This window comes from Coffea arabica, chromosome 8c (genome assembly GCF_036785885.1).
Source record: "Coffea arabica cultivar ET-39 chromosome 8c, Coffea Arabica ET-39 HiFi, whole genome shotgun sequence".
Classification (NCBI taxonomy): Eukaryota; Viridiplantae; Streptophyta; class Magnoliopsida; order Gentianales; family Rubiaceae; genus Coffea; species Coffea arabica.
This window is the reverse complement of record NC_092325.1, coordinates 39713146-39785234: the sequence shown is the minus strand read 5'-3', so window position 1 is coordinate 39785234 and position 72089 is coordinate 39713146. Positions and strand designations below refer to the sequence as shown.

Below are 72089 nucleotides of genomic sequence, written 5' to 3'. Positions count from 1 at the left end.
CCATCACTTTAGCCACCACTAAGCACAAATTAAACATCATTAGGTGTAGGAGGATGTTCAATCATCACTTACCTAGTAAACAAGAGAAGAGGAGTTGTAGACCACCTTAGCTCTTCCAAAAACTTCACCAAACTCACCACTAACACCAAATGGAAAGATTGTATGGAGTGGAAACTAGTTTATGTGATTGGTTTGGATGATTTGAGCTAGTGGAAAGCTTGAAGATTGAAGAGGTTTTTTTCCTTCTTTGTTAGAGAGAGAGGGCCGGCTATGGAGGAGAAGAAAAGAATGAATTTTAGTGAATTTTGGAGATATTTAACTCAATGGTCAAAAAGTCAAAAAGGGTGAATAGTAAATCATAAGTCATGTCCAAATGAGTTGGTGACACTTGTCACCTCTTAAATGCAATCTTATCTTTCTTTTTCCTCTCACATCAATCATTTTCCATTCTCTACTTATCTCTTAACACCCGATAAATTTTACACAGTATCCGAAACTTAACCTTATTGACCGAATTTTTTCGAACTTTTCGCACTAGTGGGTTCCACGTCCATAATCTCTCCGTAATTTTTCAAAAAGTACCCAATGCTAGGAAAATCATCTAAAAACTATAATTACTCATAAAATCCACCAAGAAAATATTTTTAAACCAGAAAATGCAGAAAACATGCAATTAAGGGGAAAAACTCTAGGAAAAATATTAGGGAAATACGGGTTCTCACACTCTCTCCCCCTTAAAAGAATTTCGTTCTCGAAATTTCTCACCTTAACTCCCAAACAGGTTTGGATACTTCTTTCGCATCTCTTCCTCCACTTCCCAAGTAGCTTTCTCTATCCCATGGTTTCTCCATAGCACTTTCACTAGCGGAATCCGCTTGTTTCGGAGCTCTTTAACTTTTCGATCGAGTATTTGGACTGGTTTTTCTTCATAGGCCAGTGATTCATCTACTTCGATTTCCTCCGGTTGTAAGACATGGGATGGGTCTGGATGGTACTTCTTTAGCATCGAAACGTGAAACACATTGTGGATTCGAGAGAGACTGGACGGTAGTTCCAATCGATACGCGACCGCTCCTACTCTCTGAAGGATCTTGTAGGGTCCGACGTACCGCGGTTGAAGTTTCTTTCCTTTACTCGCTGTAAGACTTCGTAAGGGTGTGATCTTGAGAAATACGTGGTCTCCAACTTCAAACTCCAAGTCCTTTTTTCGGTTATCCGCGTAGCTCTTTTGTCGACTCTGAGCTGTTTGAAGTCGTTGCCGTATCAACTTGACCTTCTCCTGAGCCTCTTCCATCCATGGAATAGTTGCCGGGTCTAGTGCTTTCTTTTCACCAACTTCATCCCAGTAAATCGGCGATCGGCACTTGCGTCCGTATAGGGCTTCGTACGGAGCCATCTGAATCGACGAATGGAAGCTGTTGTTGTACGCAAATTCTACTAAGGTCATGTGTTGACCCCAGTTGCCTCCAAAGTCCAGAATGCAGGTTCGTAGCATGTCCTTGAGAGTTTGAATAGTCCGTTCCGACTGGCCATCCGTCTGAGGATGATAGGTCGTGCTCAAATTGAGTTTAGTCCCCAGAATTTCTTGAAACTTCTGCCAAAACCGAGATACGAACCGTGGATCCCGATCGGAGACGATGCTTACAGGAACACTGTGTAGTCTTACTATCTCGTTCATGTACAGTCGGGCCAACTTGTCCATTGAATACTTCATGTTCACTGGCAAGAAATGGGCCGACTTGGTTAATCGATCCACGATCACCCAAACGGCATCATGTCCTCTTTGCGTCCTCGGTAAACCTGAAACGAAGTCCATTGTGATGTTTTCCCATTTCCACTCGGGTATCTCCAAGGGTTGTAACAGACCCGACGATTTTTGAAGCTCTGCTTTCACTTGTTGGCAAATGAGACATTTCTGCACGTACTGAGCAATTTTCTTCTGCATATTGTCCCACCAATAAGTCCCTTTCAGGTCTTGATACATCTTGCTGCTGCCCGGATGGATTGTATACTTGGACCGATGGGCTTCCTCCAGAATCTCCATTTTCATTGACTCTTCCTTCGGTATCACGATTCGGTTTAGATATTTCAAAATGCCCTCAGGACTCAAATTGAAGTCTGAAGTTTCTCCCTTTTCCACTTTCTCTCTCCACTTCCGTACCATCAAATCTTCGCTTTGCGCCTCTTTAATGCGTTCCAGTAGAGTGGAGGTCACCATAACATTGCTAAATATCACCTTATGGTTCCCAAGACAGGGTCTCCATTCGCACACGGATTCTAATAAATCCCACTCCTTAATCATCAATCCTGCTACTTGCACCTTACGACTCAAAGCATCTGCTACCACATTTGCCTTTCCCGGATGGTAATTAATTGTGCAGTCGTAATCTTTCAGGAATTCCATCCACCGTCGTTGCCTCATATTCAGTTCCTTCTGAGAGAAAAGGTACCTAAGACTTTTGTGATCCGAATACACTTCGAAAGTCACCCCATATAGGTAATGCCTCCACTTTTTCAGTGCAAAGACAACTGCGGCTAGTTCCAGATCGTGAGTCGGGTAGTTCTTCTCGTGAAGCTTCAATTTCCTAGAGGCGAAAGAAATCACATTCCGATTCTGCATCAATACGCACCCCAGGCCTTCTCGCGACGCGTCGGCATACACCGCAAACCCGTCCACTCCATTTGGCAAAATTAGCACTGGAGCCATGGTCAATCTTCTCTTTAGTTCCTGAAAACTTGTTTCGCATCGGGCGTTCTAGATAAATTGACCATGCTTCTTCGTCAGGTCAGTTAAAGGTCCTGCTAATTTGGAGAAATTTTTAATGAAACGTCGGTAGTACCCAGCTAGCTCTAGAAAGTTACGAATTTCCGTGGGGTTTTCTGGCCTCTTCCAATTTGTCACGGCCTCTACCTTCGCCGGATCCACTGAAATGCCTTCGTGGGAGATCACGTGCCCTAGGAATGTTACTTTCTTCAACCAGAACTCGCACTTACTAAACTTGACGTACAACCTATGTTCCCTTAATGTCTGCAACACCACTCTCAAATGCTCCTCATGCTCCTCGCGTGTCTTAGAGTAGACCAAAATGTCGTCAATGAACACAACGACAAATCGGTCCAGATAAGGTTTTAAAACCCTATGTATTAGGTCCATGAAGGCGGCGGGAGCATTGGTCAGTCCAAAGGGCATAACGGCGAACTCGTAATGCCCATATCTCGAGTTGAAGACAGTTTTCAGAATGTCCTCCTTCCTTATTAACAACTGGTAGTATCCTTGTCTGAGATCCAACTTCGAAAAGACCACTGCTCCTTGCAGCTGGTCGAACAACTCGTCGATGTGGGGCAGTGGATATTTATTCTTGATCGTAACGTTGTTCAGCCCCCAGTAGTCAATACACATCCTCAAGGTTCCGTCCTTTTTCTTCACAAATAGGACAGGAGCCCCCCAAGGAAACTCACTCTTGTGAATGAATCCCCACTCCAAAAGATCTTGTAATTGCAGCTTAAGCTCCTTAAGTTCTGCAGGCGCCATTCGGTAAGGGGTTTTTGAGATAGGTGAGGTTCCAGGTAATAGGTCTATTCGAAATTCTATCTCCCTTTCCGGAGGTAAGGCTACTAACTCATCAGGGAATACATCCGAAAATTCCCTCACTATGGCCACGTCTTTCACCTTTAATTTATCCGTAGGAGTGTTAATCAAAAAGGCCAAAAATCCTTGCGCCCCTCTACTTATCAGTTTCCTAGCTCGGATGCCCGAAATTAAAACAGATGAGGCTAACCTACCCCTTATATCTAACCTTAAGGTTGCCTCGCCAGGAATGCAAAATTCTACTATTTTCGTTTTACAATCCAGTTGGGCGTTATATTTGGCTAGCCAGTCCATACCCAAAATCACATCGTACCCCTTAATGGACAAGCTAATCAGGCCTCCTAAAAATCTCCTTTCACCTACCCATACATCACAATCCCTATAAACCATACTAGTCATCAAACGTTGATTCCCCGTAGGTGTACTAACTTTTAGGTCATATGGTAAACTAGCAGGTTTTATATCGATGCCACACATGAAATCAGGGTTAACAAACGAATGAGTGGCACCAGGATCAATTAAAACTTTGGAAAAATGGTGAAAAATAGGGATCGTACCTTCTACGACCTCCGAAGACTCTGGGACCTGATGGGGTTCTATAGAGTACACCCTAACTGGCACTTTAGGTTTGGACCCATCTCCCTTGGCTGGTCCAGTATTGGTCCTCGATGCTGGTTGGCTCCCCTTTCCGTCTTGTTTTAGGACCGGACATGTAGCCAATTGGTGGTCTGCGCTTCCACAACGCAGACATTTGCCCTGTTTCCTCCAGCAATTATCTTCGGTGTGATTTGCTTTTCCACAATGCCCACAGGGACCATGAGGTGCCGAAGCCGAGCCACTCTGAGCATTTTCTCTTTGTCCTCGCCCAGCCTGACCACCCCTGAACGGAGTCCCTCTGCCTGAACCCGATTGTCGACCACCACCCGTTCCTCGTCCAAATTTAGAGGGAGTGCTCTTCTCACCTTGTCCAGACGTACTCCCAGGAAAGCCACGTTTCTTAGCCTGGAAGTTTCGGACCTGCAGCCGTGCACTTTCAACTCGTTGGGCCTTTTCCATTGCCTCGCTAAACGTAATGATTTGAGCCGCCGCGAGATCTTTCTGGATCTCAACGTTCAAACCCTGAATAAAGCGCCGAATCCGTCGTTGTTCAGTCATGATTAACTCAGGCGCAAACTTGGACAGGCGAGTAAATTGACTCTCATATTCCGCCATCGTCTGAGTTCCTTGGCGAAACCGAATAAACTCGTCTTCCTTCCTCTTCTGGACTAGAGGAGGGAAAAACTTTGCATTAAACTCTCGGATGAAATTCACCCAAGTTCTCGGCGTCTGCTCCCGTTCCCACTTCTGCCTAATTACGTTCCACCAGGAACGGGCCGCTCCCTCAAGTTGAAACAGGGCAAAAGTCACCTGCCGTTCGTCTGAGTAATGTAGAGTTGCAAATATATCAACCATCTTCTCAAGCCATTTCTCAGCAACGTCAGGGTCGGGTCCCCTAACAAACTTTGGCGGGGAAAATTTTTGAAAACGTTCGAGTGCTCTATCTTAGCTCTCGATATGATGGCCAGGGTTTCCGGGGTTAGGATTTGGGTTCTGGCCCTGTTGTTGCACTACTTGTGCTAGAAGATTGGTCATTTGCTGCATAGCAGCAGCTATTTGTACATTCGGGTCTATTTGCGGTCCAAGATTGGGTCCAGTAGAGGTAACCCCCGTTTCCCTAACCGGTGTCAGTTGTCTAGTTCCGCGCCCACGTCCCCGACCACTCCGTATACCTTCCATGAGTTTTATTTGGTCTAGACAAGAGTACTAAACCAAAGCAGTAACAAGGCATGTAAGTAACACTTAAACTTTCACAATAACACATATTTATACATTCCAAACATGATCACAAACATATATATACAAGCCAAACAAGATCAAGCCACACAAATATATACAATCAGTCAAGTCAAGTACGGCCAAGGCACGTACGTACATAAACGATCCACCCGATGATTGGCCTATCAAAAGAGATTTACACGTAGCTAACCCAACATCCAAAACGGTTAGCTAAGGCTCTATCCCTATCCCTATGTACATAAAAAAACCACCAACTATCCAAAAGATGCCTAAAGATCAAGGCCTAGTCAGTCGCTGGGCTCTGGGACCCAGGCGATGGGGTAGACTCCTCCCCAGCCTCAGACCCCGCACAGGAGTCCTCGTCGCTCACTCCCTCCACTACCTCGGTACAGAGGTTCAGGATTGCAGCGGCTCGATTCCTCACCTTTCGAGCCCTCTTAGACTCGCGCTCACGTGCCTCCCTAAGTTGGGCACAGAGATCATCAACTCTATCCTCAACCTCTAGTACATCGTACTTCAGATCCTCGATCCTCTTAGCTTGCCCCTCGTTGGCCGCCCTTAACTGATTCACCTCAGCCTCAAGCTTGGCATTAGCTTTAGCCAGCTCCTTTCTTTCCTTCACAACCGCCAAAACGAGGGCATTCGGGTAAGCGTAAGTGTGGCGGCACTCGCAGTGTCTACGGCGATTAGCCGGACTCCAACGTAGAACGGCCCCCTTTGGCCGGATCTGGTACTTAATCATCGGGAGCGCTACACGGGGTCGCTTGCCCGCAGGGCCATCACTAGGTCCACTGGATCTGTCCATCCTACACCAAAAGTGTAAATAAGCATCAATAAACTTAAAAACCATAAACAATAAACCCTCAGATCAAGCATTCCTATAACACCCAGGCTAATTCAAACCTGGCTCTGATACCGCCTGTGACAGCCCCACCTTCCCCTAAGGCGAACCAAAGGGGTTAGCGGACTGCCTGCCCAACTCTCGCCAGGACTAACGGATCAGTTTACGTCGATCTAATACGGTCCAGAACATACCCACGCGCGCAATCAAGTCAAAATCACAAAATAAATAAAAAATGAAAATGCGCCGATGATGAACAATGCCGGACACACCAGAATCCGAAGTTCAACCATACATCAATCCAACATATACATACATTGAAATTCAACATTTACAACCAAATTGGCATGCCAAAACTAGTTATCAGGGTTATACAATGTTCGGTTTGCCACTCAAAAGACGAACCCTAATGTGTATTGACACATTAGGGTTTCATGCGAAGAGCTATTCAAAATAGACATATACATGGCTCAATTTGGCAACCAACGAGTATGATCTTCCAAAAATGATCATTTTCCTGTAAGGAAAACAAATGGAACGGAGTGAGCTAAAGCTCAGTGAGCAACTATCACAATAGCAGCTAAGATCACATAAGCATATCCGTTCAATTCAAGTATGCAAATAAGAAGTAAATCAAATCAATGAAAGGATACAGATGGCTCTCAAGAGCCCATTTCCTCGCTTATATTCTTGATCCAACATCATTGACCCTCCGTCAATGTTAAGAGTACCAAACCGTAGACCTCACTTTGCTTCCATTCCTTCCACCCAACATACCCCAACCGGGCGCGCACTCCAAGCAGTAACTTTAGGTGATACTCGAGTACACCGGAACCAAGGGTCTCATTACCACAAGATTCCCACTTCAGTCCCCGTGGCTAGTCAATTTTCACGACCAAGCCCTCGCTGGCTCGATTCAAGTGACTACCAACGAGGTTGAGCTCAGTAATACAGTAAGGCCGTTGGATATTCGTCCAAACGACACCAAATCAGTTTTTCATGGAAGGAATTCAATGTCTCATATATCAATTGCAGTAATATCAGTAAACGGTAAATAGTCATGAATGTTATCACAAGGGGTGAGGGCGGTCAAGTACACCCTCATCTCTCTCAATTCAGTAGCCAAGTAAGCCTTCAAGGCATCAAATTCACATATAACAAAGCCACATTGTAACAATTAAGTGAGTAGTATACTCACCACTCAAGAAAGTGATGTTTCATGCACCGTCGTTAAACGAACGTCGTGCACCACCGTTACCTCCTACAACAAGCAAACAAATATAATGAGACTCGATAACGAGTCATAAAGCAATGCCAATCGCAACCCCAATAGGGTTTCATATGCATAGACAAGTAGCATGGATAACCAGAAATTTCAGCAATGCACTAACTTGACCTTAACAAAAAAAAACAGTTTTCATCCCCCTTTTGCGGTAATGGCACCAAATTCACTACGATTATCGGATGAGAGTGTAAGACCCACCGTTTCGAAGCTAAGAAACAGGGCTACGACATTGTAGAAGGTCACTCAGTCCAATTCCTAGTACAACTAGGTTAAATGGGCAAAATACTAAACCAGAACCGTAATTTGCAGGTTTACAAATCACACTATGCTGTAATTAGTCTAACTCAGTCTATACAGGTCCAAATGCATTGATTCTAAGGGCATATGGTAGCTAAGACATCCAGCTACATTTCATCAGAAGACACCAACATCCAAATCCAAAGTAATTCCAGCCAAAACGGTCAATTACAAGTGCAGTTTTCACATTCTGATCAACCCAGAACAGCAACAGTAAAATCGACATATCTCACTCTACACTACTCCAAATGATCTGAAATTTTACAGACAGCTCAAACACATCAATACCTACAACTTTCATGTTTTAAACAAAAGCCAATTCGGCCTCTAACCCTATGATACAAAACCGGACAGAAAAGGGGGTTATGAAACCCTAACTTTTCACATTTCAATTCAAACCCAAAATTGATTGAAAATTCTTATCAAACACACCTACTAGAGTTATTACCCCTCATTACCAACCATCATAAACAACCACAACACCATGATCACATTAAACCAGAAAATTCCTCAAAAAGTTAAAAACTTCACCAATTCATTTCAAACCAAGAAATAAATCACACATTCCATCACTTTAGCCACCACTAAGCACAAATTAAACATCATTAGGTGTAGAAGGATGTTCAATCATCACTTACCTAGTAAACAAGAGAAGAGAAGTTTTAGACCACCTTAGCTCTTCCAAAAACTTCACCAAACTCACCACTAACACCAAATGGAAAGATTGTATGGAGTGGAAACTAGTTTATGTGATTGGTTTGGATGATTTGAGCTAGTGGAAAGCTTGAAGATTGAAGAGGTTTTTTTCCTTCTTTGTTAGAGAGAGAGGGCCGGCTATAGAGGAGAAGAAAAGAATGAATTTTAGTGAATTTTGGAGATATTTAACTCAATGGTCAAAAAGTCAAAAAGGGTGAATAGTAAATCATAAGTCATGTCCAAATGAGTTGGTGACACTTGTCACCTCTTAAATGCAATCTTATCTTTCTTTTTCCTCTCACATCAATCATTTCCCATTCTCTACTTATCTCTTAACACCCGATAAATTTTACACAGTATCCGAAACTTAACCTTATTGGCCGAATTTTTCCGAACTTTTCGCACTAGTGGGTCCCACGTCCATAATCTCTCCATAATTTTTCAAAAACTACCCAATGCTAGGAAAATCATCTAAAAACTATAATTACTCATAAAATCCACCAAGAAAATATTCCTAAGCCAGAAAATGCAGAAAACATGCAATTAAGGGGAAAACCCCTAGGAAAAATATTAGGGAAATACGGGTTCTCACACTCTTCAAGAGATAAGAGTTTTTCCATCGGTCAACAACTAAATCACTAAATTATATTGGCACATTTTAATATAGTATAGATATAGATGACCACAGTATTATGCTTTTGCCCACCAGCGACTAAGTTTCTTTGAGGAACGTCAAGAACAAAATAGTAAAATGCAAACCTAAGCAGTCAAAAACTCATGATTAGGATTGATTAGAATTAGAAGTGATAGCGTGCAATTTTATCGTTTATTTTATTATTAATTTCTCCTATTACCTGACTTGATGTGGATTAATTATTGGATTCTACTCACTTTTCGTAATTTGTATTTATTCCAGGGAGTAGAACAAAAATATCATAATAAGTGCCAATTTGACAATTATCAGGAAAGAGTTCAAGTAGCAGGCATCCAGGGTATTTTTGGAATATCAAGACGCGACCCTCTTTGGTAATTTGCAGAAGATAGCATAAAAGAAGAAAAGGAACGCAGGGCTTCAGTGTTCTTTCCCTTGGGGGCTAGAGCCGCCGCACAGAGCCAGGCATTAGAATAAGACTTTTGATAGAGGGAGGAGTAGAGGATATTTCCTCCTGAAACTTAGTTTTCCTTTGACTTTTCCATCGTAGCTTTTGAGGGGTATCTTCCCACGCATGTCAGAGAGCAAAATTGGGGAGAACTTTAACTTTTCTACTTTTGAGCTTTGAATAGTCTTTTGTTCCTTCTTGTATGTCGGACGAATTGAATTTCCCCAATTTCAAAGCACGATGGCCGCGACTTTTGCCACAATTTTGCGTGGGTTTTTCATACCAAATATGAATTAATCTCTTCACCCTAGTCAAGGAGCAACGGATGTTTTGACTCGCCTAAAATTGTGAGATCAATTTAATTTTATCCTTTTCTTTTATTTATTGGTATTCGCATATTCCTTAATTATAGTGCTTATGATTATTTAATTATTTGATTGTCTTGGATCCGGATAATTAGTTAATTTGGTAATCTACTATCAATTAGGGCATTAAATCCGTAATTGTTTAATTGCCCTGAAATAGTGACAGCTGGCCTGATTGGGTTTGTGTCAGGGGAGTACCCGGGCTAATTTAAAATAACCCTGGTAGTGCGTTATTTGATTAGAATAGGGCTCCTCTAATACGTAAGGCAATTGGGGAATTAAATCTTATGGGCGTACCTAGGATTATTTCTCAATTAGGGCAGTGATTAATGGACGTACCTTAATCACCAACACAGTAAGGAGGGGTTGACTGCCATCGCTTGTTTGGCAGTTATAACCTATTTATTGGTAAATAATTGGAATTGGCTTAGTATCGATGATCAATTAGGTGAACCATTGTTGAAGTTATTCCTTGGCTAGATCCTTAATTATCACTCATTAGATTTTAGTAAATTGTTATTTAATTTCTAGTTGGCTATTTTATTTTTATTATTTTACTTTTAGTTGAATTGTTTAAATTGTCACCCCTGATATAAAGACACCCCCCTTGTCACTGTGAATTTGAAAATGAACAATTACTTTCAGTCCCTGTGGATTCGACCCTGCTTACCGCTATCTACATAAATTACTTTTAGTTTGAGCAGGTTTTATTATTGCACAGGCTGACAACCTGTCAAGAAGTCACGTATGATATCTACCTATGAGGTCATTAAGTTAAAGACTAATTACTCACATGACTAGCATATGAGTAATTTAGTCATCTTTTATTACAGATTTTACTTAGTAATTTTTATTAATTTTTTTCAAAAATTTGCTGTCACATGATTGGATTCTATTAGTAATTGGTAAAAATCAGTCATTATGCTTAAATGTGCATAGAAACTAAAATAGTTAGGAATGCATTTGCTTTTATCCAAATTTTAGGAACTAAAAACACTCGTAACCCAAATATTTGACACCAAAACTGCAATTATCTCTTAAAAATACCCTAATTGCACGTCATAAATAAGCAATCAGCAACTTGAAATACATCTTGCACGTTATAAATAAGGAATCAGCAATAATTGGCCTTGATTAAATTTAGTATATGTTATAGTGTCCTAGTACTAATTCGAGGAAAACAAACCTCTACAGACAACGATATTAATGTTGTTTATTTTTTGCTTCAAAAAAAAAAAAAGGCTATTCACGTCCTTTTCCCTCCAAGAATATTTCATCCTTAGTTAGCTTCAAAAAAAAAAGGCCATTCATGTCCTTTTCCCTCCAAGAATATTTTTTCCTTATTTAGCCTCTTATATGTTGAATTGAACGAATTTGCCGCTGTGGTATTGGATTTTGTTACAAAGGGTCGGCATAGTAGCGCCTCAATTTATCACCACGTTTCTCATGTAAAATTAAACAAAAGGATTTTCTAAATTTTTTGTGGTCGGTATTGGATTTTTTGTTACAATAACATGCCCACAGAGCGATTCCTAAAAAAGGAACAATATAATATACAAAAGAAAAAAGAATTAATGGACCGAATAGACCAAACCCAGTTTTCTAAAGTTCAGTTATTTCCAAAAAAAAAAAAAAAAATATTGTTAGGGATATCGTCTATAAGAGAAAAAGATGAAGAAGTCCTTATGTATTTAGTCTTCCAAAATTTTTTTTTTTTTTGTTAATTTTGCACTCAATAGTTGTATCTGCATTCTTTTGTTAAAGTTCAGTTCCTATCGATGTACAATGTTCAAAAACCTGTTTCTCCCAATGGAAAAGCAGCAGCAAGACAGACACACTGACCGAGAGAGAGGAAGGGTTCTACCAATTAATGAAAAGTTAATTCTATTGCTTTTCTTCTTTTTTCACTTGCTTGCTACTTGACCTAAGATTAATACAGTGTAAAATGGATTTTCCAAAATTAGGGCACTTGATAGGTTTAAAAATTTTGGCCATAAAGCCTACAACTCACGTTGATACCACTACAGCCACATTGAGTCATCAACCAACAGCTAAAATTGAGTTGCTTGAGAACCACTACAGCCAAACTGCTCACAAGCAGCTCAAGCAGCTAGGGTATGAAAAAAGTCAAAGTCTATTTCTTACTTTTCTTTACCTATATTTGCTGCGTTTAAGCTTATTAAGTCTAATAAACAACACCAAACTCCATTATGCATTCCAAATTTACTCATCCACAAGTATAAGACAATAGCATTCTTCATTCTATAGTTTACGATTATCTTTAGAAAACATAACTTCTGCCCGTTGTAATGATACTTCATAAATAACACACATGGAATGAAGGAACAATTTTGGACAGGAGAAAGGATGCAATTTGATCTTTGAACGGCCAAAAAATAATCTCAAAAGGTTACCAAATTTCTGAAACTTTATGTTGAATTTTTAAAACCATAAAGCCATTGGGGGAAAATATAATCTCAAAAAGTTCTCTTCTGTGTAGCAATAAACGGTAGCACATACTAAGTGGTCCATAAACGTTAACCCTTTTGCCTTTGGCACCCTGCACTAGATCTCTTACCCCATGACCACTATATTATTGGACAAAAAAAAAACTCAAGATGCTTTCAAGCAACTTAAGGTTGGAAGTACAACGAAGGGATGTGGATCATTGAGGAAAACCTAATTGAAATCTAAAGAGTGAGATTCGAATAATAATAATAATAAAGAATTCCAAGGGAACACTTAACAAAAAGGAGAGTTGAGGGAAACCTTATCTTTCTTTTCTTTTCTTTTCACATTACAAGAAGGATTTCTTTTGGGGAGAGTTGAGGGGGAGCAGAAATTCCTGAATTATTGATTTGCTTGTGATTTAATCCATAACTAACAGTCTTTTTTTTTTTTTTGCAAGAACTAACAGCCTATAACTTACAGTCATCATTTCAAGGTTGTTGCAAAATTAATCCAACAGTAAAAATTCCTTATTAATTTCATAGCCGCGTACTTTTCGACGTCTTCATATTTAACTAACTCTCTCTCTCTCTCTCTCTCTCTCTCTCTATATATATATATATATATATATATATATCTCCACAATTTTAACATGTCAAATTTGTAGTACAGCGTTCCTATAAATACCACCACGCGGCATTGCTTCCCAATCGTCAAACTTAACATTTTCACGTCATCCCAAAAACCAAAGGAATGGAACGTTCATATTCATATTCATCAGCCACAGTTCCCTTAAGCTCTTGCGCCAGGGGCTGGGTTGATCGAATCAGCAACATCTTCCGGAAAGAAATTGCCGTTGACATCGATCATCTCCCTCCCGTTTCTGTTTTTGAAGTCCCCAAAACGCTCAGCCTTAAAAAGCCTGAAGCTTATACTCCTCAGCTCATAGCCATGGGGCCGTACCATCATTTACGCCCCGAGCTCTATCAGATGGAGAGGTACAAGCTCGCTGCCATCAAAGAGATCTCAACCCCGGAGCAGATTTCCAATTTCCAACACATCGTGATCAACAGGTTGAAGGAGATAGATCCCTCTATCCGGGCTTGTTACAATAAGTTCATGGACTATGATCAAGATACGTTGGCGTGGATCATAGCAATAGACGGTTGTTTCTTTCTCCACATCTTGCATTCTTATCTTGTGCAAGATGAGACCACGGACAGGAGACTGTTGGACAACACTATTGTCACGAGAGATATCATGATGCTTGAGAATCAACTCCCATTTGTTCTGTTGAAAGAGATTCGCAAGTCTCTTCAAGTCTCTCCTAATTCCAATGATCAGGGGGAAAAAGATGATATTGATTTGATCTCAATGTTATTTCAATTGTGTGAAGCACAATCTCCTGTTAAGTTCTCTATTGATAAGACCAACAAATGCCGTTACCGTAGACCTCTTCATTTGTTAGATATGATGTATCATATGATTGTTAATGTCCCAGGTCCTGCCGTGTCCGGATGCTTAGAAAATGGTCCCATTCAAGTCGTGCCAACTTATACAGAATTCAGGAACTCATCGACCTCTTCATCCTCGTCCTTCTCGACTGATAATGAAGATCCAGACGTGGCTCACAATAATTTTGAAACAATCTTGGACGTGGTGGAGACCATTGGTCCTATGCATACCCAGCGATTTCTTAGCCCTGTTAAGTTTGTCTCGAGTATTCCATGGTCAACTATTTCTGGGCTGTACAGAAAAGGCAACCTGGGTACTGGAGAGCAAAATTCAGAACATGATGAAATCGAAATTCCGTCGGTATCTCATCTCTGGCGCTATGCTAAAGTGCAATGCAAACCCTTCATTGGGAGCATTCAAGAGATCAAGTTCGTGGAAGAGGAAGCCGCTTTGTACCTTCCTGTAATGAATTTGAACGCCAGCTCAGAAGTGATAATGAGGAATCTGGTGGCTTACGAGGCTGCTATGTGTAAGTCAACCCTTAAATTTGCTCGATACGTCAACCTCATGAATGGGATTATAGACACCGCAGAAGACGTGAAGCTGCTGAAGCAAAATGGGGTGATCAAGGGGGCTCTCACGGATGGGGAAATTGCTGATCAATTCAACGGTATGCAGAGATGTTATGCCTGCTCAGATCACAAGTCTAACATCGAGGTTGCCGTTGAGAAAGTTAACAAATTCTACGGCAAGAAGCTTTTGGTCTGGACGGTTAGAGGGTTGAAGAAGAATTTGTATGCTTCATGGAAATGTCTGGCCCTGGTTTCCACTGGCGCGCTGCTTCTCGTGCTTGGCCTGCAGACCTTTTGCGATTTCTATGAATGCACCAAGCTCTGGAACTTCCACCAGGGATCGTCATGATTATCTCAATCTGCACCAGGAAGCAAAATGTCTGTTTTAATTGAACAGAGAAGCATATGATTCACTTATTTCTTCTTTTTTTCTTTATTAAATTATTGTTTCTCATGGAAGGTGCACTCGTATCTAGAATACCAAAAAAGGCCAAAAAAATGTTAAGAAAGATAACCTGTTTGCTAATGCTGTCTCGTTTAATTGTAGCTTATTACTCCAAAATGGCAAAAAAAAAAAAAAAAAGTATCTAAGTTGTGTAAGATTGAAAATAAAAAGGGTAATGTGAATCAATTTCATCACAACAAAATGTGATATGCAATGCAAAAAATATGACTTAGGGAGCATTTGATAAAATTAAAATTTAAAACCTGAAAACTGAAACTTAAGTTTGAAATCGCCCAATTTATAAAGTCAAATTTGTTTCATAGTATGCTGAATTTGAGCACTGAATTGAAGTATTGTGTTTTATGTATATCAAACAGTTTACTACAAATATTTTATTTTACTTTAGATGAAAGTAATTTTTTAACTATTACTTTTTAATTTTGATAAAATGAACTAACATGAAAATCGAATATTTTTGTCTAAGAGAGAGTATGTTTATGTGTGTGTTTGGAAGAAAAAAAGATGCACGTTTTTGTTGTATGATAAACATATAATGTTAGAAAAGGTTTCTCACATGTAAGTTGATAAAATGTTTTAGTAGAAGAAAGCAACAAATTAAAATATTCTTTATTCAAAATATATAAGTTCGATAATGTCTTTTGAACTTTGACAACAGCAATATTTGAAGGAGTTGCATCTAAATTCAAATTTTATTCATGTGTTATATATCCAATCATAATAATATATATGTTCTCAATATATAAGATTTACTCAAAAAGAAATAGTGAAAAAAAAAGAATTAAGATGAAAGACTTGAAGGATGGAATCGTCCATTAAGGCAATACAACAATGCACTAATTTTCAAAGTTAGGTTCCTAAACTTGAAAATTACGAAGTGGACTGGGGACAGCAGCTGCGACTTGCCGTTGTGACATGGGCTAAGTATATTCTTTCCCACTTGATAATTGACCCATCAAACTCTACAAACACACGCTATATCAAAATTTTGGTAGGGATCCCCAACTCCCTTGCTGCCTAAGCTGTCCTCTTAATTTGATTGCAGAATGAATCCTTTGACCAGTGAGGAGCAAGTCAAGGAATTTCACAATCCCAAGAGAGTTTACTTTTAAGTACACCACACATGTTTTGCGATCCATACTTTTCTCAACTGTTGCTTTGTTGATTTCACTTTCAAGTCCCACTTCCTCGATTTGTCCACTATTGCCAATTTTCTTTTGCAAAGTAGCCATAGGGTAAATGAGCATCTTGGTATATGATTTTTACTCCAAGCCAATTTGTACCATTCCACAGTTGGTTTTTTACATCCGATTGCCTTCAAAGCTGATTCAGTAGAAAAAACACCATTACCACTTGCAGTCCATCTAGTTTGATCTTTGTAATCTGGCGTTGGAACAAAACTTTCAACTATTAAATACTTTGACATTTTCCAACCTTGAGGCCACTTCCATTTTCCATCTTCAATACACCTAGCCATTGTATCTTGAGAGTTGCACCCAAAGCAGCGTAGAAGATTTTCTGAAAACTGCAATAATAGTGATCCCATGGAATGCCATGCATCATACCAAAAATTTGTTTTAATGACCATTCCCAATTAGTATATTCTTGACACATTTGTTGATTTGACGTATGAAATTACTGACCAACATTATTGATTCCATCTCCGGTACTAGGGTATGAAATTTGGTGCATGTGACATTGGTAAAAGACAAAGATATGTTGGTTTCATGCATGCTGATCCAGTGTAAATAAAGATGCACAAAGAGAGATTCTACTGATTAGATATCGAGCCAAATCATGATCCGCACACGAGTCCAGCGGCTTGCGAGTCGATCGCAATTAATTCTGAGTCAAAACTCAAGTTTGGTTAACATCGAATTCAAGTTGAACTCAATCTGATCAATTCGAATTCGAATTCCAAAACATTTAACTCGTTAGTTCTTGAAGTAACTCAATTTTATATATTTATTTTTTATTTTAACAGTAAAATTATATAAAAATTGACAGGGTGTCGAGCCTGTGCAATAATAATTACCTACTCAAGAAAAAAATACAAATTTTGTATATAGCGGTGAGCAGGATCGAATCCACAGGGATTGGGGATAATTCGTTTCTTCTAGAGATCAACGCATGGGGGATTTTTGGAAAATATAAAACAACTAATTAACTAACTAATGAAACAACTAATAGAAATAAACAAGAATTAATCAATAACCAATACGACTCTAGCCAAAGGTGCAACTTTTTAGACACGGTCCATTCAACTAATCATCAATGCAAAGAAAATCCAATTACTCATTAACAGATTGGTTATAGTTGTCATACACACGATAAACAACCAGTCTTTTCTAACCTTTTCGATAGTCAAGGTACGACCATTAACTATTTTCCTAACCAAGAAATAATTCTAGGTACAACCATAGAATTTAATTTCTCAATTGCGTTAAGAATTAGAAAATCCCAACCCTAACCAACAAACACACTACGAGGGTTTGTTTAAATTAGATCATACGTTTCCCTAACATGAAACCAATCACGCTAGTCGCCACTAGTATTAATCAATTGAACAATTACGGATTCAATCAATTAATCTGACAGTAGATTATTAGGTTAATTCGAATATCGGACACTTGACATTCAAATAACATAACAAGCATAAGAAATTAAATCAGGAAACGTACAGATACCAATAAATAAAAGAAATGAGTAAAATAATTAGATCTCACAGATGTTCGAATCCGGATCCTCAAATTGACCTTCGACTAAAAAAAATGAATTAGTTCATTTTCATGGAGAAAATCCCATGCAAAATTGTAGAAGTTATTATAAAAAACAAGCTATGTCCCCGTCGTTTTCTTAGAAAAGACGGAAAAAGAGCCAATAAAGAAAACGAAGGAACTGGACCCTCCAAACCCGCAAAGGAAACGAAGCTCTCCTACTGATAAGAAGAATTCCCTTTTAACAAGGAAACCTCCTACGTGGTCCCCCTGCCGAATTGAGTGAAAGGTTACTAGAAGTCAAACTGTCCCAATTCCCTTATTTTTGTTTTCTAATGCTAATCAGCCTCCCACTATTTTCGTTTTGTCTCTGCCGAAGATAAGGAAGGAAAAGAAAAGACAAAAAGTCAGTGTCCTTCTTTTTCGTTTATTCTTCACAGTCGGACTCCTAGTCAGCAACCCTTCATCAGCAAAAAGAAGAGGCAGTCCGTTTCTCCTCTCCCTGTGGGCCAGGTTTGTTGAGCTTTTAGGAGTCTCAATTTTCTTTAGAAAGTCCCTCCTTTTTTTTATACTTTTCTGTTTTATTTCCTGAAATTGAGTCCAGATATCAAATATAAATAGATGTTAACAATTAACATAATATTTAGCAGGAACAAGAGAAAAATTAATAATAAAATTGTTAACAATTAATACCCTATCAAATATTTATAATATTTTATTATTTGTTAAGAAAAATTATTATTTTATTCATTTTTAAAAAAATATAAAAATAATTATTTTTAATTTTTAAGCTCAAGCTTGAGTTTCACTTGACTCGAATATAAATCGAGCTCGAATTCAAACTTTATATTGAGAGTTTGTCGAGTTTGAACTTGATAAAATTAAATTGAGACTTCGCTTGATAAGATCAAAAATTCGACTTGACTCGTTTGCAACCCAAACTCCAACCCATGATATAGGTTTAGACGCTGAGTCAAAAAAATTTATGTCATAATATAAACCAATTGATATCAATCTGTAAGGCAGCAATAAGGCAGAAACGAATTTAGAGTAGGGCAAAGTGGTGCAATTGCCCCCATGAATCCACCAAAATCTTCAGTTTATATCCATGAACATACTATTTTGCCCTCACATTTATAAAAGATTGTTCAATTGTCTCCGCTACTCCAATCAAAATCTTTAATTTGTATGTGTAAGTTAATAATTATGCCATCACATTTAGAGAATATCACCCATCATTCTTCAACAAGATATTTATTTGACATTCTAAATCAACAACTTATAAATAAATGACTATACATTTCACTTCTCACACTTGATTAAAGTCACCAACAAACATTAAATTTTATCTTTACGCATTTTCTTCTTCATTCTCAATATGCTTTAAACATGCAAAACTATTTGAAAATTTTTGCTTATTTTTGAACTACGATTGAAACTCACGAAAATTGCTTTTACTTCATTTCACTTTTGCCAAAAAAAAAAAAAAATACTTAGTGATTGTGTACATAATTTTTTAGGTATATCGTTTATATTATATGTTAAACATATATATCTCAGTGCTTGCCTGGTTACATTTACACATTACATTTACCTCTACTGGATTACACTTCTGGGTCTGTCGCTGTTATAAAGTCATGCATGACCATTAACGAAACAAAATATTATCTCTTCCCATGCATGACTTTGCTAGCCTGAAAACTGCAATTATATTCCAAATACCTTAAAAGCAAATTCACATAAGATTACGTTGATATTCTGCTCGCCTGCTAGGAGTGATTCACTTCTTAAGGAGCAAAGATATGTGGACACAAATGTCAAGAACTAGAGAGTGTACAGGACCTGAAATGCCAAGTCAAGCAATTAAATTTATGGTTTAGAATCGGTTTTGGCTATGGTGGAAAGTGAACAGTTCTGCTCACTGTGGACAAAACCAATATGAGAAGGCCAGTAGTGCTTGGTTCTGGGGTGGGTAGAGGAAGACAGCCTAAAGCTCTGCTGTGAACAGGAAAGGCCAGTTGCTAGTGGGACCAAACAATAAGAACGCAATTCATGTAAAAAAAAAACTTTGATATTACAGGGGAAGCCCTTTTACAAATTTGGTCATCATAAAATGGCCTGCTAATTGGAGATATTTTGGAAACTCTCCCGATATACAGGCCCCAACAAAAATGAAAATAAAAAAACATGAATGGCATCAAAGAAACATGAAAGAAAAAGAGGATCGAGAATGAAGAAAATGGTGAACTTTTCAAATATTGTGTTACGATTTTGTACTTGAAACAAAAAAAAAAAGACTCATAAGTATTGTAGAAAGATAAGTTAATTAAGTGGAGTGTAAAGATAAATGGAAGAATTAGAAATTTAAATGTGATTACATTAAATGGCCATTAATGAAAGCGGTAAATGTTAGTATTATGAACAAAAATGTAATTAGAAATTGGATGAAAATTAAAATTTTGGATATGTGCATGTAGGAGTTGAAGTCCCCCATATTGTTTAAACATGAGTAATAATGTTTCATTGTAATAAAAATTAAAACATATTACATTAGTAAATAAATTTTTTATCTGAATAAAAAGAAAAAGAAAATTGTACCATGATGCAAATGATGATTGTGACAAGTGTCAACTAATGAAATATTACTAGATTTAAAAAAAGATTTAGGTATTAACTTGAGAATCAGTTAGACAACAGTTGAAAAGTTTGCTTGAATTTTCGGAATAAGGAGAAAGAAGGAGAGGGACAAAAAAAAGTAAAAGAAAGTTAACGGATTCACTTAAGGATTAATATTCTATATATTGATAGTGTATGTATTATCAGTTTTAGATGAATGACAACTATGCAAATTTTAAATTTGAAATCTAATTACAACCATGAACTTAAATTATGTTAGTAATTAGCTAATTGAAATTAATTACCAAATAACTAATCACCACATCATATATATCATTTACAAAAACTAATTTTGATTATTTGCACACACCCAGAACATGTCTTATGCACTAAATATAATCTTAAGTACCAATCATTCATTGAATTTACTTTTTCTTTACTTACAGTTGATCATGGTTGGGGAGTTGCATCGCATATTTCATGAATTTTCACGAAAAAATCTATCTACCCAAATTGTGCCGTCAATCAAGTTTAGCATAGGTCAATTTGTTCCATGTACTTAGAAGGCATTAGGCAAATTGGTTCCTCAAGGAATGAGTTTCAAAATTATTCATTGCGATACTTATCGTTTGATTAAGGTTAATCGGAATGAGTTGATGGATATCATAGGCTCATTTTGTGATTGACTATTATTTTAATAGGGAATCAATATTTATTCACCAATGTAATTGATATTTTTAATTAAAAATAAAAATTTAAAAATACTAGAAGAAATTAAAAGAGTGAAAAAATTTTAGAAAATAGGGTAGGAAAAAATATAAACCTATAACTATATTTTTAGTTATAAAACACTCTATGGGTTTCAACAAAAAAAAATCCATTACTATTAACTGATAAATAATAATGACAGTGATAATGATCACAAAAGGCTAATTTAATTTGCATGGTTCAACAATCGATGATGATTAATTTATTAATTGAATCTATTGTATATCTACATTTATTATTGTCCTTTAGAAAGTTCCATATTTTTTAAAAGAATTTTCGACTACATAATTCACTTAGTACAGCCGATTACCTATAAGGAACATTTCCCCGTGATATTTTTAATATTTTTGTATGTTAATTCCATTTTTCATCCTTTTCACATTCATGTTGAAGATAATCTTTCTCTTGGTGGTTAACAATTACTCACTAATTTTCTTTCCCAATTTCCTCCTATATAGCAAGAAACCAATAAAACTAAAGGAAAAAAAAAATCTCAATTATCAAACGATGCAAGAGAATTTAGATGTGCCAATTTATGCATGAGGGGGGTCTATGAGTTATTATTAGTATTAAGTGCTAAGGTAATTTGAAGGGAAATTCAAACTCATAAAGTTGATAACCACTAAATTTGACATAATTTGCCTTCTTTGTACTCCTAAAAAAAAGAAAAACAAAGAAAATGAAAATGACATAATGTGTTTTCTAAACAGTTCTTATACTTCAATTATGCTAATTCTCAACTCTAGAACCAAAAACAAATATATAGTCCTAGAGTTAGAAGTACAATTCAATACATAAGGGCAAATGCTACCATCCAAGTGGATGTATGACTTTATTTGTCATACTATTGATCAGTATTTTAGATCATCCTCATAAGTAGATGGCAGGTTCAAAATCTCTAAATTCCTTTTCTTTCACTTTTAGTGTTTGTATGACAAAAAAAAAAAAAGAAAAAAAAAACAAAAAACGATGAAAGAAAGCAAGAAAGAAAAATGAAAGAAACACTATACAATATAGAGATTTCCTAGTTGAAAGAACTGTCTTTTGTGTTTATGTTTAATTTAGAAATTTCATCGTTAAACAAATTTTAAATAGAACTTGATTTTATTTCTAAAGTAAAACCTAAAGCTTCCCTAAATCAAATTTTATTCATAAAGTACAACCACAAAGCCGATATTACAAAAATAATATCAACACTGATTAGAGATTGAAAAGTAAAAACTAAATCTTTACTTATATTGGATCTATTTACTCTGTTCATTGGATCTATATGAATTCCTTTCAATCAAGGAGCAGTAGATTTAGATATATTAGCAAACGCGGCCCGGGCTTCCCTTCTCTTTCATTACTTCTTTGTCACAACGAGAGGAACCGTGTCGGCATCAGTCGAAGTGGTGGAAGGCCCGCCTGAGCCAAAGGGTAAGCTTCTGCACCTCTCTTCTAGAGATGACATTTTACTTCTTTCTTCACAACAGGAGGAACCGCGTCCGCAGCAGTCAAAGCGGTGGAAGGCTCACCTGAGTCAAAGGGAGAGCTTTTGCACCGCTCTTCAAGACACAGGTTTCCTGCTAGAATTGAGCAGTACTCGTGACCAGGTTCTGCAAAGAGCTTCTTGCATTAGAGAACGACGGTTGAGGATTCGGTTGCCATGATTGCTGAAACCCTGGTGGAAGATTTGAGAATGAACTCTGTGGCCTGTTCCCATAGTTGAAGTTAGGGTGGTCTCTCCAATCCGGATTGTACGTGTTTGAGTATGGATCGTACTGCCTACGAGGTGCGAGCACGCCTCTAGCCATTTTCACTTGTTCAACCCCATCCTTTTGCAGAATAGGGCACGAGTCAGTGGAGTGGCCCACGTTTGTGCAAATTCCGCAGACCTTTGCTTGAAACACATTCCCCACAGCTAATTGCCGAACAAAAGATGTTAGCTCCGATAGCTGCTGTTGTATGGACGACGTCTCTACCTCATTAACCCTACGGATAGGATTATTCTCACGAAAATTGAATTATTGAGAGTTTTCTGCCATTGCTTCGATAAGTTCCTATGCTTCTCTCAGAGTCTTATTTGCCAGTGCTCACCCACTCGCAGCATCAATGATACTTCTGTCAGATGACTGAAGTCCCTCATAGAAGTATTGGATCAATAGTTGTTCACTAATTTGATGTTGTGGGATTCTAATGCACAACTTATTGAACCTTTCCCAATAGTCATATAGGGATTCCCCAAGATACTGCTTAATGCTGCATATTTTTTTTCTTAGACTTGCAACTCGGGATGCAGGGAAAATTTTTTCCAAAAATTTCTTTTTCAGTTGAGCCCATGTTGTGATACTACCTGCAGGTAGGTAGCATAACCAATCCTTCGCTGCATCCTTGAGGGAGAAAGTGAATGCTCTAAGTTTGATATGTTCTTCAGTAATCCCTGGAGGTTTCATACTAGAACACACCACATCGAACTCTTGGATATGTTTACAGGGTTCCTCACCCGAGAGGCCATAGAACGTGGGTAAGAGGTGAATTAATCCGGATTTTAGTTCGAAAGAGGTATTCTCAACTATAGTTGGAAATGTGACGCACAAAGACTATTGGGCTAATTCCGGAGCAGCCAACTCTCTTAGCGTTCTTGCATTTGCCATAGGGATGTCCTCTTGGCTTGGGTCACTTAAATTATCACCACTCGATTCTGTTGACTCAACCTCTGGGTCCAATCTCTGAGATGCAACGCTAGATTGTTCCTCTCTGAGCTGTCTAGTTTCTTTCCTAGTTTGGTGCTCAGTCTTTTCTATTTTTGGGTCGAAAATCAATTCACATGTACGAGAAGAACGAGACATAAACTAGAAAAATGCCAGACAAATCCAAAGAAAAACAACTTAGAAAGAAACAAAATTAACCAAAACACCGTTCCCCGGCAACGACGTAAAAAATTGACAGGTATCGAGCCTGTGCAATAATAATTACTAAAAAGTCCTAGTTACCACCATAATTAATTATAGAACAAATTCAAGTATTGGAGCAAGGACCCTAAGTGTGCAATAGGTTACTTGATTCACCCTATTTCTGAAGAGTTTGCTTGATCCGATATACCAGAATTGTCTATAAAAGTATTAAATTTGCAAACAATGGCAAGTAAGGTCGATTCCACAGGGAACGGATAGGAAGTTGTTTCTTTCCAAATCAATAGAACAAAATTGGGGGATATTTAATGAAATGAAAATGAAAATAAAACAAACAAGATTCAAAAGTTAACTCACCAAGTACAATTTACTAAAAGTAGCAAATAATAAAATTCTACCCAAAAGATCAATTTTTCAGATACGGTCCAATTAAATAATCATCAATGCAAAGACATTTCATTCACTCGTCACTAGGTTGGTTATAACTATCAACAAACTCTGACAGCCAGTTTTTTCTTACTTTTTTGACTGTCAAGGTACGACCGTTGACTGCTTCTCTAGCCAGAAGATAACCTTAGGTACGATCGTAGGAATTTAATTATCCAATTGCATTAAAGTTAGAAAAACCCAACCCTAACCAATAAACACGGTAAGAGGGTTTATTTAAACTAGATCTTACGTTTCCCCAACATAAACCCAATTATGGTGGTTGTCACTATAGTTATCAACTAAACGAACAATTACAGATTCAATTTAGTTAACGTGACAGTAGGCTATTAGATTAAATTAAATATCCGACTGTTAATACTCAATTAATAAAATAACCATAAACAATTAATCCAGGAAACGCACGAATAGTAACGGATTAGAAGAAACAGTGAAAGTTCGATTAGATCTCACATATGTTATGGACCATGCCTTCGTGTCGACCTTTGGGTAGAGGAGAAATCTAGCCGCTCCTCATCGTATCAATCTCACGTGGTTTGATTGATTCCATCCACACAATTGCTAAAGAATTGGGAAAAATGAATTAACGAAGGAACAGACGAAAAATCCTGCTTCTCTTTGTGGGTTTGGTGTTCGTTTGGAAAAGTAAAGGCAAAAGTCTAAAAGGGAATCATACAAAACTAAAGCAGAGAGCCAAATCGTCTAACAAGAAAAAACTGAAGCTAATCTCTAGATCCCACGTGAATTTGTCTTTTTTGCCAATTCTCTCAAAGTAACCGCCGCAAGCCAAGAAAAATACCAGAGTTCAAAAGCTTTTTAGGATTAAAACTTTTTGGGCCTTACCTCCTTTTCGGCCCACTTGAGAGTAGCCGCATCCTAATTCTTTTGTTCCTTTACCAATCCTGTGGGGTTCGTCTTTTAGGTGTCTCTCTTCAGTTTCTGGCGTGGGCATGCCATGAAATAAAAAGTCTTCTGAAAATTTGCCTCGAGAGATCACTTTTGACACCAACCACCTATAATTTACACAAATATCAAATATGAACAAAAACTCAATATTTAGCACAGTAAGTAGCCAAAATTATGACCAAATAACAGCACAAAAGGTGCCCAATAATTGCTCTATCAATGTAAGAGAATTTAGATGTGCCAATTTATGCATGAGGAGGTCTATGAGTTATATTAGTATTAAGTGTTAAGGTAATTTCAAGAAAAATTTCAAACTCATAAAGTTGATAATCACTAAATCTAACATAATATGCGTTCTTTGTACCCTTAAAAAAAAAGAAAAACAAAGAAAATGAAAATGACATAATGTGTCTTCTAAACAGTTCTTATACTTCGATTATGCTAATTCTCAACTCTAGAACCAAAAACAAATATATAGTACTAGAGTTAGAAGTACAACTCAATAAACTTGGGCAAATGCTAATATCCAAGCAAGTGTATAACTTTATTTGTCATATTATTGATCAATACTTTAGATCATCCTCATAAGTAGATGGCAGGTTCAAAATCTCTACATTTCTTTTCTTTCACTTTTAGTGCTTGTATGAGACAAAAAAAAAAGAACAAAAAAAAAATGAAAGAAAGCAAGAAAGAAAAATGAAAGAAACACAATATAGAGATTTCCTAGTTGAAAGAACTCTCTTTTGTGTTTATGTTTAATTTAGAAATTTCATTGTTAAACAAATTTTAAATAGAACTCGATTTTATTTCTAAAGTGAAACCTAAAGCTTCTCTAAATCAAATTTTATTCACCAAGTACAACCACAAAGCCGATATTACAAAAATAATATCAGCACAATAAAAATAAGACATTAGCATTACAAATACAACAAAGTCATTAGAGGTTGAAAGTAAAAACTAAATCTTTACTTATATTGGATCAATTTACTTTGTTCGTTGGATCTATATTCTTTTCAGTCAAGAAGGAGTAGGTTTAGAATGATATATAACCAAACGCGGCCCGGGCTTCCCTTTTCTTTCATTACTTCTTTCTTCACAACTAGAGGAACCACGTCCGCATCAGTCGAAGTGATGGAAGGCCCGCCTAAGCCAATGGGAGAGCTTCTGCACCTCTCTTCAAGAGATAAGAGTTTTTCCATCGGTCAACAACTAAATCACTAAATTATATTAATTCGAGGAAAACAAACCTCTACAGACAACGATATTAATGTTGTTTATTTTTTGCTTAAAAAAAAAGGCTATTCATGTCCTTTTCCCTCCAAGAATATTTTATCCTTATTTAGCTTCAAAAAAAAAAAAAGGCCATTCATGTCCTTTTCCCTCCAAGAATATTTTATCCTTAGTTAGCTTCAAAAAAAAAAAAAGGGCCATTCATGTCCTTTTCCCTCCAATTCTTTTCCCACCAAGAATATTTTATCCTTAGTTAGCTTAAAAAAAAAAAGCCATTCATGTCCTTTTCCCTCCAAGAATATTTTATCCTTAGTTAGCCTCTTATATGTTGAATTGAACGAATGTGCCGCTGTGGTATTGGATTTTGTTACAAAGGGTCGGCATAGTAGCGCCTCAATTTATCACCACGTTTCTCATGTAAAATTAAACAAAAGGATTTTCTAAATTTTTTGTGGTCAGTATTGGATTTTTTGTTACAATAACATGCCCACAGAGCGATTCCTAACAAAGGAACAATATAATATACAAAAGAAAAAAGAATTAATGGACCGAATAGACCAAACCCAGTTTTGTAAAGTTCAGTTATTTGCAAAAAAAAAAAAAAATTTGTTAAGGATATCGTCTATAAGAGAAAAAGATGAAAAAGTCCTTATGTATTTAGTCTACCATTTTTTTTTTTTTGTTAATTTTGCACTCAATAGTTGTATCTGCATTCTTTTGTTAAAGTTCAATTCCTGTCGATGTACAATGTTCAAGCAACTGAAAGCAGCTAAAGACAAACCCCACTCCAATGCTAAATTTCGAGTATCATAATTTTTGGAGATTTTCCCATGGCTAGCACACAAAATGCTGCCTTATCTTTCTTTTTGTTGGGTTATGAGAGAGCCAAACCAGGGGAGAATTTAACCATGAGCTAGAATGGGAACCACAACCATGGGCTTGACACCACATCCAACCCAAAACCTTAAGGCATTGAGTCTATGGGTCATTCCCACTTATATGTTCCTCATTCTACTCATCTCTTTCCGATGTGAGACATTGATTCACACTTGATTTCCCAACAATCTCCCCCTCAAGTGTGAATCTCTTTCACGTCGGACCTCTCTCCCTAGCCCATCCACTCCATCAAGCCCACTTCAATCTGGAGTGTATGATTCTTGCTTCAAGAGCCCACATGCCCTTGCCTCACTGCAGGTCTGCATGATTTTTTTTTTCCCGCTCTTATCCAAGCCACGTCTCACCACTCCCACTGGCTTTTTATCCTGGAGTCACTGCCCAACCGAACCATCGGCTCTGATACCACTTGTTGGGTTATGAAAGAGCCAAACCCGGGGGGAATTTAACCATGAGATAGAATGGGAACCACAACCATGGGTTTGACACTACATCCAACCCAAAACCTTAAGGCATTGAGTCTATGGGTCATTCCTACTTATATGTTCCTCATTCTACTCATCTCTTTTCGGAAATCAAGTGTGAATCACTGTCTCACATCGAAAAGAGATGAGTAGAATGAGGAACATATAAGTGGGAATGATCCATAGACTCAATGCCTTAAGGTTTTGGGTTGGATGTGGTGTCAAGCCCATGGTTGTGGTTCCCATTCTAGCTTATGGTTAAATTCTCCCCGGGTTTGGCTCTCTCATAACCCAACACTTTTCTTTTCTTTTCACATTACAAGAAGGATTTCTTTTGGGGAGAGTTGAGGGGGAACAGAAATTCCTGAATTATTGATTTGCTTGTGATTTAATCCATAACTAACAGTCTTTTTTTTTTTTTGGCAAGAACTAACAGCCTATAACTAACAGTCATCATTTCAAGGTTGTTGCAAAATTAATCCAACAGTAAAAATTCCTTATTAATTTCATAGCCGCGTACTTTTCGACGTCTTCATATTTAACTCTCTCTCTCTCTCTCTCTCTATATATATATATATATATATCCACAATTTTTAACATGTCAAATTTGTAGTACAGCGTTCCTATAAATACCACCACGCGGCATTGCTTCCCAATCGTCAAACTTTAACATTTTCACGTCATCCCAAAAACCAAAGGAATGGAACATTCATATTCATATTCATCAGCCACAGTTCCCTTAAGCTCTTGCGCCAGGGGCTGGGTTGATCGAATCAGCAACATCTTCCGGAAAGAAATTGCCGTTGACATCGATCATCTCCCTCCCGTTTCTGTTTTTGAAGTCCCCAAAACGCTCAGCCTTAAAAAACCCGAAGCTTATACTCCTCAGCTCATAGCCATGGGGCCGTACCATCATTTACGCCCCGAGCTCTATCAGATGGAGAGGTACAAGCTCGCTGCCATCAAAGAGATCTCAACCCCGGAGCAGATTTCCAATTTCCAACACATCGTGATCAACAGGTTGAAGGAGATAGATCCCTCTATCCGGGCTTGTTACAATAAGTTCATGGACTATGATCAAGATACGTTGGCGTGGATCATAGCAATAGACAGTTGTTTCTTTCTCCACATCTTGCATTCTTATCTTGTGCAAGATGAGACCACGGACAGGAGACTGTTGGACAACACTATTGTCACGAGAGATATCATGATGCTTGAGAATCAACTCCCATTTGTTCTGTTGAAAGAGATTCGCAAGTCTCTTCAAGTCTCTCCTAATTCCAATGATCAGGGGGAAGAAGATGATATTGAGTTGATCTCAATGTTATTTCAATTGTGTGAAGCACAATCTCCTGTTAAGTTCTCTATTGATAAGACCAACAAATGCCGTTACCGTAGACCTCTGCATTTGTTAGATATGATGTATCATATGATTGTTAATGTCCCAGGTCCTGCCGTGTCCGGATGCTTAGTAAATGGTCCCATTCAAGTCGTGCCAACTTATACAGAATTCAGGAACTCATCGACCCCTTCATCCTCGTCCTTCTCGACTGATAATGAAGATCCAGACGTGGCTCACAATAATTTGGAAACACTCTTGGACTTGGTGGAGACCATTGGTCCTAAGCGTACCCAGCGATTTCTTAGCCCTGTTAAGTTTGTCTCGAGTATTCCATGGTCAACTATTTCTGGGCTGTACAGAAAAGGCAACCTGGGTACTGGAGAGCAAAATTCAGAACATGATGAAATCGAAATTCCGTCGGTATCTCATCTCTGGCGCTATGCTAAAGTGCAATGCAAACCCTTCATTGGGAGCATTCAAGAGATCAAGTTCGTGGAAGAGGAAGCCGCTTTGTACCTTCCTGTAATGAATTTGAACGCGAGCTCAGAAGTGATAATGAGGAATCTGGTGGCTTACGAGGCTGCTATGTGTAAGTCAACCCTTAAATTTGCTCGATACGTCAACCTCATGAATGGGATTATAGACACCGCAGAAGACGTGAAGCTGCTGAAGCAAAATGGGGTGATCAAGGGGGCTCTCACGGATGGGGAAATTGCTGATCAGTTCAACGGTATGCAGAGATGTTATGCCGGCTCAGATCACAAGTCTAACATCGAGGTTGCCGTTGAGAAAGTTAACAAATTCTACGGCAAGAAGCTTTTGATCAGGACGGTTAGAGGGTTGAAGAAGAATTTGTATGCTTCATGGAAATGTCTGGCCCTGGCTTCCACTGGCGCGCTGCTTCTCGTGCTTGGCCTGCAGACCTTTTGCGATTTCTATGAATGCACCAAGCTCTGGAACTTCCACCAGGGATCGTCATGATTATCTCAATCAGCACCAGGAAGCAAAATATCTGTTTTAATTGAACAGAGAAGCATATGATTCATTTATTTCTTCTTTTTTTTCTTTATTAAATTATTGTTTCTCATGGAAGGTCTGTTCTAATCTAGAATTGTTAGAATCCAAGCGCGGAATAAGTAACTATTGAAATATCAAGTATACAACAATTTAATAACAAATAAGCCACAAGCATGAAAAATAAATGACACACAATATTTAATGTGGTTCGACTTCATCATTGAGTCTACGTCTACCGTGAGAAGCCTATTCTTTATTATGAGAGGAAAATCCTATACAAGAATACAACTTGAACCCAAACCCAACCCTTGTATACCATCTCTCATTTCCCAAGAACCCTCTCTCACACTCCATGTATAAGGCTACATGACGCCATTGGGTGTCCTTGTGTGTCCTTTTGTAGTATGCCAACTTACTTATTTATGGGAACATTATTTGGCCAAAACCCAAATAACAACAGGAAACCAGTGCTAATTCCTAGACTTATACATAATAGGAAATAATTTCTAAATCCTAAACAAAATAGGAAATTTCTTGGCTACTATTTCAACTAACTAAAACCAATTAAAAAATTAGTTACTTTCACACAAAATAAGAAACCTGCCTAAAAGAAATTAAGTCAATTCCCAAACAAGAATGCCAAAAAAGGCCAAAAAAATGCTAAGAAAGATATACATGTTTGCTAATTTTGTCTCGTTTAATTGTAGCTTATTACTCCAAAATGGCCAAAAAAAAGTGTATCTAAGTTGTGTAAGATTGAAAATAAAGAGGGTATTGTGTATCAGTTCCATCAGAATAAAATGTGATATGCAATGCAGAAAATATGACTTAGGGAGCATTTGATAAAATTGAAATTTAAAACCTAAAAACTGAAACTTAAGTCTGAATTTGCTGAATTTATAAAGTCAATTTGTTTCATAATCTGCTGAATTTGAGCACTAAATTGAAGTATTGTATTTTATGTATATTATACAGTTTGCTACAAATATTTTATTTTACTTTAGATGAAAGTAATTTTTTAACTATTACTTTTTAATTTTGATTAAATGAACTAACACGAAAATCGAATATTTTTGTCCAAGAGAGAGTATGTTTATGTGTGTGTTTGGAAGAAAAAATGATGCACGTTTTTGTTGTATGATAAACATATAATGTTAGAAAATGTGTGTAGGTGACGAAAATGTGTGAATTTGTGTGTATGTGTTTGTGAGAGAGAGTGTCTGTATGCATATATGACAAAAGCACACATATATGAGAGAGCAAGAAAGTATGTGTATATGTGTAAAAGCGTGTTGGGCTGTGGTGGAAGAAAATGATTTTGGATGAGTATGATTACACTAATTTGAGCATACAGCCAATCAAGTGATTGAATTTTCACTTTAAATTTTGTAAAAAAAATTAAGTAGATTTTAATGTATTCAAATTTATGGAAATTTTGTTATTAAACAAGCTTAATAGAAATTTTTTTTCTTAATTCACTAATTTTAATGACTTTTATTAAAAGATTAATATTCGGCACTTAACGGGATTATGAAGCACTGCCTTCTAACTAAGCGCTAATATTGCCCTTAGGGTATGTTTGGTTCCCCATAGAATTGGGGTTTAGAATTGGAATTGGGGCTCCAATTCCAATTCTGTTGTTTGGATTCTACTTCACTTGAAGAATTAGAATTCAATTTGAATTCTATGGGGGTCCAATTCCATGAATTGAATTCTTTATTGGACCAAAAGAATTCTAATTCCAATTCCACAACTAAACTCTAAGAAATGGATATACACGCGGATCTAACATGGGTAAAAAATTAAAAGCGGGTCAAATATACAAGCATCCCTCTCTCCTATTCTAATTCACCATTTTTTCTCACCCGCAAGTGCTCCTACTCTCCACCATCGCTTCTACCTCCGCCCTAACATTTTGCCGTTTCCACCATCGTTTCCCCCATCGCTCTTCGTTTCTGCCATCCCTCTTCCCTTCGCCTCTCCTGCCACGTATCCACCTATCACCTTGCCAATCGCAAGACTAATCTGAGTGCTCTCTCCTTACCCCTACCTAATTTTCTCGAATTGGGTTCTTCAGTCTTGAAGGTAATATCTCCTAAGAATTTGCACTGAAATTTGACGTTTTCTTACAAAGCACTACCTAACCCTTGAGTGCCAGATATTAATTCTAGTAATGGTTCTTGACTTTGGTTTTACAGCCTAGCAATGGCTCAGAACCTACAGTTGGAAAGACCCTTGTTAAGGACGGAGGTCTATTTTTTATAGAAACTTGGTACTGGATTGGTGTATGAGCAGCATGTTCAATCTTCTTTTTATTGAAGTATTGACATTTTTAAAGCGTAAGCCCTACGTACAACCTTGTTATCATGCAATTTTTGTTCCTAATATACTATATAGTAAAGAAGTCAATGTTTTAATTTTGTGGTGTCAACTTAATGTCAGCTCTAGGAGATAATAAAGCTGTTATTCTTGAGGATGATGAGCAAAACAAGGATAGACGGCAAGTTGCATCACATCCTGGAGATTTGTGGTCTATTCAACTCCAGCTTTTTACATATGCAACTCAAAGATAAATACTCTGTATCCCTTGATAAAATAAGTTTAGACTTTAGACAAGGTTTGAAACGTGATATATACATTTTCCCAAAATTCAATATAAAGTTTAGTACTCAATTAGCGCTTAAATTTAATGGATTCTAAAAGTACAAAAGGAGGAAGAAATAAAGAATCTAAAATGCACAAAAGGAGGGGGGAAATGGAGAAAGAAAGAATCTACCGACAGAAAGAAAATGGAGTAAAGAAAATTGAGGTTATTGACATTCAACAAGGGAACTTATTTCATCCTAAAGCTGCATTCCGGTGATTTAATTACTACTTCTGCTGAAGTCTTTAGTAGTGGATGCAATTTTAGTCAAGTTAATGAACTTGTATTTGTCACAGTTGATGGATTCAAATAAGCTGTGGTGTGATTGTTCTCAACAAGACCACAATTTCTTCTTTGCATACTCACCACATGCACATGATTACTTTTGGGCATAACTTTTAACAACAATCAACTAACATATAAAAGGGAATTAGTCAATTGATTATGGAATCAAGTTGATTGCTGACACATTTTCCTTTTCTATGATAAAGTTTAAAATCATTACTCTCTAACTTATGTTAACAATATGGTGGTTTAATATGATGGCCACAGTCAATTGCTTAAAAGTTTCAAATTTTTATTCTTGTTCACACATATCTAGTATGGCTAAATCTAAATCCTCATTTCTAAGTAATTTTATGTGGTAAACAGAAAGGTTTAACAATATAGATGGGCTAAAATATCTTTGACTCAAGTTGATCGTTGACTCAACTAAGCAAAGAATTAACTCTGTTCTATGTATCCTAGCTGTGAGATCTACAACATCAGCAAATTGAATCTGGTCAACTTAAAGCACCTTAGCACTTTCTACCGTGATTGTAGGACTAACATGTTTTGTTTAAGAATAGCCTCCAAAAGCTTGGCCGTTAGTCGAACCAGTTTATCTGCTCTTAATGTAGTTTTTCAAGCAGGGATCAACAATTACATGCTTTAATTTTCTTTTAACAAAAAAGAAAGATTTTAATCTTTGAGCCATAAGTGATTTAATCACATGTTAGTGCATTACTAATTCAATTAGTGACCTCTGGTTTTAGTTTTTTGATGCCACAACATAGTTATTATATTAAAAAAAGAGCCCTTATGATAAATATCACCTAACACATATATTTTGACACAATATGTCTTAATTGTAGGCGCACCACTAACTTTATTAAGTATGCTACAAGTGAGTAATATTATAAACTAGAAATTGATGATGATCAGTCAATAAGTCTATAACATGAATCTTATTGTTAGTCACCGTTTACTTACTATCTATGATAACTATCCCATTGTGTTTAAATTGATCTATAGCTAAAGCTAAGTTGTGCTGAAACTAGTTAGAATGATTATGGACGTCTAATATAATTTCATGTGGACACAACAATAACCTGCTTATTTCTATACTATTAGTCTTTTCTTGTGTGGCTTGAAAATCATCTTATACATGTAATTATCACTAATTACTAGTTTATAAACCGATCAACTTGTCAACATAAACCCTGATCTTGTTGGTATCAATTTGCAGGAACCAGTCATGTACTAAAAGCAGCTTCAAATTGGTTTTTGTTTTCTTGGTGATCAACAGAGTTTGTGTAGAGCAACTTCGACTCAATAATTGTTTTACTGTTTTATGTACAAATTTAAGAGAGCATTGTGGGTTGAGGGATACTAGAGGGATACTAGAAATATTATTGTTGAAGTAGTTGCAATGCTGCTCTATGTTTTGCTCACAACTTTAAGAATCACACTGTCAATTTTAATTTCATAAGATCAGGTGAGGCAGTTAGTCAATACTTTAATATAGTTCTACGTGCTATCATAAAATTAGGGAGTCACTACCTTATCCAGATCCATTAATTGTTCCCAAGGGTATGTGACAATTAGATATCGAGTGTTTTTTTTCCTTTTAACTATAAATGAGTAACAATTTGTTGTCCAACATTACAAGCAAGTACTTTCTTGTTGATGCGGGTTATGCAAGTAGCCCTGGTTTCTTAGCTCCATATAGGGGAGTTGGATATCATCTTAGTGAGTGGTCTGCTAGTGGGAACAAGTCTCAAAATTTTAAACAGTTATTCAACCTTTGACATTCAATTGCTCAAAATGTGATTGAAAGGACATTTGGTTTGTTCAAGAAGCGATGGACCATTTTGAGAGATGTATCGTTTTTTTTATGTTAAGACTCCTGTCATGATAATTAGTGCTCAGCAAGTTGTGAGAATATATGATCTTCAGCATTCTTTGCAAAGGTCGAAGAAGCTCTCTTGCAGGGACTGGAGCAACTTCACTTGTGCAACCATGAACCATGTGATTAATATCAGATTATTTCACTGGATTTACATATGGGTTTATGCACGCATAATATCTGTTTATGCATGTGGATTTGTGTATGTTTGGCAGCACACCTTTCCACTGATAATTTTCTCTTTAAAAATCAACGAATTGCACAAGATGAGTTATTTATGGTTTGTTGGTAATAAGTGATGCAGGTTTTTGTTCAAAACTGTTCTTGAAGTTTTGGGTCAAACGTGTCTGCATGAAAAGGCATGTTAATGTGGTCTTGTTAAGAGATACTTTAGACTTCATAGTTTCTTGTTTTTATTTTGTGAATAATTACTTTCTTGTTCATCATTGTCCAGAAGCTTTACTTACATGCACAATGAACTTTATCTTGTTGTCTTACATACTCCAATTAGTTTTTTTATCTAATATAATTTAATTAAGAATAAAGGAAACAAGAGTAATACCATATTTTTTTTGTAGAAAAGGAACTAATTGGTTTTTTTCTTTAAAGCTTTAATAACAATTGGTTAAATGCAAGAAAAAATAAATTATTAAAGGCATTAATTGATTTTTTCCTTGAAACTTTCGTAACAATTAGCTAAATGTTTAAAAAATTATTCCATACGAAAAAGAAAAAAAGAAAATTTTTATGTAAGCAAATGTTAGATGGAAACAATTCTAATTCTTAATGAATTCTTCTCGCATTCAAACAAAGAATTTGGAATTTCAAATGAATTTTATATCAATTCTATGCATTTCCCAAACAAAAGAATTCCAATGTTTTGGAATTCCAATTCCTAGAATTCTAATTCTATAGAATTTTAATTCCAATTCAATTCCAATTCTGTAGAACCAAACATACCCTTAGGAAATATAGTAGATTATCCCTCGGTGACCTTCCTACAAAACTATCACCTGCTATAATTGCTTCTGCCAAGTTATTGGACTCATTTGTCTTCTTCTTTTTCTTTTTTTTTTTAAGTAAAATGGTAAATTTTATTAATATCAGGAAATCAGGTTACACACAGATTCTTATATCATCACTAATACACTCCTCCTTACAGCATATTCCTGAAAACTCTACAAACACACGCTATATCAAAATTTTGGTAGGGATCCCCAACTCCCTTACTGCTAAAGCTGTCCTCTTAATTTGATTGCAGAATGAATCCTTTGACCAGTGAGGAGCAAGTCAAGGAATTTCACAATCCCAAGAGAGTTTACTTTTAAGTACACCACACATGTTATGTGATCCATACTTTTCTCAACTGTTGCTTTGTTGATTACACTTTCGAGTCCCACTTCCTCGATTTGTCCCCTATTGCCAATTTTCTTTTACAAAGTAGCCATAGGGTAAATGAGCATCTTGGTGTATGATTTTTACTCCAAGCCAATTTGTACCATTCCACGGTTTTTTACATCTGATTGCCTTCAAAGCTGATTCAATAGAAAAAACACCATTACCACTTGCAGTCCATCTAGTTTGATCTTTGTAATCTGGCGTTGGAACAAAACTTTCTAGTATTAATTACTTTGACATTTTCCAACCTTGAGGCCACTTCCATTTTCCATCTTCAATACACCTAGCCATTGTATCTTGAGAGTTGCACCCAAAGCAGCGTAGAAGATTTTCTGAAAACTGCAATAATAGTGATCCCATGGAATGCCATGCATCATACCAAAAATTTGTTTACTGACCATTCCCAATTAGTATATTCTTGACACATTTGTTGATTTGACGTATGAAATTACTGACCAACATTTTTGATTCCATCTCCGGTACTAGGGTATGAAATTGGTGCATGTAACATTGGTAAAAGACAAAGATATGTTGGTTTCATGCATGCTGATCCAGTGTAAATAAAGATGCACAAAGAGAGATTCTACTGATTAGATATCGAGCCAAATCATGATCCGCACACGAGTCCAGCGGCTTGCGAGTCGATCGCAATTAATTCTGAGTCAAAACTCAAGTTTGGTTAACATCGAATTCAAGTTGAACTCAATTTGATCAATTCGAATTCGAATTCCAAAACATTTAACTCGTTAGTTCTTGAAGTAACTCAATTTTATATATTTACAATTTTTATTTTAATAGTAAAATTATATAAAATTTGACAGGGTGTTCAGCCTGTGCAATAATAATTACCTACTCAAGAAAAAAATATAAATTTTGTATATAGCGGTGAACAGGGTCGAATCCACAGGGACTGGGGATCATTCATTTCTTCTAGAGATCAACGCATGGGAGATTTTTGGAAAATATAAAATAACTAATTAACTAACTAATGAAACAACTAATAGAAATAAATAAAAATTAATCAATAACCAATACGACTCTAGCCAAAGGTGCAACTTTTCAGACACAGTCCATTCAACTGATCATTGATGCAAAGATAATTCAATTACTCATTAACAGATTGGTTATAGTTGTCATACACGCGATAAACAACCAGCCTTTTCTTACCTTTTCAATAGTCAAGGTACGACTATTAACTATTTTCCTAACCAAGAAATAACCTTAGGTATGACCATAGGATTTAATTTCTCGATTGCGTTAAGAATTAGAAAAGCCCAACCCTAACCAACAAACACGCTACGAGGGTTTGTTTAAGTTAGATCATACATTTTCCTAACATGAAACCAATCACGCTAGTGGCCACTAGTATTAACCAATTGAACAATTACGGATTCAATCAATTAATCTGACAGTAGATTATTAGGTTAATTCGAATATCGGACCCTTAACATTCAAATAACATAACAAGCATAAGAAATTAAATCAGGAAACGTACAAATACCAATAAATAAAAAAATAAGTAAAATAATTAGATCTCACAGATGTTCGGACCGAGTCCTCAAATTGACCTTCGACTAGAAAAATTGAATTAGTTCATCTCATGGAGGAAATCCCATGCAAAATTGCAGAAGTTATTATAAAAAACAAGCTATGTTCCCCGTCGTTTTCTTAGAAGAGACGGAAAAAGGGCCAATAAAGAAAACGAAGGAATTGGACCCTCCAAACCCGCAAAGGAACCGAAGCTCTCCTACTAATAAGAAGAATTCCCTTTTAACAAGGAAACCTCCTACGTGGTCCCCTTGCTGAATTGAGTGAAAGGTTACCAGAAGTCAAACTCTCCCAATTCCCTTATTTTTGTTTTCTAATGCTAATCAGCCTCCCACTATTTTCGTTTTGTCTCTGCCAAAGATAAGGAAAAGAAAAGACAAAAAGTTAAGTGCTCCTCAATGTCCTTCTTTTTCGTTTATTCTTCACAGTCAGACTCCTAGTCGGCAACCCTTCATCAACAAAAAGAAGAGGAAGTCCGTTTCTCCTCTCCCTGTGGGCCAGGTTTGTTGAGCTTTTAGGAGTCTCAATTTTCTCCAGAAAGTCCCTCCTTTTTTTGTGCTTTTCTGTTCCACTCCCTGAAATTGAGTTCAAATACCAAATATGAGTAGATGTTAACAATTAACACAATATTTGGTAGGAACAAGGGAAAAATTAATAACAAATTTGCTAACAATTAATACCCTATCAAATATTCATAATATTTTATTATTTGTTAAGAAAAATTTTTATTTTATTCATTTTTAAAAAATATAAAAATAATTATTTTTAATTTTTAAGCTCAAGCGTGAGTTTCACTTGACTCGAATATAAATCGAGCTCGAACTCAAACTTTATATTGAGAGTTTGTCGAGTTTGAATTCGATAAAATTAAATTGAGACTTCACTTGATAAAATCAAAAATTCGACTTGACTCGTTTGCAACCCAAGCCCCAACCCATGATATAGGTTTAGACGCTGCGTCAAAAAAATCTATGTCATAATATAAACCAATTGATATCAATCTGTAAGGCAGCAATAAGGCAGAAACGAATTTAGAGTGGGGCAAAGTGGTGCAATTGCCCTCATGAATCCACCAAAATCTTCAGTTTATATCCATAAACATACTATTTTGCCCTCACATTTATAAAAGATTGTTTAATTGTCTCCGCTACTCCAATCAAAATCTTTAATTTGCATGTGTAAGTTAATAATTATGCCATCACATTTAGAGAATATTACCCATCATTCTTCAACAAGATATTTATTTGACATTCTAAATCAACAACTTTTAAATAAATGACTATACATTTCATTTCTCACACTTGATTAAAGTCACCAACAAACATTAAATTTTATGTTTACCCATTTTCTTCTTCATTCTCAATATGCTTTAAACATGCAAAACCATTTGAAAATTTTTGCTAATTTTTGAACTACGATTGAAACTAACGAAAATTGCTTTTACTTCATTTCACTTTTGCCAAAAAAAAAAAAAAATACATAGTGATTGTGTACATAATTTTTTAGATATATCGTTTATATTATATGTTAAACATATATATCTCAATGCTTGCCTGGTTACATTTACACATTACATTTACCTCTACTGAATTACACTTCTGGCTCTGTCGCTGTTATAAAGTCATGCATGACCATTAACGAAACAAAATATTATCTCTTCCCATGCATGACTTTGCTAGCCTGAACACTGTAATTATATTCCAAATACCTTAAAGCAAATTCACATAAGATTACGTTGATATTCTGCTCGCCTGCTAGGAGTGATTCATTTTCTTAAGGAGCAAAGATATGTGGACACAAATGTCAAGGACTAGAGAGTGTACATGACCCGAAATGCCAAGTCAAGCAATTAAATTTATGGTTTAGAATCGATTTTTTTTTTTTTTTGTCGAAACGTTAGCTTTATATTTATAACCGAATACTTTACAGTATTTGGACAAAGGTCCAATCAAAAGGACTACCGTTCTACAAAAATTGTTGGTGCCTAGCACCTAAGATTGGATTCACCCATTCTTCATCTAAAAAGATGTTTAGAGCATGCAAGCTCAACTTAATACTTCCTACATACCTTGAATTAGCAAAAGAGAAAGAACACTTATGAAACAAATTACTTATGGACTGAATGTCATCTATTAGAGTAGCCATCAGTTGGTTGCTGTTTCTTGTTTTCTTAATGCATTCCACCAGCTCCCTGTTGTCCAGTACCATAGTGATGTTTCTCCATCCTTGGTTGATCGCATTCAGTACTGCGAGTCTCACAGCAACAGGTTTGTCTTGCAATGGGTCTGCTGACATTCTTTCCCTCGGTGCCCAACCTGCTTGAAGTTGTCCCATAGAGTCAGTTGCTGTGATTCCAATCCCCACTGTTTTTTGCCTTTTATCTTGAAGCGTATGGACCTTGATCATCAGACTGGATTGGCTCTCTATTTGATTATGCTCTTGCTCAGGTCCTTGCTGTATTTCCGTTTCCTGAATGTTCTTCCTTGTCACCGTTCCTTTGTTGGCCTCTTCAAACTCTATCCATTCTTTCATGGCTTTCTAAATTATCTTATGTGGTTCCCTGTCCTCCTGGTTAAACTCCCTCTCGTTCCTGGCTTTCCAGACCTGCCAAAGAATATTAATTGTGAGGTTCACCTGATCCTCCCCACCTCTATCTTCTTGAGCTTCTATTACAGCAGACCACCATATGATGAAGTAGTTTAAGAGTTGCTGTATTCCATCCCATTGTACTAGCGATAACTTCCAAATTTCTTTTACTTTGCTACACTGGAACAGAAGGTGTTCAATTGTTTCTTCCTTTTCTTCACATCCTGCACACATAGGACTCCCTTGTCTCGTTCTTTTGTATATTTCTCCCCTCACAGGTAGTCCACCATGCAAGCACTTCCATATGAACACTTTCATTTTCTGACTCACCTTCTGCTTCCATAGTGTTTTCCAGACCCTTGTGATAGATCTTTCATAGCTTGGTCCAGCTCCTTCTCTCTTTCTTATGCTTTCCAACTCCTTTTCCTTCATCCACATCTTGTAACCAGATTGAGTTTGTATTGTCCATCCTGAGAATGCATCCAATAATAATTATCTTCTTTCCCTGTTAGACTTATAGGGATTCTCAGGATTCTCTCTGCATCATGAAGGTTGAAAGTTCTGAAGATTAGCACAGTGTTCCATCTGTTATTAATGATGAGTTCAAAGACGTACTTTAGATGACACCCTTGAGACTTTTCAGTTGTTGGTTTCCCTCCTGGTCTATCGGGGATCCAGTTGTCTTCCCAGATTCGTGTTCCTTTACCATTCCCTATTTTCCTCATGGTGCCATTCTGCACTTCTTTTCTGACTGCCGCTAGACTCTGCCATATCTACGAGGCATTCTGAGGAACCTTGCTGTTAAAGAGAGATTGATTGGGATAGTATTTTTCCTTCAGCACTTTTCTGACTAACAAGTTTGGCTGTGTTAGTAACTTCCAGACTTGTTTGGCCAGTAGAGCTCTATTGAACAATTGCAAATCCTTGAACCCCATTCCACCCTTACTTCTCCTTTCTGTCAACTTTTTCCCGCCAATCCAGTGCATCCTTTTCTTCCCCTCTGTGTCCCCCCACCAATAGTCAGCCATTTTGGCACTAAAGTCTCTACATAACTTTGTATTCAATCTGAAGCACGACATAGTGTAGGTTGGCATTGCCATGGCTACTGCTTTTAGCATTATTTCCTTCCCTGCCTGGTTCAACAACTTGTTCTTCCACCCCTGCAGTTTCTTATCTATGGAACTCTTTATGAACCCAAACACCTGCTCCTTAGATCTTGTGATAATCATAGGTAACCCAAGATATTGTCCTTGTCGTATTTGCTATATTGACCCCATAGTTTGACAGATTTCCTTCCTCGCTAATTGGCTTGTGTTTTTCCTGAAGAACACTGAAGATTTGTCCATGTTGATTAGTTGCCCTATTGCCTTTTCGTACACTTTGAGGATTTTCATTAGCTTACCAGCTTCTTGAGTATCAGCTTTACAAAATACTAAAGAGTCGTCTGCAAAAAACAGGTGAGTGATTGCTGGTGCCCCTCTACTGATCTTAACTCCTGTTAGCTCCATTTCCACCTTGGCTTTCTGTAGCAGGTTTGATAGCCCCTCTAAGCATATTAGAAACAGGTAAGGAGATAGTGGATCTCCTTGCCTTATGCCTCTGGACGGGATTATAAACTCCTTTTGTTCCCCATTTATGTTGAAGAAGTAAGTCACTGAGCTGATACAGGTAGTTATCCAACCTATCCAAGTGGTGCAGAAGCCCATCTTTTTCATTATAGCTTTCAAGAAATCCCATTCCACCCGGTCATAGGCCTTTGACATATCCAGTTTCACAGCCATGGAACCAACTCTACCATGTCTTTTGTTTTTTAGAAAGTGCAACAGCTCATGAGACAAGATGACATTATCTAAAATTTGCCTACCTAGTACAAATGCAGATTGGTTTTTGCTAATACATCTAGAGAGGAAACGTTTTAGTCTATTGACAAGAATTTTAGCAAGAGCTTTGTAGACCACTTGGCAAAGGCTTATAGGTCTGAACTGTTTAATCTCGATAGGGCAGTCCACTTTTGGGATCAAAGAGATGATCGTGTGATTTATGGCTTTTAGAATGACACTATTATGAAAGAACCCTTGAATTGCACTTCCCTTGAATTGCACTTACCAGATCCTGCTTAATAATGCTCCAGAATTTTTGAAAAAACAATGGAGACATGCCATCACTTCCAGGAGCCTTATTAGGATCCGTAAAGAAGAAAGCAGCCTTTATCTCCTCTTCCTCTACTTTTTTAGTCAGTTCTCTATTCATTTGTTCTGTTATAGAAACAGGAATCCCTTCTAAGATTTCCTCTAGTTCACACGACCTTGAACTCTTAAACAGGTCCTCATAGTAAGTAGCAACTTCCCTTTCCAGCTCCTGATCATTTGTAGTCCATTCTCCACTGGTTTTTTTCAATTTCTGGAGTCTATTCCTTCTCTTCCTACCCTTTACTGTTGCATGGAAGAACTGAGTGTTCTTATCCCCCTCTTTTAACCATCTTAATCTAGATTTCTGGTTCCAGTAGGCCTCTTCATTCTCATATGCAGCTTCAACTGCCCTTTCATCTCCTGTAACTTTTGCCTTTTATTTTCTGCCTCTGATGCCTTAATTTCCTCAATTTGATTTTTGCACCAGTTGATTTTTTCGAGCGAATTCCCTTTCTTACTACTACTCCACTTAAGTAGCTCAACTCTACAATTCTTTACTTTCTGTTTCACCTTGAACCACCTAGTTCCATCACAAGGGATATTCCAAGCCTTCTTTACCACCTCCTCAATCTCATCATGTTGAAGCCATCTTTTATCAAATTGGAATCTTTTTTTCCATTTCTTCCTTTCCTTCTCAGTTTCCAGTACCAACATGCTGTGATCAGAAGCATGCGATTCAATGTGTATGCACTTTGCATCCTCATAGCATTGTGACCATTCAATGGAACATAAGCCTCTGTCCAATCTCTCTTTTACTTCACCGTTTCCATATCAGTTGTTGCTCCATGTCCACGGCTTCCCTACAAATCCAATATCCACCAATTGGTTCTCATTTATAAACTTTTTAAAGTCTTGGAAGCTTCTGTTATCTCTCATCCTTCCACCCCATTTTTCATCATCTGAAGTGATGTCATTGAAATCACCCATTATAATCCATTTATTCCCCCATCCTGCTTTCCTTCTGTTTAACACTTCCCATTGTCCTTTCCTTATTTGACTATCACAGCTAGCATAGATTCCAATAAACCACCAACTTTCATGCGTTTCCTCATCTTCCACTTTTGCCTCTATGGTGAAAGCTGTGCCTTGTACTTCTGAGATCTTGACTTCTTAGTCCACAAAAGAGCTATCCCTCCACTTCTATTCATAGCCTCTACAATAAAACTATTATCAAAGTTCAACATATTTTTGACCTTTTCCATATATATTTTCCTGTTTTTTGTTTCACTGAGAAATATTAGACTAGGGGAGAGGAGTTTATTTTCCTCCTTCAAATAGGGAACTATCAAGGGCCTCCCTGCACCTTGACAGTTCCATACTAGAACTCTCATGGTTGGTTTAGAGACCAATCTGGGCTGGTCCCTTCCACCATTAGAGTCTGAGCTGTGTTTTCCATCCCATCTTCTGATTTTTTTCTTTTTTGCACTCTGCTCAATAGCTTCCATATCCAGCATTTCCTCATCTACTATCTGCACCCTCCTCTTCATGTTAACACCTTTCCTAGGTTCCAAGTTCTGAATCTCATTCAGAGGTTGTCTTCCTCTTCCATTTTTCCTATTCATTAGTCTTACTTTTCTCTCGCTCCTTCCTCCATTTCCCTTGATCTAGACTAGCTCATCCTCATCCATCTACATCTCAATAACTAGAGCTTTACCATCCTCTATTCTCTTTTCCAGCTTCATATTCCCTAATTCTCCTGATACTGCGGGATTCACTTCTACAGGTGACTCATTCTCCAATCCACACATTTCTGAACTTGTTCCATATTTATCCTCATTATCTCTTTCCACCCCTCTCTTATCAGTCTCTTGTGCATCCAATAGCTCCTCATCTTCCTTACCTGATTCCTGTATCCTTTCCATAGGCATTTCATTGTATTCCTCCACCCTGTCTGTGCTCTTGGTCAAGGTTAGGTTCTGGACCCTCTCATTCCTAACAGGATTGGCTTCCTGTTCTATGTTATTCCCATAGCTCCTCCTAATCCATTCCCCATTTTGTAAACCTCATACTTGTCTATTTGAATTATACGAGCTGGATTTGCTATCCTTTTGAGGGGATCCTTTCCCATTCTGTGCTCGTAGCCAGGGTTCATACTAATTTTCTTGTTGTCCCTTCTTGATGTTCACCTCATTTTTGTATTTCATTTCACTGTGTCCAATTATTCCACATTTGTAGCAAAAATCAGGCACTCTTTCGTATCTAAAGTTAATCCATTTTAACACTCCACTCATCTTAACTGTTGTGCCTCTTAACAGTGGCTGGGTCAAATCTGCACTCACAAACAGCTTAAGGTGCTTCCCTTCTTTGCCACCAGAGTGGGAAATTAACACCTCCTTCACCTCTCTAAAAACTTTCCCGATCTTCCTCCCAACTTCCTTAGATAACCAGTGAATGGGCAAATTCCATACTTGTACCCATAGTGGAGCATATTTGAAGGCCTCTGTATTTTCCTCAATTCCTGCCTCCCACCTATTTAGTACGAGTACCTGACTATCAATCAACCATGGTCTACCGCCAAGTATTCTCAATCTGCTCTCAGCGTCTGGAATGAAAAATTGAAACAGGTTAGGCCCCAACTCAGTCATAGTGAGATCTTTGGGGTAGCCCCAGGCTGCCGTAACGAAATTCTTCACACCTGTGAAGTTTGCAACTTTTTCCCCTCTGATCTTCCCAATGATGCTATTTTTACACTCAGTGATTCCTATATCTATATCATCCATTTCTAACCATGCTCCATTCTGCTCCAAATTAGACAGAGCAAACTTTTTCAGCACTTCCTCCAGTTCATCAGCCATGGAAACTAGTTAATCTAAGAGGGATTCCTCTAGCTATGTGTGAGAACAAATGATAGAACCTGACTAAAACAGCTAGAAAAGAAAACCAGACTACTATTTTCTCTAGGTAAGTACACTACCAGGTAGGCAAGGACGAAGACGACCTACTTATGCAAATGCAAGTGAAAGAAAAGACTTAGTAGAGAAGTTAATGGCCGTGATACCTAGAATTTTAGGGCTTCACCGTGGTAATGCTGAGTATTTAAGACTAATAACTACCATGTCCTCTATCTGCCCAGCCTAGATGGATCCAGTGCTTTTATGTCCTTCTTTGAAAGATCATTACTATCTTAATAAACCTAGTTTTTTCCTTGTGACTTCTCAGCTCCCCTGCTTCCGCTATTCACTGATTGGTGCAGTAAAATCAGAGATTGTGGATTCAGAAGAAGATTTAGTGGTGTTTAGATTTCGGCATTTTGGTTTCTTGAAGGGAATGTGGTTTTCAGTCTAGGCGGGGTTTTTTCCTTTTGAAATTTCCAATCTCCCACTCAGAAGAGAGAAAGCTCTCAGTTTAGAGAGAGAAAGCTCCCAGCAGAGAGATCTTAATATGTGAATATACTAGAATTGGTTTTGGCTATGGTGGAAAGTGAATTGTCATTTGATTCTTAGTTGCCTATTTTATTCTATTTTTGATTGTTTTCTTTTTTAATTGTTTTAGACCTCTAATTATCATTACTCTAAGTTTAGTGAATTGTCATTTAATTTCTAGTTAGCTATTTATTTTTATTTGAATTTCTTTGATTGTCATCGTATACACAAAAACACCTCCCGTGTTACTTTGAATTTCGAAAGAGACAAATATCTCCAGTTCCTGAGGATACGACCCTACTTGCCCTATTTATAAATTAATAATTATTTGCAAAAAGCCATCCCATTCAGGTATATCGGATCAAGCAAACTCTTCGGGAGCAGGGTGAATCAAGTAACCCATTGCACACCTAGAGTCCCTGCTCCAGTACTTGGAATTGGGTTTTGGTTACTTTATTTGGCAATTAGGTTTAATTTTATTATTGCATAGGTTTCGACAACCTGTCAAATCTCCTAATTGCTCCTGACATCCGAGGAATGAAAAGAAAACTACTAAGAGCTAAACAAAAAAGAAAAGTCAAAGGCTAAGCCATCAAAGTAGTGCTAGTTCTCTGCGCTTTTTTTCTTTCTAATACCTAGCTACTCTAATGCTTGGCTCCTGGGCGGCGGCCCCTCCAGCTGAATAGAAGACTTCAGCCTTTTCGTCCTTTTTTCAATGTTGTCTTCCGCCAAATTACCAAAAAAGGGTCGCGTCTTGACGTTCCAAAAATGCCCCTGCTACTTGAACTCTTTTCTGATGATTGCCAAATTAGCACTTGTTATGGTATTTTCGTTCTACTCCCTGAAATAAATGCAAGTTGTCAAAAGTGAGTAGAATCTAACAATTAATCCACATCAGATCATGTAATAGAGGAAATTAATAATAAAATAAACAATAAAATTGCAACCTATCACCTCTAATATATGAAAAAAACCCCATAAATAAGGAGTACTTACTCCGTTATAGAAACTAATCTAAAGTTTTTTTAAAAAAATAACTTACGAGTTCTCTTTTATTGAAAATCAAAGGAAAAGAAAGATTACATTGAGTGCTTTCAGCCAGACAGCTATCGAGAGCACTACCCCGAAGGTGCCATTGTAAGCTGGTATCGTACAGCCGAGAATTCCCTAGCGTCAAGTAGTACAGATGCTTGTACCGCACTCGGCAGTTGCTGATGAGACGTGCAAAACAAATCGGTCCCCCAACACAAATTAGCCATCATATCGGAGGAAATATTAGCCTCCTGAAAGATATGCGACACAGAAGAGGACAACGAGGCTAAAGTTAAAAAATCCTTCAGCATCTAGCCTAACTAGCACTTTACATTGTCTAGGCAAATCCGCTATAGATGGTTGGTTCTTACTATTTCCAAACTCAAACTTTTACACTTGTTATCATTTTATATCCTTTTACAAATTATCTATTCCCTAAAAGTAATTAATTTGTCCATAGTGAATCTCATTTGTAGCCACAATTAACAATTTTGTTCATCATGTTGCGTGTGACTTTTCTTGCTTGAGTCTAATTAGTTAAAGTTTATAATGATTATGCTCTTCAAAGTCTCCAAAACCCAAATTTATTGGGACATTAACAAGGTAGCCTTCAAGTCCATTGTGCTCATTTGTTAGGCATTTATCTTTCCCTTGCTCTTTGTAAGGTTTAGAGTCTCTCTTGTGTAATATAAAAAATTATTCTCTTCAAAAGCACCCCTCCTATTTGTATATAGTAAATTAATTCCTAAAACCCAAATGAAGAAACTTTCATTCTATTATTGAATTCTTTCAAAAGTTATCCAATAATAGTTTCATTCAAATAGAAAATAAATGAATTCAAGTTCGTTATCTATAAGGAACATTTCCCCATGATATTTTTAATATTTTTGTTTGCTAATTCCATTTTTCAACCTTTTCACATGCAGATTGAAGATAATATTTCACTTGGTGGTTAATAATTACTCACTAATTTTCTTTCCCAATTTCCTCCTATAAAGCAATAAAGCAATAAAATTGAAGAGAAAAAATTTCAATTGTTAAATGATGTAAGAGAATTTAGATGTGCCTATTTATGCATGGGGGGAGTCTATGAGTTACTATTAGTATTAAGTGTTAAGGTAATTTGAAGAGAAATGTCAAACTCTTAAAGTTGATAATCACTAAATCTGACATAATATGCGTTCTTTGTACCCCTAAAAAAAAAAAAAAACAAAGAAAATGAAATGACATAATGTGTTTTCTAAATAGTTCTTATACTTCAATTATGCTAATTCTCAACTCTAGAACCAAAAACAAATATAGTCCTAGAGTTAGAAGTACAATTCAATACATATGGCCAAATGTTAATATCCAAGTGAATGTATGACTTTATTTGTCATGCTATTGACAATATTTTAGATCATCCTCATAGGTAGATGGCAGGTTCAAAATCTCTAAATTCCTTTTCTTTCACTTTTAGTGTTTGTATGACACAAAAAAAAAAAAAGAACAAAGAACAAAGAACAAAAAACGATGAAAGAAAGCAAGAAAGAAAAATGAAAGAAACACAATATAGAGATTTCCTAGTTGAAAGAACTCTCTTTTGTGTTTATGTTTAATTTAGAAATTTCATCGTTAAACAAATTTTAAACAGAACTCGATTTTATTTCTAAAGTAAAACCTAAAGCTTCCCTAAATCAAATTTTATTCATAAAGTACAACCACAAAGCGGATATTACAAAAATAATATCAACACTGATTAGAGATTGAAAAGTAAAAACTAAATCTTTACTTATATTGGATCTATTTACTCTATTCGTTGGATCTATATGAATTCCTTTCAATCAAGGAGCAATAGATTTAGATATATTAGCAAACGCGGCCCGGGCTTCCCTTCTCTTTCATTACTTCTTTGTCACAACGAGAGGAACCACGTCGACATCAGTCGAAGTGGTGGAAGGCCCGCCTGAGCCAAAGGGTGAGCTTCTACACCTCTCTTCAAGAGATGAGATTATTTCTTTCTTCACAACAAGAGGAACCACGTCCGCAGCAGTCAAAGTGGTGCCTGAGTCAAAGGGAGAGCTTCTCCACCACTCTTCAAGAGACAGGTTTCCAGTTTCTGCAACTTTCTTTCTCCCATGCTTTTCCGTTGGTCAACAACTAAATCACTAAATTATATTGGCACATTTTAATATAGTATAGATATAGATAATCACGATATTATGCTTTTGCCTATCAGCGACTAAATTTCTTTGAGGAATGTCAAGAACAAAATAGGGGAATGCAAACCTAACCATTGAAAAACTCCTGATTAATTAGGATTGATTACAATTAGAAGTCACGTATGATGTCTACCTTTGAGGTCATGCTTGACCATTAACGAAACAAAATAAGTATATGTGGAACAAGTGTCAAGAACTAAAGAGCACATGGGACCAGAAATGCCTATTAGCTCGTGCTTTATTTCTTTGGGGATCAAAGCTACGAGGAAATGGCAAGGACTAGCGTGGAAATGAAACTAAATGCAAAATCAAGCAATTAAATTCAGGGTCTTTTTTTTTTTTTGGTCTGGAATTATTTATCACATCTACTTGTTGCGTGATGATTATAACTAAGAATATTATCTCTACACATGCATGACAATTCAAGCCGAACAGCTGTGAATCTGTCACTATTTCCTTGAGCCAACAAAAATTAATTGAAAAAAAAAATTTAAGTTAAAGGCTGATTACTCACATGACTAGCATATGAGTAATTTAGTCATTTTTTAATACAGATTTTACTTAGTAATTTTTTGCAAAAATTTGCTGTCACATGATTAGATTCTATTAGTAATTGGTAAAAATCAGTCACTATGACTAAATGTACATAGAAACAAAAATACTTAGGAATGCATTTGCTTTTATCCAAATTTTATGAACTAAAAACACTCCTAACCCAAATATTTGAGACCAAACCTTATCTCTTAAAAATACCCTAATTTGAGTTGCATTTTAAATAATTGTGGCATTAAATCAAAATTTGTAAGTGACTAAAATGTGCAGTGACGTGAAGTTGCAGTCTTCTTAATATCGATCTATACTTTGTTTTGCTTGGTCACAGAATCCAGAAGCAGATAGCAACAGTCGCAATTACTTGCACGGCATAAATAAGCAATCAGCAACTTGAAATACTTCTTGCACGTTATAAATAAGGAATCAGCAATAATCGGCCATTCATGTCCTTTTCCCTCCAAGAATATTTTATCCTTAGTTAGCCTCTTATATGTTGAATTGAACGAACTTGCCGCTGTGGTATTGGATTTTGTTACAATGGATCGGCATAGTTTCTCATGTAAAATTAAACAAAAGGATTTTTAAAATTTTTTGTGGTCGGTATTGGATTTTTTGTTACAATAACATGCCCACAGAGCGATTCCTAACAAAGGAACAATATAATATACAAAAGAAAAAAGAATTAATGGACCGAATAGACCAAACCCAGTTTTGTAAAGTTCAGTTATTTCCAAAAAAAAAAAAAAATTTGTTAAGGATATCGTCCATAAGAGAAAAAGATGAAAAAGTCCTTATGTATTTAGTCTTCCAATTTTTTTTTTTTTGTTAATTTTGCACTCAATAGTTGTATCTGCATTCTTTTGTTAAAGTTCAATTCCTATCGATGTACAATGTTCAAGCAACTGAAAGCAGCTAAAGACAAACCCCACTCCAATGCTAAATTTCGAGTTTCATAATTTTTGGAAATTTTCCCATGGCTAGCACACAAAATGCTGCCTTATCTTTCTTTTCTTTTCTTTTCTTTTCACATTACAAGAAGGATTTCTTTTGGGGAGAGTTGAGGGGGAACAGAAATTCCTGAATTATTGATTTGCTTGTGATTTAATCCATAACTACAGTCCTTTTTTTTCTTTTTTTTTTTGCAAGAACTAACAGCCTATAATTTACAGTCATCATTTCAAGGTTGGTGCAAAATTAATCCAACAGTAAAAATTCCTTATTAATTTCATAGCCGCGTACTTTTCGACGTCTTCATATTTAACTAACTCTCTCTCTCTCTCTCTCTCTCTCTCTCTCTCTCTCTATATATATATATATATATATATATATATATATATATATCTCCACAATTTTAACATGTCAAATTTGTAGTACAGCGTTCCTATAAATACCACCACGCGGCATTGCTTCCCAATCGTCAAACTTAACATTTTCACGTCATCCCAAAAACCAAAGGAATGGAACTTCCATATTCATATTCATCAGCCACAGTTCCCTTAAGCTCTTGCGCCAGGGGCTGGGTTGATCGAATCAGCAACATCTTCCGCAAAGAAATTGCCGTTGACATCGATCATCTCCCTCCCGTTTCTGTTTTTGAAGTCCCCAAAACGCTCAGCCTTAAAAAGCCTGAAGCTTATACTCCTCAGCTCATAGCCATGGGGCCGTACCATCATTTACGCCCCGAGCTCTATCAGATGGAGAGGTACAAGCTCGCTGCCATCAAAGAGATCTCAACCCCGGAGCAGATTTCCAATTTCCAACACATCGTGATCAACAGGTTGAAGGAGATAGATCCCTCTATCCGGGCTTGTTACAATAAGTTCATGGACTATGATCAAGATACGTTGGCGTGGATCATAGCAATAGACAGTTGTTTCTTTCTCCACATCTTGCATTCTTATCTTGTGCAAGATGAGACCACAGACAGGAGACTGTTGGACAACACTATTGTCACGAGAGATATCATGATGCTTGAGAATCAACTCCCATTTGTTCTGTTGAAAGAGATTCGCAAGTCTCTTCAAGTCTCTCCTAATTCCAATGATCAGGGGGAAGAAGATGATATTGAGTTGATCTCAATGTTATTTCAATTGTGTGAAGCACAATCTCCTGTTAAGTTCTCTATTGATAAGACCAACAAATGCCGTTACCGTAGACCTCTGCATTTGTTAGATATGATGTATCATATGGTTGTTAATGTCCCAGGTCCTGCCGTGTCCGGATGCTTAGTAAATGGTCCCATTCAAGTCGTGCCAACTTATACAGAATTCAGGAACTCATCGACCTCTTCATCCTCGTCCTTCTCGACTGATAATGAAGATCCAGACGTGGCTCACAATAATGTGGAAACACTCTTGGACTTGGTGGAGACCATTGGTCCTAAGCATACCCAGCGATTTCTTAGCCCTGTTAAGTTTGTCTCGAGTATTCCATGGTCAACTATTTCTGGGCTGTACAGAAAAGGCAACCTGGGTACTGGAGAGCAAAATTCAGAACATGATGAAATCGAAATTCCGTCGGTATCTCATCTCTGGCGCTATGCTAAAGTGCAATGCAAACCCTTCATTGGGAGCATTCAAGAGATCAAGTTCGTGGAAGAGGAAGCCGCTTTGTACCTTCCTGTAATGAATTTGAACGCGAGCTCAGAAGTGATAATGAGGAATCTGGTGGCTTACGAGGCTGCTATGTGTAAGTCAACCCTTAAATTTGCTCGATACGTCAACCTCATGAATGGGATTATAGACACCGCAGAAGACGTGAAGCTGCTGAAGCAAAATGGGGTGATCAAGGCGGCTCTCACGGATGGTGAAATTGCTGATCAATTCAACGGTATGCAGAGATGTTATGCCGGCTCAGATCACAAGTCTAACATCGAGGTTGCCGTTGAGAAAGTTAACAAATTCTACGGCAAGAAGCTTTTGGTCAGGACGGTTAGAGGGTTGAAGAAGAATTTGTATGCTTCATGGAAATGTCTGGCCCTGGTTTCCACTGGCGCGCTGCTGGTCGTGCTTGGCCTGCAGACCTTTTGCGATTTCTATCAGTGCAGCAAACTCTGGAACTTCCACCAGGGATCGTCATGATTATCTCAATCTGCACTAGGAGGCAAAATGTCTGTTTTAATTGAACAGAGAAGTATATGATTCACTTATTTCTTCTTTTTTTCTTTATTAAATTATTGTTTCTCATGGTAGGTGCACTCGTATCTAGAATACCAAAAAGGCCAAAAAAATGTTAAGAAAGATATACCTGTTTGCTAATGCTGTCTCGTTTAATTGTAGCTTATTACTCCAAAATGCCAAAAAAAAAAAAAAAAGTGTATCTAAGTTGTGTAAGATTGAAAATAAAGAGGGTAATGTGAATCAATTTCATCACAACAAAATGTGATATGCAATGCAAAAAATATGACTTAGGGAGCATTTGATAAAATTAAAATTTAAAACCTGAAAACTGAAACTTAAGTTTGAATTCGCACAATTTATAAAGTCAAATTTGTTTCATAATATGCTGAATTTGAGCACTGAATTGAAGTATTGTATTTTATGTAAATCATACAGTTTGTACAAATATTTTATTTTACTTTAGATGAAAGTAATTTTTTAACTATTACATTTTAATTTTGATAAAATGAACCAACATGAAAATCGAATATTTTTGTCTAAGAGAGAGTATGTTTATGTGTATGATAATGTGTGTGTTTGGAAAAAAAAAGATGCACGTTTTTGTTGTATGATAAACATATGATGTTAGAAAATGTGTGTAGGTGACGAAAATGTGTGAATTTGTGTGTATGTGTTTGTGAGAGAGAGTGTCTGTATGCATATATGACAAAAGCACACATATATGAGAGAGCAAGAAAGTATGTGTATATGTGTAAAAGCGTGTTGGGCTGTGGTGGAAGAAAATGATTTTGGATGAGTATGATTACACTAATTTGAGCATACAGCAAATCAAGTGATTGCATTTTCACTTTAAATTTTGTAAAAAAAATTAAGTAGATTTTAATGTATTCAAATGTATGGAAATTTTGTTATTAAACAAGCTTAATAGAAAATTTTTTTCTTAATTCACTAATTTTAATGACTTTTATTAAAAGATTAATATTCGGCACTTAACGGGATTATGAAGCACTGCCTTCTAACTAAACACTAATATTGCCCTTAGGAAATATAGTAGATTATCCCTTGGTGACCTTCCTACAAAACTATCACCTGCTATAATTGCTTCTGCCAAGTTATTGGAAACATTTGTCTTCTTTTTTTTTTTTAAGTAAAATGGTAAATTTTATTAATATCAGGAAATCAGGTTACACACAGATTATCTTATCATCACTAATACACTCCTCCTTACAGCATATTCCTGAAAACTCTACAAACACACGCTATATCAAAATTTTGGTAGGGATCCCCAACTCCACTACAAGAAAACGGGCTTTTTGCAACGCTTTTGCTGTGGCACAAGGAGAAAGTGCGGTAAATAAGCAGCAAATTTCAATTTGTGCTGCAAATTTCACAACGGTTCCTAATTTTTACATAAAAACGACATAGTTTTAATATAACCCATAAAAGAAAAGAAAAGAAAATAAAGCCCAAAAAAAGGGGGGAACAAACGATCCTTTCTAAAGATAACTAAACACCTAAATACCTAAATACCCAAAAATCTGATCCTTTCCAAAGTCTGAAAGCAGACAACCTAATTCCACCTCTCTCTCTCTCTCTCTCTCTCTCTCTCTCTCTCTCTCTAAATTCCCTTTGATTTCTAATGATGCAGTAGAAATACCTTCGGTTCCTAATTCCTGGTCAATTAATTTTTGTGTTTGTTTCTTAGTTTTATATCTGCAGTAGAAATATCAGACCAAATTTTCTTTCAGTTTTAGGTCATTTTTCGAAAGGTGAATAAATTGGATATCCTTGGTTGGATTTGGTTCTCTATCGATAAACCAATTGTAGCTCTGAGACAACTCAATCAACAATTCTACGAGCTCTTCTGGTTCAAAGGCAAGGTAATTAAGCTCAATTTCTTTGTGATATTTTCACTTTACTCATTTCAACTTGTGCTATTTGCTATCGATATTGCTAATTAAATTGCTCTTTGACATTCCGTTATTTGTCTCCTTCTAAATTTCTGGGGCTATCTGGTATCATACTTAATTTGCTTGCTTTTTTATCCTCTTCTCTTACCTGCTTTGGATATGCCGCATCGTATGCATATGCCGTTTCTTTAGTGGCTTTAGTGGCTGTCTCTAGTCTTGTCTTGTCACTTGTGTCAACGAGTCTGCATTTCTTCAGAGGCCAAATTGAACAGCGAACACTTTGTTTTGTCTATCAGTGGAAGAGGTAAATAGAGTATTAGAGTGATATTTTCTCATTCACTCAAAAAAAAAAAAAAGGCAGATGTTTTTGTCCTCTGTAAAGACTAGTAAGCTAAGAGGAAGATTGGGAATTAAATCCATTGAGTTAAGAGTTCAAACTCGAGCTCTTTTCTTCGGGTCATAAGATAAACATTAATAGAGGAATTAGAAATTTGGCCTAGTATGTGTACGTCCCTTTTCCTATTAAAAACGTGTGTTTGATGGGAGATTATATAGAACAATTTTTTAAAAATAATATCATAACACTTTTTATAGTGCGATATATGTAAAATAGAAAGATGATTTAAAAAATGCGTTATAATGCAATCAATTTTTTTTTTTTTTTGCAAATTAAAACATACCAAAATATAAGAAGCTTTTCTTGAGGTTTTAGCTCAGTCAAAATTGTGTTTTTTTGGGGGGAGACTTTGAAAAAATATTATTATAATATGTAGTATATAATTGATGTATGCGTAATGAAAAGATGAGTAGAAAATGTGTTCGGAGATTTTTTAAAATCTAAAATGAAGTATTTGACTAAGTGCAAAATCCAATAGTTGAACCCCTTTCGGTTCTTCAATCATTTTTGCGAGTCTTTTATTTCAATTATTTCATGAATCGTTTTTTCTAGTTGATTTCTCTTCTTTTTCTATTTCTATATATTTTAAGGGCACAGTAAGAGGAATTTAGTGATTAGTAATGGTCAACTTGAGTTATTTATGCTTTTTTTTTGGGTTAAGATGGAGAACGACTATATGATTTTTAAATGTGGATTTTAATGGATTTTTTCAATTATTTGAGACTTAATGTGATTTAAGGTGGAATTCTAGAGTTTCAGTTTGAAAATTTGGACTTCTGTGTAAATTGTTATGTTGTCATGCATTTGTTACTTCTCCTTTTTTTGGCCACTTTTATCCGGATTATGTCTTTTTCAATACAGTAGACAAGTTCTTGTACATAGTTGAACAGCAATCTAACTATCTGAATTGCCCATAACCATCATTTTTATCTGCCTAGCAATTGTAGCTTGCTAGCAATTAAATGTTCTACCAAGTTGCAATTAGGAATTTGTAAGACAATCTAGCTCCCCTGATTTATCTATGTTTCTTTTTCTTGCAAACAGAACACTAGTTTGCATATTGACATAAATTCACCACATTCTTTTGGCATTGAGAAGTTGGGTTAACTGTTAACATCGCATTCCACTATGAGCATAGCAAACTGGGATGCACATGCTGCACTTTATTTTTTATTTTTTTTTTGCATGTTAATAAATTTGCTATTTTTCAATTCTGTTTATAAGGTCTCTTTTCTTGCCTTCTCAGTCTTGTTTCTTATAGAATGGATGATAGGTCTTGGATCTTTATTGAAGACCGAGTCAATAATCCATACTTTGAAAAGTGTCTGAGTGACTTCCTTAAATTTGCCTACAAAAAGAAGGAGGTTGGGAGTAGAATATATTGCCCATGTAGGCGATGTAAAAACTCAGAACGAAGAAAGGAAGAAACTGTGCATGCACATGTAACAATGAAGGGGTTTTTGACCACTTATACAAATTGGATTCATCATGGTGAAGATCCATGGGACTTCAATCAAGAAAATATGAACAATGGAGTGTTTAGGCACATTGAAAATGATGACATGAATGAATTGATACACGAAACACTTGGAAGAACACTTGAAGAGAATTCTAACATAAATTTAGAAGAACTTAGAGGAGCCTGTGATGAAGAGACTAATAAGTTTTTTAAGTTGCTGAAGCATGCCCAAACAGAGTTATACCCTGGATGTAAAAATTTTACTCTTCTATCATTTGTCATCAAGTTGTTGCATGTCAAGTCTCTTTGTCGATGGAGCAACAACTCAATGACAATATTACTGGAGCTTCTCAAGGAAGTTTTTCCTGAGAATGAATTATTTCCAAGCTCTTATCGTGATGCTTGGAAGATTGTTAAAGACTTGGGTCTTAGCTACCATAAAATTCATGCATGCCCCAATGATTGCTTGATTTATTGGAAGGAGACAGAACATGAAACCTTATGATGTGAGACGGATCTAGACAAACACCAAGTTGGGATGTTTGGCGGAACTTTGACCCTTCTAGAATCACAAGCCACGAACTAATGAGATTCCTTAACCCACGACTAGCAAATTTAGTGAACCAAAAGTATAGATAGAAGAACGCCACAATCAAGGAGACTACTTGATTGATAAGTTCGATGAACAACTTGAGATTAATTCTCAAGTATTCAAAGAGGCTCTCTTGGAAAGAGAAAAGTGAAAACTCACAATTTTATTGATGCTCAAAACTGATCATGAAGGTCTCTTGCCTTGGCTATATATAGCCATACAACTTGAAAACCTAAAGTAACTTGGGAAAACCCTAACTCAGTTAGGCTAGGCCTTTGGGCCAATTCTACTACTCAAATCCACTATCTAATGGTCAGCTTATAATCGATCTAATGAAGGCTTTTAAGCTGGCCCAACATAACCCAATAAAAGCTAATTAACCAACTTAAGTAATGGTGAGCCTAGACTCTATAAATCGGATCCAACTCAACATGAGGTCTTGGACCGAATTTATTCCTCGCAAATAAAATAGAAATCTGGAAAATAAACTACTAACTATTACTAAAAGATTCAATCTCTTGCAGCCCAAAACATGGCCCATAAGCAGCCCATATTTCGTATCATTCCCCTCCTCTTGAAAAAGATTTGTCCTCAAATCGTGTTTGGAAATGAATAGTACTACAAGAATTGGCAGTATGAAACTTCAAATCTCAACATATTGGCTCTCTTAGAATGAATGATACTTGCATACGTCATGATTATTGTAATTCGGTGCACGTGTCTCTTGGTCAGCTTGAAAATGCTCACAATCTGCCATGGGAAACTCAAGGCTTGACTCCAACCACTCCAAAGCTCTCTAATCAGTCCTGTGTCATGAATGGTCGAATTTGGACCTACACAATAAATCACACGATTAGCATTTGTAGGTATAAAATCACTTGACAGCTTACCATTCACATTCACAAGATAAGGATCTTCATAGTGATGCTCAATCAGGTTAGAACAGTCCCGGACATGATTTTGCAAAGTTACAAAATTCATTGCAAGTTGTTGTTGGTATGGCCTATCTTGCACAAATGGAGTAAGATCGAGATAGGCAGCTTCTGAACCTTCAAATTGAAGAATAAAATCAGGTTGTAAGGAATCAAAATTTGGACCAATGAGGAAAGAATTATCACTAACGAAATAAAAAGGAAGTTTATAACAAGTTTCAAGTGTAGAAACTCCCTTTGAAACTTCATTATTCCTCCCAACAAGCAAATCAGGCTCATGGTTGAAGTTGAACATCAATGGATGACAAAGGGATACAACACCTAAGATGCAAAATCCATGAAAAGTTTGATATTCACCAATGGATTTAGGCATAGAACATGCCAAGATCAATTCAATTTTTCCTTGCTTAACCTGCATAAAAGTAGAAACACTAAACAAAGTAGAGTTAAGATCGTTAGAAAAAACATATGATCTCACATCCTTTCTCGCAATCAGCTTACTCTTAGAATTTTTAATCTCTTTCTCATGCTCAGTAGCTGACTTTTTCCCCTCATTATTCTCAACCTCTTTCTCCTTTTCAACTCCTTCGAATTTTACATCTTCAGTCACAATTCCCTCATCTAGCTCTTTTTTCATACTATAACGCTCTTGCTCACTCTTCATGTATGCTAGATCAATACAAAGTTGCTTAGAATTAAGCGACACAAGCCTGGTACGACGGCCATTAAATGTGAAGGAATACTTATTAGTATATCCATCATATTTGACTTCGCGATTAAACATCCACCATTGTCCCAACAGCACATGCGTCACTTGAATGGGAACCACATCACACAACACCTCATCCACGTATTGACCAATACGAAAAGGAACAAGTGTGTGCTTAGTAATCCAAATATCACCCCTATCACTTTGCAACTTGTAAGGTCGAAGATGATCAATGGTTGGAAGATTCAATTTCTCAACCAAGACAGTACTTGCGAGATTAACTTCACAACCCTTATCAATGGTTAAGCTGCAAACTTTATCCTTGATATGGCAACGTGTATAAAACCAATCATTTTTTTGAGCTTTGATGATTTCCAATTGCTCAGTTATCTCACGCAATGCCACAGTATTTGCTCCTTTAGGCACAAGATGGTGAAGCTCCAGTTGAGCATTCGTTTGTCTCATACTTTTATTACCTGCAAAACTCAACAAAAATTAGTAGAACAGTCCTCACTCTCTCCCTTACGTGTTTCACTCACTCTCGTATATCCTCAAGTGTTTAGAACACTCTAATGATCTCACCATTCACTTCCAAAACCCTTGATTGCCCCCTTGAAGAAATCAGAAATTTCCCTCAAGTAGTTCAACCAAACGTCAACCAAGTTTGTCCCCAAAAGTGGTGTATGAGAATCTGGAAATTTGAAGTCTAAATGATGACTCAAAACAGCAATTATACAAGCAAGAATTTTTTCTGGAATTTTTTTTTTGATTTAGTCCGCAAAAGGGTGACTCAAATGTTGGGGAAGTTTGACTTCGACAAGGACTCTAAGACTAGATCAGGACGGACTCCTTTTGGACACTTTTAGCAATATGCAAAAATGACTCAAGATACCAATTTGTGGTGTGGACAGAACGCAAGGTTCGATTGACACAAGAACAAGATGGCGGAAATTTAGTATCCTAGAAGGACTTTACCCACTTTTTGCTTGCGGCCGAATTTTCTTTGGAAGTTGGGATCAATTTTTTTTTGTGGGTGATTTTGGGTTATGGGTGTTTTGGTGTTGGCGGCTGGTTTCCCCAATTCAAGCAAGGGAAGTCTGAAGTGGACAGCTTTGGTGGTGGCTAGGGTTTGCCCTAGCAAATCCAAGGCGGTTTGGGTTTCCTTTGTCAAGAAGGTTGCCTATTTCAAGAAGGTTTCTTATTTCTTATGATCCAACTCTGGTTCCTCTTTCTTTCTTTCTCTCTTTTTCTTTTGTGCAACCAGAATGCTTTTCTTTCTTTTGAATTTCGAATCCCACCTTCAAGACACAAGATTTTTGTGTGGTGTTTGTACAAAGGTCAGCCGCAACTCAAGATCAAGAATGGAGGTTTGTTTAGTTTCAAGATTTCAAGTATCAATCCCCCTTATCAAGATATGTATCAAGGGTTCCAAGAAGCAAGGCAAGGTTATTCAAGAATTCAAGAACTATTGTAATCAGCTTTTTTATGGAAAACAAAACAATATTCCTAGCCCTCATGTTCAAAACACTTCGGTATTAAGAAACAACTAGCGACCAGAATTTTGTTTTTCGCCTCTTGAATGTGTTTCTTTTCTTTTTTTTTTTTCTTTTGGTGGTTGCTTTACACAACCAGAACGACTCAACAACACAATGAAAAGACTAAGATCTGGTCAAAACAGTAGCAAGAGATGACAAGACAGATTGCATGCAAGAAACAAGATACAAGAACACAACGACGGCACAAAACCCTAGCGGCTGGATTTTTTTTTTTTTTTTGACTCTAAACCAACACAAAACTTCAAGAACAATATAACAAGACACCAAAATAAGAAAGAAACACAAGTTATAAATTTTTTTTCGGGATGAACAGTACCACTACAGTAGCGATGAACAGTATCGCTACAGTGCGGCCGGTGAACAGTATCGCTACAGTAGCGATGAACAGTATGATGCTACAGTACCTTTTTTTTTTTTTGAATTGACACACAAACTGATTTGAAACAAGAGTATGTGACTCGAAACACAAATGAAAAGAAGGATATAACCTGGTGGTTGTCGACTATCTCTGATTACCAACTGATGTGAGACGGATCCAGACGAACACCAAGTTGGGATGTTTGGCGGAACTTTGACCCTTCTAGAATCACAAGCCACGAACTAAGGAGATTCCTTAACCCACGACTAGCAAATTTAGTGAACCAAAAGTATAGATAGAAGAATGCCACAATCAAGGAGACTACTTGATTGATAAGTTCGATGAACAACTTGAGATTAATTCTCAAGTATTCAAAGAGGCTCTCTTGGAAAGAGAAAAGTGAAAACTCACAATTTTATTGATGCTCAAAACTGATCATGAAGGTCTCTTGCCTTGGCTATATATAGCCATACAACTTGAAAACCTAAAGTAACTTGGGAAAACCCTAACTCAGTTAGGCTAGGCCTTTGGGCCAATTCTACTACTCAAATCCACTATCTAATGGTCAGCTTATAATCGATCCAATGAAGGCTTTTAAGCTAGCCCAACATAACCCAATAAAAGCTAATTAACCAACTTAAGTAATGGTGAGCCTAGACTCTATAAATCGGATCCAACTTAACATGAGGTCTTGGACCGAATTTATTCCTCGCAAATAAAATAGAAATCTGGAAAATAAACTACTAACTATTACTAAAAGATTCAATCTCTTGCAGCCCAAAACATGGCTCATAAACGGCCCATATTTCGTATCACCTTATGTTCAATTTATGATTCCTTATGTTCATATTAGCAAGTTGGTAATGTTGGTTTCATTGGGTTATAGTTCCTTAATATGTATATGTTCTTTGTGTTTGCAGATTTTAGAAACTTAAACTCCAAAAGTAAGATGATACAACACTCTCTTGCTGAATTATGTGATTGGTTTCTGAAAAAAGCCAGTAAAATTAATCATCTTACTTAACTTTGCCTTCAAAAATCAGAAGCTGCTTTTATAGGTTTTCCATGGCACCAAGTATGAAGGGGCCCCGCAAAGTTGTTGGGCCAATGTCCGGAGCGCATATTGAGTCCACTAATAGTTTGAACCCTGTTTCACAGTCAAGCTCTCAATCTTATCAGACTTGCCCCAATCATTATTCAAAGCCTCCAGCACATAAATTCATTGGAGCAATGCCTGGAATACGCATAGACCCTACATCTAGCTCAAACTCTGTTTCTCGACCTAATTGTCAAGTGAAATCACATGACTCCAATTCAAATTCAAACTCAGCTTCTAGCTTTATTTCTGCTTCTCAGTTCAACTCTAAAGCCAATTCACATCAGTTGAACTCCAAGGCTGATTCTCAACTAAATTCCCATCCTAATTCACATATCGGTCAAGGCTTTCATTCTCAACCACTAGTAGCCCATCGTGAGCAACCAGATTCCTTTGATAACAATGATTCTGAAGCTGGATCAGGTTCTTCATATGATTCAGAAGACATAGATGATGTCTTTGATGGTACTTTTGATGATGATGATTCTAGTGAAGAAGGTCGGTTGGAAAAGAAAAGATTACCACAAATAGTTTTGAGTCTAGCATTCCTTATTACAAGCTTTGTATAATATTCATAAAAAAAATTATATGAATCACAATTTCTTCTTTTGTATGTGTATGTGTTTTTTGTACACAGGAGACAATAGTGGTAGAGGACTAGCCAGACGAAGTGCTGGTTGGGGTGGTGGAAAGAAATTGGAGTTAGTTTGGAATGCACGGGGCCAAGTAATTGGTCCTAATGCTACACAGTATATAAGTCAAGTAGGAATCTTAGTAAAAGATGGTAATAAATTACCACTCACGTACACAGATTGGAGGGCCATGCCTGAAGGATCTAAGGAGAGATTTTGGGAAGATATTAAGGTATTTTGACTCACTATCAAAGTTAGCAACATTTTTTTTCTTTTTATTTCATACAATCTTGTAGCTTGTGAATGTTTAAACTTTTGTTTTGTAATTTTTGATAGAGAAATACAAATATTGATGATACATGCAAGAAAGTACAAATGATAAGGGTCAGCAAATTGTGGAGAAATTGAAAATCAAAAGTCAAGAGCATGTATTTCACTCCTTATAGGAGGCACAGGTCATGGCTATTAGCACACTATCCTGCAAGAGTTGAGGAGGATCAATGGTCTATTTTGATTGATTATTGGAGCTCAGAAGATGTCAAGACATGTATTTATTGTCACATCTCTTTTGCTTTTGAATTAAATTCTAGTGATACTATGATTTTGATGTGTTGTTAACTACCTTTTTATGTTTTGTACATAATTAGAAGCAAAGCAAGATTAATAGCAAGAATCGAAAAAAATAAAAGATGTCACATCGAACAGGGCAAAAAGATCATGTGAACCTTAGGGAAGAGGTATATTAAATTCTAATGCTTATGTTTCTAGCAATTTTTTCTGGAAAATAGTCTTATTTAGAAATATTAACTCTTTAGTTTGTACATTGAATATGTGGCAGCTTCGGATTAAAACTAGAAAAGAGCCTTTGAAACTAGACGTTTTTATTCATTCAAGACAAGGAAAACAAATGGATGAGTTGACTTCACAAACAATTGTAAGAATAGCTTTTAGTCACTTTTTATTGGTTTTACTTCATAAATAATTCTTTCTTCTGTCTGTTTTTCAATTTAGGCAACTATGAATGAGGAAATACAAAAACTGCCAGAGACATCCAGGGATGATAATTTTGTGAAAAATATACTCTATGAAAATATTCTTGGACCTGAAAAACCAGGTCGTCTTCGAACTTATGGGGTAGGTGCGACACCAAAAGACGTGTATAGGATGTCAGATAACATGAATGCTGGACAAAAGAAAGCATTAAGAATGCAGTGAATGAGAAAGTGGAAATCATACGTGGTGAACTACGAGAAAAAATGAATTCGAAATTGGCAGATTTTAAGGAGGAGTTGATTGCTCAATTTGAAGCAAGAATGGTTTGGGATAACTATTTGGTTAAATATTATAGTTTTTCTAATTTTTTTATTGCTTTAGTTACTATTGATCTTTGTTCTTCCAGAGGGCATCCACATGTGACTTGGCATCACTCCAAAGAAGAGAAATGAATGCAGCAAAACAATCTCAAATTTCGGACTCATTAGAGGTTGTATATTAATTCATACAATTCGATTTTGTGTACAAACTCTCTAAAATATCAGCAGCTATGGCCTGATTTTCTTTTCTTCACACTTTGTTGATAATGTAACAGGTTGGTGATAGAATGAACAGGGAAGTTGGAACAAATGATGCTGAAATGTACAAGGAAGTTGGAACAAATGATGCTGAAATAAACAAGTGTGAAATGAATAAAAAAGTTTCTTCAATTGCTGATATTCTTGAGGTATAGTATGCGTACTTTGAGTTGGTCCTTCTATAGAAGACCAATTTTGCTGAGTTCCTTGTTGATATTGAATTGTGCATGACTTCCTTGTTGATGACTATTTGTGCATGAGCTCCTTGTTGATATTTAATTGACTAGTCTTTTGTTATACCATAACCATCATACAAAGAAGAAAAGGAGCAGGACTACTTGCAAACGACTTGCTTGAGGTACTGGAAAAGTTTCTGGAAATAACTCTATTCTGTCAAGTTTTCCATTGAGTATTTGTATGATTGGGAAGACGAGCTGTTTTTGTTAACATTTAGCCAGCTATTTATGGGACATAATGTAGTAGAAGTGGTCTTAATTTTCAGTGTCTGTGAAAAGGTTGAATTACAAATTCCGTTTCAGTATCTATTGTTATATTAACGTTTTCTTCATGCTTAATGGGCTGGGGTTATTTGAGCAGGGGACTAATAGAATACACTTTGCAGCCCTGGACTTGATGGTACATTGGAAGCACGCGGATTGGGAGATATGAAGATGTTTTTGAGAGATGTATGATGAAGTGTTGTACTTTTGAAGACAAGCACATTTTGGAATATATAAAACATCTTGTAATTGGAGCGAACAATATTAAATGATAAAGTTTGTAGAATTTGACTAAAACAATGTATGATACTTTATTCTAGTGTATTGTGGAACTATATTTTGTTATAATATTCGATTTTAGGATATTTGAGCATGATAATTATTGTACCATGAAAAAATTGATTTCTGGTCTTTATATTGGTGACTTTTTTGCGACGCAAGTTTTTGTCGCATGACATTGTGGACATTTTGTAGCGCATTTTTTGTGCCGCAAGTAGAGTGGTAACACTCAAATTGGCGTTGCAAAGAGTGATGCAAATGCATGCGACATGTTGAAAAATTGTGTCGTTTTCTTTTGTAACGGCTACTTTTGTGACACAATTTAATTCCGTCGCATTTGTGCCGCAAAAAGGTTTTCGCGGCGGTTTTTGGACTTTTTGCAGCATATTTCTGGCGTCGTGAAAAGTCAGTTTTCTTGTAGTGCTCCCTTACTGCTAAAGCAGTCCTCTTAATTTGATTGCAGAATGAATCCTTTGCCCAGTGAGGAGCAAGTCAAGGAATTTCACAATCCCAAGAGAGTTTACTTTTAAGTACACCACACATGTTATGTGATCCATACTTTTCTCAACTGTTGCTTTGTTGATTACACTACTATCAAGTCCCTCTTCCTCGATTTGTCCATTATTGCTAATTTTCTTTTACAAAGTAGCCATAGGGTAAATGAGCATCTTGGTATATGATTTTTACTCCAAGCCAATTTGTACCATTCCATAGTTGGTTTTTTACATCTGATTGCCTTCAAAGCTGATTCAATAGAAAAAACACCACTACCACTTGCAGTCCATCTAGTTTGATCTTTGTAATCTGGCATTGGAACAAAACTTTCAAGTATTAATTACTTTGACATTTTCCAACCTTGAGGCCACTTCCATTTTCCATCTTCAATACACCTAGCCATTGCATCTTGAGAGTTGCACCCAAAGCAGCGTAGAAGATTTTCTGAAAACTGCAATAATAGTGATCCCATGGAATGCCATGCATCATACCAAATATTTGTTTAATGAGCATTCCCAATTAGTATATTCTTGACACATTTGTTGATTTGACGTATGAAATTACTGACCAACATTATTGATTCCATCTCTGGTACTAGGGCATGAAATTTGGTGCATGTAATATTGGTAAAAGACAAAGATATGTTGGTTTCATGCATGCTGATCCAGTGTAAATAAAGATGCACAAAGAGAGATTCTACTGATTAGATATCGAGCCAAATCATGATCCGCACACGAGTCCAGCGGCTTGCGAGCCGATCGCAATTAATTCTGAGTCAAAACTCAAGTTTGGTTAACATCGAATTCAAGTTGAACTCAATCTGATCAACTCGAATTCGAATTCCAAAACATTTAACTCGTTAGTTCTTGAAGTAACTCAATTTTATATATTTACATTTTTTATTTTAATAGTAAAATTATATAAAAATTGACAGGGTGTCGAGCCTGTGTAATAATAATTACCTACTCAAGAAAAAAATATAAATTTTGCATATAGCGGTGAGTAGGGTCAAATCCACAGAGACTGGGAATAATTCGTTTCTTTTAGAGTTCAACGCATGGGAGATTTTTGGAAAATATAAAACAACTAATTAACTAACTAATGAAACAACTAATAGAAATAGACAAGAATTAATCAATAACCAATACGACTCTAGCCAAAGGTGCAACTTTTCAGACACGGTCCATTCAACTGATCATCGATGCAAAGATAATTCAATTACTCATTAACAGATTGGTTATAGTTGTCATACACGCGATAAACAACCAACCTTTCCTTACCTTTTCTATAGTCAAGGTACGACCATTAACTATTTCCCTAACCAATTGACAGGTGCCGAACCTGTACAATAATAAATACCTACTCGAGAAAAATACAGATTTTGTATATAGCGGTGAGTAGGGTCGAATCCACAGGGATTGGGGATAACTCGTTCCTTCTAGAGTCCAGAGTATGGGGGGTTTTGGATTGAGTGCTAACTAAATAAATTAACTGCAGAAAATAATTAATTAAAAGAAATAATTAGAGAAACTCTAGCCAAGGGTACACATCAGAAATGGTTCATGCACTGATCATTGATGCAGGAATAATTCCAACATTTATTAACAGATTAGTTATAGTTGTCATGCACGCGATAAACAACCAACCCTTCCTTAATTTATTGATAGCTAAGGTACGACCGTTAGCTATTTCCCTAACCCAAAAACAACCCCAGGTACGACCGTAGGATTTAATTTCTAGGTTGCATTAATAATTAGAAAGGCCCAATCCTGACTAACAAACACGCTACGAGGGTTTATTTAAGCCAGATCAAATATTCCCCTGACACAATTCCAATTATGCCAGTTGCTACTGGGATAGAGATAACGAACAATTACGGATTCAATTACCCCTATATAGCAAAATAGCATGTATGAATAATTAATTATTGCGCACTAATCAATCATCCACACGCACTATAACGGTTAAAAGCAGGAAACATATGAATACCAATAAATGAAGGAGGCAATTAAAATAAATTAGATCTCACAGTAATTATTGAACCAAATCTTCAGTTGTCCCCTTGACTAGAAACACTTAACCATGCCTCATGAGAAAATCTCCCCGTTGGGGAATATTGTCGAACACCTGGCGTGTGTCAGAGGCCAGTCTAAGGAAAGAAAGAAAAGAAACTAAAACTAAACTAAGAACTATTGATTCCCTATCTCCCGTACGTTTCTTCCTTTTTAAAGCCAAAAGGAAGTCTAATGCTATCTCTAGTGGTCCCCACACCAAATTCAAAGTCTTGTACGTTTCTTTTCCTAGAGTCCAAATGACTCATGCTTCTTATCCGTGGTCCCCGCACATGTGGACACAACCTCCAAAGTACTTCTTGCTCCAAGTCTCTTACGTAGCTTTCTTTGAAAAGCCCACATGACTAAATGCCTTGCACTAGCTTGTGGTCCCCACCAATTCAAGAGTCCAAGGTCCTTAGAAGTCTCCATTTTCCCATAAAGTCCCTCCTTTTTGGTAATTTTCTGCTTTGTTCCTGAAATTAAACCCCAATACCAAATATAAGTAAATATTAATAATTAAAACAATATTTGGCAAGAATAAAAGGGGAAATTAATAATAAAATTACTAACAATTAACACCCTATCAATTCCCCCCACACCTAAATCATGCTTGCCCTCAAGCATGGGAACAACAATTGAACACCAAAATTTGACCATGGCTGTTACTCCAACTACCATATTGCCAAGACACCAAGAAAATCATATATCAAGCGACACAGGTCAAGATCCAAGAAAAAAATAACCCCGGTTAGCATCTGAACTACCAACTCCTCCAATTTAAAGCAAACTAATCTAAGAAAAAGGAATGGTTGCTCACATTTATCAGCAAATGGTCCAACTATTAACCAAAATCTCGACATTAAGATCACAAACCGGCAAGCTGACTTATTCACATACTAATACAATCTTTATTTTTTTCTTTTTTCTTTTTGTTTTGTTTTGTTTTGTTTTTTTTTTTTTTGTTTTTGTTTTTGTTTTTTTTTTTTTTTGAGGAACAAAAGACTTAGTCTATAGCCCTTAGAGCCTTTTGACGCGAACTCCAACATTTGATAGATGGAGGAGCCCGGTTACTCAGCTCCAATCGCTACAGGACCACGCACTCATAGTAACTACTACCTTTTGACGCGAAAATCGACACTTTAGGTGAAGATCCCCGGTTACTCAGTAGTAACTACTAGCAGAGTACAGTCAGCTCTTATTTACAATCATACAGTACAATAACTAAAAATAACACAAAAATAACAGCAGCCAGCCTCAAATTTCCAAATATGGAGAACTAAAATTAATAATTGGACCAATTCACATGAAAAATGCTAACAATCATTCCCCATGCTTAGAAAAGTTAACCAAAAATAGGAAAAGTTAAGCAATTATTGATATTCACCAAAGAGATATTCCTGAATTCAATCACATCAACTTGATACCTTTTTATTAATAAACTTGGCAATAGGAGAATTAGAGACAACAATCCGGTATCAAAACTTGGTATGCATATGAAGACTGACCACTAGAAAAAAGAAAAGAAAATAAACGAAAAAGAGATGAATATCAAACTTAAAACAAAGGAAAAACCTTTAGAAACTAAAAATAAAATACTAGCACCCCAACTAATCTCCCCCCCACACCTAAATGACACATTGCCCTCAATGTGATAATGTAAAAGCAGAAGGAATGAGAGGGACGACGGTACTTCCCTGAAATCATCAAAATAGGGACGGGGTCACAGCGGCGGTTGAGGTGGAAATTGAGGTGCAAGACCCGTATGGTACATAAACACTCTAACAATGATGTGGGTCGAGGGGTTCTAGACAATTCAATAACAACTACAACCACCAATAAGGACAATAAGCAAGTCAATATCCACTAATGTGTCCCACTTAACAATCCGACCAACAATAGAAACTGGTGTCCCAGCAAATGTATTAAACTAGTAAAGCAGAAGTCGCACCCAAGGGTAAGGCAACAATCAAGTGAGTAAACAATATTATCCCGCAACTGGACAATTAAATGCAAAATGCGTCCACCCAAGTACTCGACAAATGTCCCACCGGTCAATTTCTCCCAACAATAGCAAATTGTTCCCAACAAGTCAATGAAAATCAACCAATGGCAGTAACCAAACAAGGGACACAGGTGCCGCGAGAGTCAATAGACAAACCCAACAGTTATTCTACTAACGGCACAACAGAAATTCCATGCAAAGTAGCACTTCGTCACAGCCCAAAATATTCCAACATATCACGTCAATGGACTCAATACAGAAATCAGCAAAATAGGACTCAAGTGATACCAAAAATGACCCCAACAAAGCAGTGAATTCAACCAATTCGAGCAAGTGAAACTCAACAAATGTCACCAATTGGACAGTCAACTACCCACATCAAACGCTCAAAAGTAGCACTTGAGCCACGGAACTAGCAATTCCAGCAGTAACCAAATAGAAATTGAGAATTAATAATTTTAAGTAACACTGCAACCAGTACCACTGGTGCTCAGACAGGAAAGTATTAAATCAACGACAGCAACTCAACCACAAGAAATGAACCTTCAAAATAAGTAAGTGACTTCAAATAGAAGCCACAATTATAGGCAAAAGATCTCAACCAGTACCACTGGTGAGTCACAGGGAAAAGTAATCAAGCGGCCAATAATTCAATAAATAACAGAAAATACCCCCACTATGGCAGCAATTAAACCCAATTCTGTCCAAAAAGCACCCCCAGAATATGCCTAAATCACCCCTGCTATTAGCCATAAAGAAACTCAAACACAGGGTGGACTGAAACGACTCAACCAAAAACGCCCACTAGGCACAACTCACTTAATTAGGCAATCCAGAACACAGGATTATCAGATGTTAAACAACTACCATCACCAGTACCACTGGTGAGTGCATAGGGAGAAATTAAAGCAAATAACCAATCCAGTGAACAAAATAGATTCGAACACCCAGACAGCGCCAAAAATGAGCGGACATTAAAGTCAGAAGCAATGGTCAACTAACTCCCAAATCAACCCCAAAGAATGCACCAATTTGACTCAATTGTACCAAAAAATAACCCCAGAAATTCCCAAATTACTTCCTGGTTTCAGCCATCACAAAACCCCCGAAAAATGTGCAAAATCTAGCAATTGACAAACCAGGAAAACACTAATCGAAGAGGAAAATACAATACCTCCACCTGTCAATTTGGACAGGTGGGAATGGCTCGAGTAGCGGAGCAGCAACAATGAAGAGGTTGGGGTAGAGTGGCGCGGGCTGGTCTGGTTGTTGGCGAAGTTGACACTTGGCGAAGGTGATGGCGGCGAGCGGCAATGGCGGCTGGCGACAGCTCCTGCAGCGGCGGCGTGCGATGGAGGGGGCTTGTGGCCGCGCGAGGAGGGAGCTGCGTGGGCTGGGCAGAGCTAGAGAGAGCAGAGGGAGAAACGCAGCGGACAGCAATTGGACTCCAGCAGCGGTGGCTCGCGGCGTCGGCGCGCGCGTAGAGGAGAATAAAAGCTTGCGCCTGCGGCGGCCGTGGATGGTGGCGTGCGGCTGGGGGATCGAGGAAGACGGTGGCGCGCGGTTTGGGGAGCACAGCGCTAGGTGGATGGTGGATTTGATGTGCGGCGGCGTGTGGAACAAAAGAAAAAAAAGGGGCGAACAGAAGCAGCGGGAAGAAGAAAGAAGAAAGAGAGAAGAAGAAGAAAGAAAGAAAAAGAAAGAAGAGAAAAGAAAGAAAAGAAGAGAAAGAGTTTTTTTTTTTTTTTTTTTTAATTGAGAAACCTAGCTACGGTTGGAAAAAAAAAATTTTTTCTTTTTTTTTATTTATTATTTTTTAATATTTAATTTATTATTATTAAAAAAAATTTTCTTTTTTTTTTCTTCTTCTTTTTTTTTAATTAATTGAATAAATGAAATAATAATACTAGTTGTCCTATATATATATATATATATATATATATATATATATATATATATATTTATTCGAATCCTTACCTTTCCCGCGAACGTGACGCGGGCACGTCATGAGGGCAGGAGAGCTCCCAGAAGTTTCAGAATTTCCTGATCGTGAGCGTCCTGCACATCACCACGCGGGCACGTCATGAGGGTAGGTCACCTACAAATCAGCAAAAACGAAAATTAACACCCAAAATCAGTCAAATTCAAGGAAAACAAATTTAAACTAACAAATAAAATCAAACAAACAACTAAAAGAAATTGGGTTGCCTCCCAATGAGCGCCTTTCTTTAATGTCTTTGGCTAAACATGGTCATGTTTTGTTCATGGAGGATAAAATCTTGTGGCTCGTCTCATTGCTTCATCCTCTACATAGTCCTGATAGCCCTCATAGATGGAGTAATCTTTGAGCACACGAGCTACGGTCTTCCATGGATTAGTTGATGGTGCCAAATAATCAAGCAGTGATCTCAATTTTTCCTCCACCCCTCCATAAAGAGCACTCAACGGTTCAAGATATTTGACCATAGCTACTCTTAACTTATTTCTGCCATGAGACTCAAAAACTT

The 72089-nt window shown here is 36.9% G+C and overlaps 4 protein-coding genes and 1 long non-coding RNA gene across 6 annotated transcripts; all 5 read left to right on the top strand.

Moving 5' to 3' along the window:
• The first annotated feature begins 13210 nt into the window (after window positions 1–13210).
• Window positions 13211–14833, top strand: LOC113706129 (putative UPF0481 protein At3g02645). Its single transcript, XM_027228019.2, has one exon. The coding sequence runs from the start codon at window positions 13211–13213 to the stop codon at window positions 14831–14833; it is 1623 nt and encodes a 540-aa protein (XP_027083820.2).
• A 13681-nt stretch (window positions 14834–28514) lies between these two features.
• Window positions 28515–30317, top strand: LOC113706128 (putative UPF0481 protein At3g02645). Its single transcript, XM_027228018.2, has one exon. The coding sequence runs from the start codon at window positions 28584–28586 to the stop codon at window positions 30204–30206; it is 1623 nt and encodes a 540-aa protein (XP_027083819.1). The 5' UTR covers window positions 28515–28583; the 3' UTR covers window positions 30207–30317.
• Window positions 30318–32112: 1795 nt separating this feature from the next.
• On the top strand, window positions 32113–34783 carry LOC140013899 (uncharacterized). Its single transcript, XR_011820748.1, has 3 exons — window positions 32113–32327; window positions 32441–32581; window positions 32685–34783. It is a non-coding gene; the product is annotated as an uncharacterized lncRNA (long non-coding RNA).
• A 16595-nt stretch (window positions 34784–51378) lies between these two features.
• LOC113706126 (putative UPF0481 protein At3g02645) lies at window positions 51379–53001 on the top strand. Its single transcript, XM_027228015.2, has one exon. It carries the CDS (start codon window positions 51379–51381, stop codon window positions 52999–53001), a length of 1623 nt encoding a protein of 540 aa, XP_027083816.1.
• Window positions 53002–54931: 1930 nt separating this feature from the next.
• On the top strand, window positions 54932–65125 carry LOC140013212 (uncharacterized). 2 transcript variants are annotated; one of them, XM_072062362.1, is made up of 8 exons: window positions 54932–62547; window positions 62687–62913; window positions 63018–63228; window positions 63693–63997; window positions 64081–64164; window positions 64270–64401; window positions 64574–64610; window positions 64875–65125. In XM_072062362.1, exons 1-3 carry the CDS (start codon window positions 62019–62021, stop codon window positions 63087–63089), a joined length of 828 nt encoding a protein of 275 aa, XP_071918463.1. In that variant the 5' UTR covers window positions 54932–62018; the 3' UTR covers window positions 63090–63228; window positions 63693–63997; window positions 64081–64164; window positions 64270–64401; window positions 64574–64610; window positions 64875–65125. The 2 variants fall into 2 exon arrangements, with proteins under 2 accessions (XP_071918463.1, XP_071918464.1); XM_072062363.1 differs by having other exon boundaries at window positions 64850–65125.
• The last annotated feature ends 6964 nt before the right edge of the window (window positions 65126–72089 follow it).

Excerpts from the sequence above, each read along its gene's own strand:
- LOC113706129 (XM_027228019.2), top strand. The coding sequence starts at position 13,211 with ATGGAACGTTCATATTCATATTCATCAGCCACAGTTCCCTTAAGCTCT.
- LOC140013212 (XM_072062362.1), top strand. The coding sequence starts at position 62,019 with ATGGCACCAAGTATGAAGGGGCCCCGCAAAGTTGTTGGGCCAATGTCC. Across the intron at positions 62,548-62,686 it reads TGATGATTCTAGTGAAGAAG|GAGACAATAGTGGTAGAGGA; the intron begins GTCGGTTGGAAA and ends TTTTGTACACAG. Across the intron at positions 62,914-63,017 it reads GATTTTGGGAAGATATTAAG|AGAAATACAAATATTGATGA; the intron begins GTATTTTGACTC and ends AATTTTTGATAG.
- LOC113706126 (XM_027228015.2), top strand. The coding sequence starts at position 51,379 with ATGGAACTTCCATATTCATATTCATCAGCCACAGTTCCCTTAAGCTCT.
- LOC113706128 (XM_027228018.2), top strand. The coding sequence starts at position 28,584 with ATGGAACATTCATATTCATATTCATCAGCCACAGTTCCCTTAAGCTCT.